The following is a 72,089-nucleotide window of genomic DNA, read 5'->3' as shown; positions in this document are numbered from 1 at the left end:
TCTCATCATAATTCCAATGAAGCTTGCATGACTTGTTCTAGTGTTTTACATTCTACTTCCAACTGTCCCCATGGACATATGCAAAGTGAGAACCATGAACAAGTGAATGCCGCATTTGTTAACCAAGGGAATAATCCCTATGGCACTCATTACAATCCCGGGTGGAGGAACCATCCAAACTTCTCTTGGAAAAGCCAAGGGGAAGGGTCAAACACTCCCCAAAGTGGTTTTCAAGGTAAGTATGTTCCACCCCCAATGCAAAGCCAAGGTTCCCAAGGTTATAGATCATCATATCAATCATCACATGGAAACCAATTTTCAAATACCCACTTTCCAAATCAATCTTCATATTCTCAAGGGAATTCTAGAAGTCTTGCATTTGAGGAGAAAGTCTTGACCGCTTTGGGTACTTTAGAGGCAAATACCCAATTATTTCATTCTCATTCCCAATCCATTGCGAAGCTAGAAACCCAAGTCGGGCAAATAGCTAGTACATTGAATGTTAGGAAAAAAGGGAAGATGCCTTTGAATCCACCACCTAAGCAATAATTTCTTGTGGAAACTAATCCCTCGTCGGAAGGTCACACAATTGAACATGTCAATGCGGTGACAACCTTGAGAAGTGGAAGATTTGTGGATAATCAAGTTCATATTCAAAATAAAGAGAGTGAACCGGTACAACCAAAAGTTGACAACCGTCCCATCTTACATCCTATTCCTCATTCATTGCATGTGCATGATCATTTTGTTGAGAAAGATTTGAAAAATGATTTGAAAAATTCTTGTGTTGAAAATGCTTCCAAAAAGGATTTTGACAAAGTTTTTGAGCCAAAGGCTCCATTTCCGGATGTCTTTAAAGGATCAAATTCTCTTGAAAAGTAACAAGACAAAGTCAATGAAATAATTGAAGTGTTTAGGCAAGTGAAGATCAATCTTCCTCTCTTAGATGCAATTAGACAAATTTTGACGTATGCCAAATTCTTGAAAGATCTTTGTACCCTAAAGAGGAAGAACAAGAGCCAAGTACCAAAAAGAGTTGTTTTGACCAAGCAAGTAAGCTCCATTTTGTAACATAACACACTTCCAAAATTCAATGACCCCGGTTCACCTACTACTTCTTGCATTATTGGTGACCATGTCATTAGCTGGGCTCTTCTTGATTCAGGAGCATGTGTGAACCTTCTTCCATATTTGGTGTATGTTCAATTGGGTTTAGGGGACATAAAACTGACGTTGGTAGTTTTGCAACTGGCCGACTGATCCATCAAAAAGTCCAGGGGTATTATTGAGGATGTGTTGATCAAAATTGATAAATTCTTCTTCTCGGTCAATTTCGTAGCCATAGGTACGAAATGGTCGCAAATCCCAAGAGCCGTCCCTTCTTGGCAACCTCTAATGCCAGCATAAATTGTAGGATGGGGATAATGAAAATTTCATTTGGGCATATGAAAGTGAAGTTGAACATATTCAATCCAACCTCAAATTCTTTGGACAAGCATGAAAAGGTTTGTGTTGTTGAAAAATGTCTTGAAAGTGAATTTGAAAAAACTGAGTCTTTGTGTGATGTTGAAACTTCGAATGGTTTGCTTTCCAAAAAGACTTCAAGGAAAAATGTTTTCAAATTAAGTGTTGCAAGAGCATGGGAGCCCTAGAATTGCTTTGACCAAGGACCATTAATTCCTTTTGAATCAAATCCAATAAGTTCCCTAGGGAATAGTTTGTTAGGTAGGGTTCAAAGTTTTTTCCGCCCCAATAAGGAGGGGATGCATAACAAGATTTTTAATCCGAGCTAAAAGAGCCCAATTTCTTGCTAGAGATGTTAAACACTAATGATTTGTGGGTTTTCAACCCTATTCTTCCCTTATTTCTATTTTACTTTCATTTCTTGCGTCGTCTAGATATATTCTGGAATCATACACATTGTTAGAGACTTTGATAGGGAATGCATGTGCTTTCATCTTTGAATTTGGCTTTAGTGCCTGTTCGATCGATCACAAAAGAAGTTTAATCGATTGAACACCATCTCTGTATACTCTCATCTCTCAGTCCCATCGCGCAAAAATTCTCTGTATAAATCATCTCTCTGTGTATCGTTTGAACTTTCTTTCAAATTGATCCAAGAATTCCTCGATCGATCCAGTTTTCCCTTAGATCGATCTCATGTAACGACCCGGGTTTTTATTTAACCCGGTGCTTCAGTTATGACCCAAAAGTTGACCCGTTAACAGATTCAGATGTGGAAGCAAGAAACAAGACAATGGTCTCCCAAGGCACAATACACCTCTAAGACACTTTGATGACCTTCCATGAGGTCATGGAACCCAAGAAAGTAAATACAGGTGCAAAAGATAAACCAAAGTCTTAAGAGATATAGATCATCTCTTAGACGCAAATGTGACCTTCCATGAAGCCACGGAACCCAAGGAAATAACCGAAAGTGGAAACTAGGATAAAAAGGTTAAATGGGACCCTATGGCACCAATGACAACCGAAGGAATGAGATCTAGTCCAAACTAGACCACGTACGTCAATAAATGGCTTGAACAAGATCAACAAGGTTAAGTGGGAATGAATGAAACAAGGTTAACCTGTCTAGGCAATAAACCAAACAAAACCCACAAGGCAGCTCCATTTTGGTCGACCAAAATGGAGCTTCGGTTTGCCGAAATAAGCCAAGAAAAGGAGAAGAATTAAGCGTTCATTTCGGTCAATCGAAATAACAAACCAGTCGACCGGTTTGTGGCTTGAGATGAAAAAAAACTACTAGAATTGGACTTTTCACTGTGCAACTAAAACCACAAGAGCATCGGTCGACCGAAACAAGCCATCAGTAGATCGAACTGGGCCAAAACATCAAAAAAGGCTGCTGGAATGTGTGATTTTACTGTTCAAATGAAACCAAAGGGGAATCGGTCGACCGAACTGGCATTTCAGTCGACTGAAATGGCTTGATAAAGTGCATATGAACCTGTTATGCACCAAAAATGAAGAAAAGTCCCTAAGTCTTAATAGAATCCTCCATGGCATGATCAAATTTAATAATATGCTATTGTTTGATGATGTGAACATACACACAAGTGTAATATGACATTTTAAACATGTTACAATGGCTTACTGCGTCATTCCATTTCATTTACAAGATATGACATGCCAAACCTCTAAAGTTGATAAAAATACATTACAAATGCAAAACTTGAAATTTAAATACATACACTTGAACTTTAAATTTTGTAGCCCTTGGCCTCATGTCATACACATCAAATATGTCACAAATAATGTATCTAAGTACACTTTACATGTTATAAGGCAGAAATGGTATATTGAACCTAACTAAGTATTACAACTTTAAGGGTAAAACGCAAACATGCTAACACTTGCATGTGAACAAGAATACTTTAAAGGAAACTTCAAATCTCCAAACCATCCAAGGCAAGAGTAAATCTCCAAGTCTTGAATCTTGTACCTGAACAAATCCCTAAGTAACTTCGGGGTGAGTAAACAAGTTTACTCGTAGAGAATGAGCATGCATCAACTCGATTTCTTTCAGATTTTTAGATTAACATGAAACAGTTCAAAAGGGATCATGCCACCTAGCGTCTATGTCAATGTTAGACTTAGGGATCATCTTAAGCTACTTTAGAGTGTAATCAACAAGAATCATGTATATATACATATATGAAACGAATCAAGATTGGGATAATCCAAGGAACACATTAAGAGGGATACTTAAATATAAATCAACAAGAATTGCATTTTCAATACAATTAAGCAAAATTTAGAATAATCCATACAACACGACAAGGAGATACTAGAATACAAAGATCACATTATCAATGCAATTAACATGATTGGAGCATTCCAATTAACACGATAGGAGTAATACACGAAATCAAGGGCAATGCATAATATCTATGCAATAAACAAGATTGGTGCATTTCACATAACACGACAAGTTTTGAATCTTCAAGGAATAGCAACTTGAACTTTAAAGAGTGAAATCAACCAATGTGGAAACTCATATATCGCCCAGATTAAAATCGTACTCTGGGGTCACTTTAGGCTACTAACCCATGGGTACCTTCTCCTAGTGCGCACTGTAGTGTAGAGGGACATTCCCCCGTACTAGAACCAAGTCTTAGCCATGTCAATTCTTGATTGATATCCTAAGGCCCAAAATCAACAAGTTGTGCAAATCAAGATAGTATCAAAATACAAGAAATGCATTAACCAAGTTTCATGCACAACCAAAATCTTGGAACACATAAGTCATGCCCTAAGTTCTCAACTATGATGGCATGTGAAATGTCAAGGAATCATAGAGTGCATCAATATAGATTAAAACCAAGATATAAAGCACATGGAATCTATTGAAGTAAATATACCACAAGTATGAGATACATGATGAAAAGCTAAAAGCCACATAAAATACAAATCTAAGTCATGAATTTAACAAGAATTCAATATCAAGGCATAGTTAACTCAATAGAAGCATAGATGGAAATTTAATCTACGTGAGGGATTAAATTATCAACATTACAAGGTAAGTCCAAATGTTCTACGAACAAGGCATGTCAAGGATCATGTCAAGGACAAGTCCTATATAAAGTTATAAGTTTATTCCATACAAGATACAACCATGTGAATTAAGTTCCATTCAAAGAAAATAATTAAATATAAGTTTCAAAACTTATCCGATTATTCTCAAGTTGATACACATGAAGGAACTTGTCAAGGAAATGATGAACACAAAATTAGAAACTTAATCAAGTGCATAGAACCATTGAATGGATTTTAATTAATTCTTTTAATTAAAATCTCTAGATTTTGAAATTCATTTAAATGACCTCAATTTAATATATGTTATACAACATGTCAAGACTTATTTTAAAAATATGATACAAGTGAATTCTATGCAAGATACGGCCATGAGTATTAATTCTTAATACAAGAAAAATAATAAATGAAAAATTTCAAAACCTAATCAAATATTCTAATTTTAATATATGTGAAAGTACGTGGCATGGACATCAATAAAATCAAGTCAGAATTCTAATGGAGTGAATAGTGCACATGGAATAATTTAATTAATCAAATTAATTAAATATGTTTAGATTTCAAAATAGCTCCGATTACTCTCAAATTCACCTATGTTGAAGAGCACACTAGGGCCCAATATAATATGACAACACATGTTAATTACAAGCTAGTTAAGGCCACATGAATTAATCTTTCATTCAAAAAAAATATTAAATAAAAACTTTAATATTTGTCCAAAAACTCTCAATTTAATATATGTCAATGAACATGTCATGGAGTAATTTAATATCATGCCACAAGTTTAAAACATGCTATGACCTATCGGAAAAATCAAATCTCATACTAGAAAATAAATAATTAAAAATTCTAGATTTGATGTCCAAGCATGTAAATGAGTTGTATATGCATCAATAACATGCAACAAAACAAGAATATAAATTATAACACCCCCTACCTTAATTTCAGATGAAAATCTCAAAAGCCCACCGAAAGAAAAGTGCTCCGAATCTGACGATACCGAAAGGTTTTGTCGGGGACAACACGGTAAACAAGAATCCCAAGGAAGCCCCATGAAAATCACAACTTGACATCAAACCCAACTCACAAAATGGTTAGAAATGGGTTCCAATAAGAGGGAAAGGTAGAGCATGACAAGGCGAATAATAAACGTTAGGGCCGAAGACTTTTCACTAAGGAAATCAAGTGGAGGAGAAGAAAGAATGAAGGCAGCCCCTTGGGTTCCCATGGCTGCTGGCCAAGCGGGGAAAGAAGATGAAGAAATCTGACTTTTTGATTTAAGACTCCCCTATTTATAGAAAATCTCAAAAAGTGCCCCGAAAGGGCCCCGCCGGGTCCGGAAAAGTGGATTTTTGAGCAGATGTGCTCAAACGGCAAAACTCTGTGAACAAAAGAGATTTAAAATGAGAAAATATGAATAACGGTAGAAACGGCATCAAAAACTGAGTTCCGAGCAGAGAAATATGCCCCAAACAAGTTCGACGGAAACCGGGTTCAGAAACCCTAAAATTGGAGACAAATGAACAGAAGGAAATTCTAAGAGTACACAACTCGACGAAATGTAAAAATGAATCCCGTATGAGGACCCAGGCTCAAAACGAGGTATTTTTGCTATAACTTTCGTTAATCGCACAATGGCGCCTCCAAAAAGTGAAAACTGCACAACTGCCCCAGAATGAAAATATCTTCCAAAAATATTTTCTTAAAAACCCCTGAAATAAAATATCTTCAAAAGATATTTACAAACAACACCCCAAGAAAAGAAAAAGATTCAAAAGAACTGTGCATCCATGCCCCTATGGACACCGGGAGTAACCAGAGTACTTTTTTGCAAAAGTAGAGATACGTATTTCGTGGAAACCACTTAGAACGAAAATACGTGAAGTCAAAAACTAACTTCGAGCAGGAAAAGTGAGGTTATGCCAACAAAGTGACAAACGGGGAAAAGACAGAATAGGGAAAAGGGCGAAATAGGGAAAAGGATGAAAAATGAATAGTGTCCGAAAAGTGAAAATGTGGAAATGACTTAGTCCTTAAAGGAAGTTGTCAATCTAAATGAAAAAGTCTCAGAAACCATTTCCAAGCACTCGAGATGACACTATGAGATGAGAAACTGAACTTAGAAAAGAAAATTAAATGGAAAAATTTTATTCGAAAAATTTCAGAAAAAGGAAAGGGAGGAAAATGATCGGGTCATTACATCTCAGTTCTATACTTATAAAAATTTTTGAGACTTTGAAAAATCACCTCTCTGTGTATCGTTCAAAGATTTCTGCAGGTTTTCACCGGTTGGATCGATTGATCAATCTTCGATCGATCTGTGTGCTTCCATTTGACTTTAACTTTTTAAATTTTAATTTTTTTTTTTTTTTTTTTTTTTTTTTTCCAAAAATCCAAAAATATTTTAAATTTCCAAAAATTCAAAAATTTTAAAAATATTTTGTCGCCTTGTGGGTTCAATCGATCTGAGCACCTTCATGATCGATTTATGTTCGATCGATCTATTGACCTATGAGATCGACCGAACAGGTCGGGAATAGTTTCTTAAAAAATGACCCAAGGGTCATTTGGATCGATTTCCACATCGATCCAATGCCCTTCCTCTCTTCTGGCATCTTCCTTCGTCTTCCTCACCTTCGGCGAAACTCCGGCAAGGTCCAAGCTTCACTTTCCATCTCAGATCGATCTCCTCTTCTCTCATCTCTCTCGATCCACTTCTCTCCTCTATTTTTGGTAAGTTTTGTATGTTCCTTTTTCATTTTTGTTTCATTTTATGCTAAACATGTTGCCATGCTTAGATTAGAGCCTTCCATGTTGATTTATTGCCATTTTTTAAGCTTCCAAGCATGTGTATATATGTATGTATATATCTTTTGTTTTCGAATGTGATTTCGGGGGTCACGTGCCGATTTAAGTGACCATTCATGCTTTGTTGAGGTGTATAGGGGGTCACGAGCCTTGAAGTGACCATTTGGATGCCCTCGTGTTATCCACGTCACAAATCTGTGACTGTCCATATTTTTCCACAAGTTCGATCGATCATGTCATAGCTCTGATCGATCGGAGCTAGATCGATCTAACACATCTTATGATCGATGCAACTTGGATCGATCGCATTATTATTTGATCAATCGAGCTTCATTATTTTTGCATATTGATACCCCTGCACCCTCATTTGTGTCAATGCTATTATATTTATGCCCAATGCCTGTATTTTCCACATTGGATGCATTCCATACTTGTCATGTCTAGCATGTTTCACATATTTGACCATTAATTGTCTATACTTGGTTTCATTACCACTTGCATAGATAGGTCCACGTGCTTACACTCTGAGTTGTCTATCTTTATTTGACAAACATGTTTCTATCTGTTGTGCTTTCAATTCTATATTTCATATACTTTTTCCTGTTATTGACTTCAATTGCAAGTGTATCTTTCTTTTTATAGACCATGACTCGGTTCAAGACCACGGCTCACCGGACATATGACCGCAGGGTCTGGCAGCGAGTAGAGGAGTCTGTGGAGCCAGCTCCCGCTCAGTTTGAGCACTCATTCTCTTCTTCATTTGCTTCTTCATCTTCATCATCTCAGGAGGCCAAGCTCACGTCGCCTCCTTCACCCATTCTAGCACCACCACCGGCACAGCCCGGCATTGTCCGTGACTGGGTTGAGGATAGATATTTTTGCCTTTCAGTGGCACACGAGTCAATTTTCAATAAGACTTTCTTTGCCCGGTCGGCCACGACCAAGTGGGCATATGACGAGGTTTACCGGCGCAACATCTCTCCTATCTTGGACCCAGTGGCCAATCCAGTTTATCCGAGGCTCGTCCGGTTATTCTACCAGAACCCACACCCGAATGCCCGAGGATATCAAAAACAAATCGATAATAATCAAACACATAATACAAATATGATAACTAGGAATAGATAAATTGCTGAAAGAAATTAAAATGATAATCCATTAATAAAATCCTCAGAATAAATTGTCATAAATAATAAAATATTCTGATACATCCAATCCTCCAATAATAATACAACTCGGGAATCCATACTATGTGGACCCCTAGAAAATCCCAACTGAACAAGTGACAGCAATAACTGTCTACATCAGAACACTGAAATATAAAGGAATCTCCTCTGTAGATAATCCAGTAGAATGGAGTAGACTGATCCTTGCTTAGCATGAACAACCTCTACTCCTGACGAACACCTGAAAAATAATGGTGGGTCAAGCCCACAAACAAGTTCTACTCTACTATAATCCAAGCAGAGATTCGATACACGTATACATCCTAGTCAATCCAACAATAATTAGTAGTCAGAATACATATATAGATACACACTATAGGACGCTTATTGGACTATAAGTTTGTCTCAACCTGAATAGAAGGCAACATGCAAATCGCACACAAAGTGGGCATGACGACCTAGACCTACCAGGGCACCCAGATGTTTACTATATCCAGTTATCCATCCTAGGCAATATACGCGCCTTAACCATTGATCCTAAGACTCAAGCTCATATCATGGCACGTAATTATATTTATATAAAATCCATCCTATCCATCAATAAGTAATCCAGATAGGTTATTCAACTTGTTCAGTTGACCTGACACGAATATAAGTTGGACTTAACATTTTAGTTAATCCATTCCCTTATACAAAAATAGGTAGGACTTAATCCGTCCCTAGAATACCACTTTCCCATACCGGTGCATTAAACCACACAATCCAATACATGATGCAATAGATAAAGCAGTGCATCAAATAATCCAAAATAACATGATAAAAATCACATATATCATCCTTGCATATACTTAAGCAAAAAATAATAATAATTCTAAGTAGCATGCATTTAATTTTTACAATATAATAAATTAACATGCATATCAAATAGATTGTTTTAAACTCCAGAACATAATTAAACTATTTAAATATAATTAATTAATTAAATTAGTTTAATGCCAATATTCATCCATTTAAATTGTTAAATTAATATTAACCAACTAAATCCTTAGTTAACAATATGCAAATTTATTTAAAACTTCATATTGTTCAAGTCCATAGCATATAGTCATAGATTATGCTTTTCAGTTACTAGTCCAATTTATTTAACTCATATAAATCACCCAAACTGAATTAAACCTCATTGGAACCACCCTAACAGTCAAACAAAACCTTTAAAAACCAAAATCTACAGGTTCCCAGTGATGGAGCATGCTCCGTCCTTAATGGAGCATGCTTTACTCTAAATAGAGCATGCTCTCGGCCAATAATACGCAATTTAATCCTTCGTTACCAATATAAAGATTTATCTAAAATATTATATTGTTCATAACCATGAAAAATTAACACAAATTATAATTTCAAGAAAATAATTTTGCCAATTTAAATCATTCCAACCATCCATTATAGCCTAGGTATGTTTTAAAACCTTCTATAATCCAAAAAAAAAAAAAAAAACAAGCCTGAACACGCCCTAACCAACAATCCAGCAAAAGAGCCGCCTCCCTTATGCATAGAGCCTGCTCCTTCCTAAAGGAGACACCTCCATTTACTACAGAGCCGGCTCCCTCCTCAGGGAGCCACCTTTTTCAAGAGGGAGCCGGCTCTCTCCCTGTTCTACGCTGTCTTCTCCATATTCGGTGACTATTGAACATTTCGTTCTCCTCTATGATGGTTTCTAAAGTCTTAAACTAAGTCCTAAACAGTCCCAAATAATTGTCTGAAGGTAATATGCATCACTAACATGAATCAAAACAGGTTGATAAGCAAGAAAAAAATTCAAGACTCAATCAAGAACAGCATCAATAAAACTCAGTTTTAATTCAATTCCAGCATGCATACAATGTCAATTCTATATCTAATTTAATCCTGGAATTAACCTAGGCATGTATAGAACACAAAATCAAAGGGAAAGAGTTAGAAGAAGAACTTGCCTCAAGTTTTGGATTGAAACCTTCTCTTCTTCTTCCTTGGTTTTCCGGCGACCTTAGTTGCCGTCGATCTCTGTTGCTCCTAGTTTTACCCACGAACAAACCCTCTTCCTTCCTCCTTGGTTCGCCTTTCAATCCTTGGCCAAAACCCTAGCTTCCTCTCTCAATTTTCTCTCAAACTCTCTGTCTCTAAAAAATGGCATGAATAGGGTTTTTAAACCCTTTGGCAGACTATCACTATGTATATATATACTTATACAATATAACCAAATCCCACCTAATATCTAAGTCTGCTATAAAAAAAAAAGCAAATAATAATAATAATAATAATAATAATAATAACAATTAAATAGGCAACTAACTTTATATACGTATATATATATATATAACTATAATACAATATATAATTATATAAAATATTAACCATCCTAATATTATTATTATTACTATTAATAATAAATAATTAATAATAATAATATTACTCTATCCTTATATACATATATACTCAAATATATATATGTATATACCACCATCCATATATGGGTAGATATCCGTACCCAGAACAACTCACATCCAAGTTGTCCATGCGACCCAATTGGTTGGTCCATTACTACTATCCAAATTCAACTTTTTTTTAAATTAAAATAAAACAATTAATCATTTAAAACACACAATTAAATCACATATTTTCCACATGTTTCAATGAAACAATTAATCAAATAAACTTAAATAAACTCATAGCCACATAATCAATTAAAAATGCACATGAAATAAATAATTAAATTTCAATTATATCCTTTTAAAATTAAGGGTATTACAGAACCTCCGGCCGGCTCCGAGTAACCTGGCTGAGTTACGGACTTCTATAGATGGGCATGTCATCCCGCATCAGCGTTGCGACTTTGGCAACAGCTTCACAGTGCCCTCATGTCTGCCCTCCAAGGGTAGACTATCCAATTTTATAGAGGCCCTCCGATGCAGACATGGCCACAGCTCTTACTTGCCCTGCTAGTTTTGGTGACACTTTTGCCATCAGGACCTACTTACCCGACTGCCTATGGTTCTTTGATTCAGTTTTATACCGAAATATTTTTATGGTAGGGCATAAGATTCAGAGGCGGGCAAACTTTTTGGAAGCCCTATATGCTTTATATACTGACCATTGGTTTTAAGTTCCAGCACTCTATTGGAGTGTAATGATGAAGCTTTACATAGACTATATTAGCAAAAGCCAGCCCAAGCAGACCAAGTTCCTCCCATTCGTGCACTTGATTACTCAGATTCTCAGGGACCAGCATTATCCTTTTTATCCATAGGAACAGCCTGAGACGGGGTCTTGCCACTATGGCAAGAAGGATTGGAATAAGAGCTACAAGGCTCTTATTAATAGTCTATAGGAGGAGGCAGTCTTGGCAACTGAGGAGGTCGAGGAGGAGGAGGCAGCGACAGCAGTAGCAGCAGCCGAGGATCCAGCAGATGCACCGGCGGCTGAGGGCACATTCACGGATATTGACCTGGAGCAGGAACCTCCAGAGGAGTCACCATATCACTCTCCAGTGGGGTCACCACTTCATTCTCAGGAGCAGAGTCAGGGTGAGCATTAGTTTCCTGATCCCGCCATTCCTGACGCTCTAGCTCAGACACCCAGCTTGGGAGAGTGTATCCAGATACTTGAGGATGCTGTCGTCTCCCTCCAAGCAGATGTGGCCTCTCCTAGCACCAATGTAACTACTCTCCGTACGGACGTGCTAACTGCGTTGTAGAGTATTTCCAGAGATATTCGGGGTTCTCTCCCCGCTAGACCGACTTCTTCTGCCTGATCTGTTTATCTCTCTCATTATTATATATATGTGTTCTTTGACTGATACTTTGATACTGTCATCATATTTTTGCGGCCAGTCTGTTGGCCCGGTTACTATAATGTACATTATACTATTTTTATCTTATTTTTATACATGCTATTTTGGATGTCCGATTATTGCATTGATATATCTATTGTTAATTGAGTCCATTATCAGGTGCATCCTAGTGACTTCGGTGAGAGAATGTTACCCAAATTTTTCAGCACCACCTTTATTCCTCTATCTCTTTATTTCATTTATTATCCTACTTGCACTTGCATGACCACTGTGCACCGTTATTATCCCCTTTATTATCTGATGAGGTTTTATCCTGGTGACATCTTTTCAGGGCCACATTTAATCCCAAGTTTAGGGAGGTTATACCACCCACTTCGGATACTTGTGCTCCGGCCATTCTTTGCTATAGCTGCGCTGGTATACCCTATCCTCTCTGCTATTCTCTTTGCACATTGAGGACACTGTGCCATTTAAGTTTGGGGGTAATGTGTGTTATTTGCATTTAATTCAAGATTTTGAGCATCACTTGTGTATTTAAGGGATTTTTCTATGATTGGTCCATGACTAGCTATAATTTTGATCTTTTGAGGACTATATTGCTTAAAATTTAAAATTTGCTTGACTTGAGAGTCCAATACTCCTTGTATGCCTTGTGGATGTCATTTAGGAGTTAATTTTTCAAAAGATTGATATCTTACTCGCTTTTGTGGTCTACATCATCTTGATTTTGTGATTGTTTTGAGATTCACTCTAGGATTCTGCACTAGCATTTATTTGTGGGGTACTTGCTTTGTTGATTATTGATTTGGTTATATCCTAATTGAGCTAGTAGTGCATTGAAAGCTTTCATTCTTGATAAAGGTGGATAACAACCCCTTTTCACTGAGTAATCGGGATTCTAGCTTCATCAAACACTGAATTTCTCGCGCCGAAAGGTGGAGGGCCCAAACTTTAGGTTAAAAACTTGATAATAATACAAAAAAAAAAAAAAAAAAAAAAAAAAAAAAAAAAAAAGAAGAAGAAGTTGCAAAAGCAAATTAAAAAAAAAAAAAAGTGAGGACTTCTCCAAAAAGGTGAGAAGTGGGATATGATTAGATGGAGGTTGTTTAGATTTGTAACCTAGTTGATTTGAGCTTGTAAGTCCTTAGGGGTGTTTAAACACTTAATGCCCTAAAGCCATCCGGTTCGGTAGTCATTGACCTAACGCTAAACCTCATGGATCACTAGAAAGCTTAATAGATTAAGACATTGCACTATGCTTCCATCTTTGATCCTTAGGGATAGAAAAAAAAAAAAAAAAAAAAAAATCTGAGTGAAAAGAATAAGCACACCTAGATCAATGAAGTTTTAATAAAAGGTCCACTGTTTGTCTTGATGATCAGTACTAGATTTGTGTGCTAGTTTGAGGGTAAGGATGTAATCATTTCTTTAGTTGGCTTAGATAACAACATATTTGATGCTGGTTCATTTAAATAGGATTATAGAGTTGTTTTGATTTACATGATCATTATCTTGATGTTAAGATTTTGGGATATTACTTAGAAATGATTGAAAAATTGCATACTTGAGGTAGTTTTCTCCCAATGCTTGTTTGGAATATTGGTGTCTCTTTTGTGAGAATGAGTTTAATGTTTGTGGGTATCATTTCTAGAAACCCTCATGAGACTTCACTCGTCCACTAGGGGTAACCTAGGGGTTTAAAAGGCTTGTTGCATGTGCTAAATGCAATCGTGTTCCTACAAAAGTGGCGTTATCCATTTATTACTTCATAGTTCATAGTTGTATAGTTATTTATTTCTTTATTTCCTTTGTAGTTCATTACTAGGGACTAGCAATATTTAAGTTTGGGGGTGTGATAAGCGCTGAAAAGTGCGCATTTAAAAGCTTGAACGTTCTAGGACCTTATTCTATCTTTTTTTTTTTTTTTTTTCCCGTTTTAGTCTAATTTCAAACTATTTCTCTTTTTAAGCACTTATCCCCAAAATAAGTTAATTCAGCTGAATTAAAGCATAAAAGATACAATCTCAAGCTTAGTGGAAGAAAGGAGCAAGATGGAAGCAAAGTGGTGAAAAATAGCATTCTTCGATCGATCGAACCAAGCTCCGATCGATCACATAATGATCATTCCAACCATGCCATAATGGATCGAGCCTATTGTCCTTATCCTTAAGAAATTTCCATCTTCGATCGATCCAACATTCCTTTGATCGATCGAATATTTTTGATCTTATCCTCACCTACCACTTTTGTCCTTCTCCCAAAAATATCTCAGCTTTGTCATTATTCCAAAAAGGCGCCGCCATAGTTCGATCGTCCGAACCACCCTTGTGATCAATTGAACCTCCTTAAGTGTGAGAAAAACAAAGTTCCAGCGAATTAAAAGGTGTGGTCATGGTGCAATCATTTGGAGGTCCCAGTGCACGAGGTGTGACCATAGGGTGTGACATTTGAGCTACCTATATCAGGATTTTGGCCATTTTTACAGTCATATACTTTAGAAGGGAACCATATACAATAAAGAAGTTGGAAGGAGTTTAGATATCAAGAGGGAGAGATACACACCATTTGGGAGAGTTCTTTTACTCATCTAGGGTTTCTATCAAGAGGAAGGAGACCATTTCTACCATGGAGATAGCCCTTGAGGGTTGGATGACTACATCAATGAGTGGCTAAACCATTCTCTTGGGACTAGAGATAGCCCTAAGCATGCCTCCTAGACTTTGATGATTTGTAATTAAAAGGGACTTGTATTATAATTATTGCCTTGACATCTTTTATATATGAATCTTTGTTTTACAATGATTTATGTGGTTTAATACTTCCAATTGATCATTTAATTCTATCCATATGTTTATGTATGCCAGGATGAATGTTCATGTGTTTACTTCTAGATTTTGTGACATTGATGCATGTCTATGTGTGTTGATATTATGAATCTAGTGATGGTCAAGACATAGTGCTTAAATAGATTACTCTTGTGATTTATTTTATGGTTCATACTTATTTCTTGATGGATTGTGCCACACCCTTAGTTTAGCTACTTTAATTTCATGTCACTAGTTTAGTTGTAGTGTAGTTGCCTTATTTTCTTAGATAGGTGGACAATCCATGCTTGTTTTTTGATGTTCCATACTTATGAATGCAAGTAGTATATATCTATAATGTGATGATGTGCATTAATTATGGACTTAAGGGAAGGAATAATGGCTTGATTTGATATGTTGTGCTATTCACTAGTTTGGTTAGACAATGTATGCTTAATTGGCCATCCATGCTTATTGATTCAATTAATGACATACACTCTTATTGCAACATATAATCCCCCTAATCCATCAGACATTGAATGTCTACGAAGGTAATGCTTAGTGGTGAACTCTAAATCCCAAAACCCCTCTCTTATATTATCTACATTTCATTTTACCTCAATTGCTTTACTTTACATCTATTTAGTTTACATTATAGTTTAATTAACCAATCAAAACATCTTTGATCACTCAACCTACTAATCCGACATTAATTTCCAAGCTAAATATACTCCATTTCCTTTGAGATGATCCCTACTCACCCTAGCTATATTTATAGTTAGAAGTGGTAGTGGCAATCTCTAAATTTAAACTTGGCCACACTACACACTTTTGCATGCTTCGGTATTGACCACACCAAGTTTTGGCACCATTGCCGGGGATTTGGCACCGTCGTATTTTGGAAATCAATTAAGCATTAATACTCTTTTGATCTTGTTTTTATTTTTATTTTATTTTGGTTACTTGTTGTGTTTGTTCTTGATTGGCTAGGTGAATTAAGCCAAGGAAGTGAAGCAAAAGGGGAATTCAAAAGCAAAGAAGCAAGCCAAGCAAAGCTAAGTAAAAGCATAACAAGCTAAAAATAAAAAAAATTGCAGAGCAAAGTAAGGCAAAGAAAAAATTGAAGTTGCTTAAGGACCCTTTGTAAGCTTTTCTAACTCTTTCTCTAGTTAAATCGTGAGCCAGCGTAAAGGCAAGTCTTTAATTTCTTAGATAAATCGTGAGCCCATATAGAGGCAATTTACTTTTCTTGCATATTGTTTAAAGCATAGGAGTATGGGATCATTGTATGTGGAGGATTGTTGATTGATTTGTTGAGGAGGAGAAGTGCTTGCTATATACTTGTTATGATTTGTTGTTTGTTTTGATAGTGCATGCATGCTCGTAAATCATTGAATCCTATTCTTGCCCCACTTAATTTGAATCTTGAATCCGTTGTTCGTAATCCTAGGGGAAGGGGTAGCTTTCATCACTCCATTTCATCAATGCAGAACATTAATGAGGACAGTAATGTGGACCATGCGGAGTACCTTAGTCACATCGACCAACAAGGTATCCTCTGATGTGTCTTATTTTACCATTCGCAATAGTACGATTCCGTGTAGGATAGTGCTATAAAGAGAGGTATCGAACAAACAAATTGCACATGGTTTTTACTGTTCATATATAACCAAACAAATCGCACCTATGTTCCCTTGAAACGTCAGTAGATTAAGTACCCCCAAGCCCAGTTTATATATATATATATATATAGATACAACATATACATGCACATAATAGACGTATGGAATTGCATATTTTTTTTCCTTTCTTTTCTTCCTGGAAATCACAAATGAATTAGTTGCCCAGATGGCAATGAAAAGTGGAACCCAATTAGAGAGGGAAAAAACCCATTTCTCAACAACCCAAAAAACTAATATGAAGGGAATTACAAAAGAAAGACGAGGTTTTTCCTCCATTGAATGGTTCAGAAAATCTATAACATCATTCACATTAAAATTTGTTTTCTTTCTTCCGCCCATTTGAATAAAAATTCAATTGAAACACTCACGGACTTCACATTCCAAGCACCAACTTAAATTCCCCAATCATGGCTTCAAAAGGTCTTCAGAAGAAAAATAACAAGCAATCCTCAGTCTAGAAATCATAAATAAAGAATACCCAGAACTCAAGCACACTGGACGATTAGGGTTTTCTAGGGTTTCTTAGGTTTAGCCTGGGGAAGAAGGTTGTATGATGGAGGAGGGGCAACCCTCCTCACTGGCGGGTATTATTCCACCTGCAGTAACTTCTATTAATCGTACACCTCTCACGTATTATAGTGAGAGCCGAGGTAAAGATATTATTATTGAAGATGAAGATATTACAGAAGAACTGAAATATTAGAAAAACTCTGTTGTATGTTATGTGCTTGGGAGCAAACCGTACTATCCTTATTTCAAATCATATGTGCAAAAATGATGGCATAAGGATGTGGTGGTAATGTCTATGAATGATGGTTTCTTTGAGGTTCGTTTTCCCTCTGAGGAGGATTTACTTCAAGTGTTATCTCGGTTTCATACCTTCCAAGGACGTGCGATTATTGTGAAGAAATGGCATAAGAGCATCCAACTAGAAAGGGATATATTGGCTATGGTACCAATATGGATGAAGGTTTGTGACCTGCCCGTCCATACACGTAGTGGGACATCTATATCAAAGATTGTATCTAATATAGCTAAACCATTGTATATGGATGATGTGATTGAAAGTCGTGATAAAGGTTTGTACGTTCATGTTTTGGCTGAGATGGAGGTGGATGGTGTTTTTCTAGAAATCATACAAACCAGATTACATGGGCTGCAGTGTAAAGTAAAGGTTGAATATGAATGGAAGCCTCAAGTATGTACGTTTTGTAAGAAAATGGATCACCTCGACGCTATGTGTCCTATGAATAAATCTAAACCTCTCAAACCAAAGGAGAAGTGGGTGGTAAAGCCAAAGATCAAAGACCAGGAAATAGGGGATTTGGTTAGTATTCAAGATGAAGTTGTGCCAAAGGATGGGAATGAAGACTTGGAGGGTTTTACAGTTCAGAAAAAATTTAAAGGAAAGTTGAAGGTCGGGCAACCAGTATCCTAGACCATGATAATATCTCCTAATGCTTTTCAGGTGCTTGATGAAATTCCTATTAGAGAGGAGGTTGTAAAGACTGGGGTTATAGTTATTGATGAAAAGAAGAATGATGAAGAGGACTCTAATTCTTCTCCTATTCAATTGGAGTTATTGGAAAATGTAGTTTATTCTCAGGAAATTGTCAAGGAGACCCAAGAGGAAACAAGTCAGGAAGTTTGTAAAGAAGTGGATTCACTTTCTCCTGGAGGGGAACTTCTTCTAAGAAACAGAAAAAGAAGAATAAAAAGAAAGAGGTTGAGGTTGATCATAGTGTGAGAATCAGTAGAGGAATGTTAGCAGGTGGGGCTATTCCACCAAGTTTGGTTTCTCAATGATAGGGGACTCAATAGGCAAATAATGCATAAAAAAGTTATGGCTTGGTTGAGTGGCTCCTCAATTTTTTTTTGTGGTTTGGTAGAAACTAGAGTAAACTTCTCAAAGTTTCAAAATATTAAGAATCGGATCAGGTATAACTGGGAGTGGGTTAATAACTATAATGCTATTATAGGTGGCCGTATATGGTGTGGTTGGGATTCTTTGAAGATTGGGGTGGATGTTATTGTATCTAAGGATCAACTGATTAATCTGAAAGTGAATGTTAGAGGTACTGCTATCACTTTTTTTGTCACTATTGTTTATGCTAAAAACACTGCTATGGAAAGAGGTCAGTTATGGAGGGATTTAGAAGATGTTAATCAAGTGATTGATGGTCCATGGTTGTTATTGGGTGATTGGAATATTGTTAGGTTTAATAGTGAGAAAAAGGGTGGAAGAATTCACTCTCCAAGGGTTTTTGCAGATTTTAATAATACAATTGATAAGTTGTGTTTATCTGATATGCATGTGGCCAATGGTGTTTACACTTGGTGTAATAAAAGGTTTTGTAGTAGGAGAATAAATGCTAATTTAGATAGAGGTTTGATGAATGAGGAGTGGGCTTTGGTTTATCCAGATTCCTTTGTGTTTCTGACTCCTCCATTAACTTCAGATCATTGGGGTTTATTTTTCAATTTGCCTGTTGAGATTGCTTCTAGTCCTAGACCTTTTAGATTCTTATTGGTATGGGACAAACAACCTGTGGTTAAAGATATTGTTGCTGATTCCTAGGGTGCTCAGTTCAAGGGGGATTCAATTTCAAAATTGTTATACAAATTGAAACTTTGTAAGAAGGATGTGAGACAGTGGAATATTGACAAATTTGGTTCAATCTATGAAGAAGTTATTTCCTGTAGAAACAAATTAGAAAAGTTACAAGTTTTATTGGCTGCTGATCTTACAAATGATGAGCTGATCAGGAAGGAGGATGAGTGTAGGTCTAATCTGGAGGCTGCAGTTTCAAATGAATCTATTCTTTTAGCTCAAAAATCAAGGGTTACTTGGGTGAAAGAACAAGATAGATGTTCTAAGTTTTTCTACCAAAAGATTAAATATAATAGAGCAAAAAGTAAATTGACAGTTATACATCAGGATGGGGTTTTGATTACTGATCCAGATATGATTAGTAACTTGTTTGTGGCTCATTTTCAAAAGGCTTATTCAAGGGGCTGTGATAGCTTAATTGAACCTGATCAAAAGTATATTAAAAAATCTTTATAGGAGGAAGAGGTGTTTATGTTAGAGGCTGAAGTTATAAAGGAGGAGGTGAAAGATACAATCTTTGCGATGGGATTTGATATAGCTCCTGGTCCAGATGGATTTTCAGCTAGATTCTTTCAACAATATTGGTCAATTGTTGGGGAGGATTTTACTGCAGCAATATTCAGTTTTTTAAAAATCCTGTCCTTGGTAAAGGCTCAAACATCTCTTTTATTACTCTGATCCAAAAGAAGAAAGATGCTAATCAGGTGACTGACTACAGACTTATTTCTTTGATACTGTGTTTTATAAAGTGGTGGCTAAAATTTTAGCTAATCGTCTAGCTATGGTTTTAGGGAGATTAGTAGGTAATGAACAATCAACCTTCATACATGACAGAAGAATTCAAGATAACATCATCATTGCTAATGAGCTCATGAAGGGGTTTGGGGCTAAGAGGACTAGTCTAACACTGGCTTGGAAAATTGATCTGAGAAAGGCTTATGATTCAATGCAGTGGACCTTTTTGCTGAAATTATTAAAGTTAGTTGGATTTGGGGATCAGTGGATAAAGTGGATTACAGAGTGTATTTCTTCAGTGTGGTTCTCAATTCTCATCAATGGTACTCCACAAGGTTTCTTTCAACCAGAGAGGGGTCTTAGGCATGGGTGTCCTCTGTCTTCCCTTCTATTCACATTGGTTACTGATTATTTTTTTGGTATGATGGACTTGGAGGTTCAGAAAGGTAAGGTGGTGCCTTTTCGAGCTGCGTTACAGGCTAGTTTACCTATTACTCATCAATTTTTTGCAAACGACCTGTTACTTGTGATCAGAGCAAATATGGGAAGTGTCTTAACTGTGAAAAATTTATTGACTTAATTCCAAAATACTACTGGTCTAGCTGTAAACAAAGATAAATATGAAGTTTATCTTACTAGATCAGTTAGAATAATGAAGTCCATTATTAGGTCCTTGGGTTGTAAGTTAGGAAACTTACCTTTCACTTATTTAGGCTTACCTATTTATGATAAAATGCTGAGGAGAGCTGATTGTTTAAGTCTGGTAGATAAAATTATTTCCATTACTTCAAGATGGAATGGTCTTCATTTATCTTTAGCAGGTAGGGTGGAACTTAATAGAGCTGTTATTATCCCAATGGTTCAGTACTGGACATCAGTTTATGCTCTTCCTATTGCTGTTTCTAGTTGCATTGAAAGGAGAATGAGGAACTTTGTGTGGGGTCATGTTGAAAATACTAAAAAGATGCATGGCATAAAATGGAAGAAGATTACTGCTCCCAATGAGGAAGGGGGTTTAGGATTGAGAAGAATTGCAGATATTGATACTGCTGAGAAGATCAGTCTTTTTTAGGACTTTTTATTGTTTAAGGACAGGCTATGGGTGGCATGGTTTTCAAATTGCTATTTGAAAAAGGCTTCTTACTGGAATGTGATTCCTAAAGTTGCTTCTTCAGCTGTCTGGAGGAGTATTATTGTTGTTAGAGAGATTCTGAAGGTCAATTGCAGATACATTATTGGAACTGGGCAGAATATTAAAGTTTTTATGGATCCTTGGTGTGAAGGCAGGTTCTTGAGAGAACTCTTTAACCATAGGAATCTTGGGTACCTGAGTCGTGATAAGAAGATTAGTATGTGTGATTTCATTACAAATGGTCACTGGGATGATGATAAACTAAGTAACTCAACACAAGAGATGTTGTTGCTGTTTAAAAATTAGATAATTACAGGTGGGGTGGATCAGATTAAATGGATTCAACCTTTTTGTTTCAAGGTCGCATGGGAAGCTGCTAGAGTGAAAATGGATGTTGTCGCTTGGGCTGGTTTATGTTGGAGTGGAGGGAGGCCAAGGTGGTCACTTCATTCTGTTTTGGTTATGCATAAAACAATTAAAACTCAGACCTTTTTGCAGAAAAGAGGTTTTATTCTAGCATCACGATGATATCTTTGCTATAGAGATGTTGAAACTGTAGACCATTTGTTTTATAACTGTGATTATACTTAGAAAGTATGGCATTTCTTGGCTGAATTATATGTCTGGAATTTGCAGAGGGGTTTCGATTTAGCAACTCAGTTTATCCAATTTCAGCAATGAAAGGATGTTAAAAAGATGGCTAGAGTTATGTTTACTACAATATTGTATTTCATTTGGTGGGAAAGGAATAATCGTTTACATGATAAGCAAGAAAGAAAGGCTAAGGAGCTAGCTAATAGTATACTAGAGGAGGTTCTTGATGTTTTGAGAGTTAATTTGCAGGACATTTTGTAATTTTCAGTTGCTTTTAGCTTAGGTTGTTTTTGTCATTTTTTTAGGACTTGGTTTGTTTCCCTTATGAGGGTTTGTCCTCATATGCTACTATGTACTATTTTGTTTTATATATATACTCCTTTCATTTAGGAAAAAAAATAAAAAATTTCCCTGAAAACGAGGAAATAAATTTCTAGGCTAAGCAATTTTCCCCTTTTTTGCTTTACTTGTAAACAAACGGAGAATGATATTTTATTTTCCTATAAGAAGAGCTTCAGCAGATATTTTTCTTAAAATTCGAGAGTACCGTCCGTCTTTTATCGCTTCTGAAAAACAGAATTTCAATAATTTTTGTTTGACGAACTTTTTAACATTGAAAAATTATCAAATTTTCCAGATTTATATCTCCATTAAATCTCACAATACAAGAGGTAGTACTAGAGAAAGAAATAAAGATTTTTAGAGTGAGACATCAGTGATGGAGATGATGCAGGGACTAATGGTAAGGTTGGGTTATAATTGCTATGTAGTGTTTTATTTGGGGTGGTTCTCATATCTGTCACCATATCTCTATACGTTTGGGCTTCAAAGCAAAACAACCAAAATGATCGAGCCAAACACCGTCTTACTGCTTCGCATGGTCATCCAGCCGCCCTTTTAGTCTCAACCAAAAACGACTAGCTAACTCGATCACCAAACCTCAAGTTCAATGCTTTAGTTTGGTTTGCTCCACAAATCTAAAAGACCGTGCTTTATTTATTTATTTATTTTTTTTCTTCCTAACAAACAATTTTGTGAAAATTATGCCTCTTTTGTTGAATAAGATGACATGGTTTAACTATGAATCTCCTTTGATGGATTGCTATCTTATTATATTTATTTTTTGCTCTACATTTTTTGGGTTGTTTTCAAGGGGGATCTATTTGGATTGCGAATTAATGATCAGAAATAAGGGAATGAAAATTGTTTTACTTTGTACTAAAAAACCAAAGTTTGAAATGTTCTCAGCTACCTATATTTTTCAATGAACAAACTTTGCCAAAAGCTCTATTTTCAGTTCTTTCTTTGACTACTGTTTTTCCTTTAAGAAACTGATTTCATTGGCTAAGATCAAACTTCTCGGAGTGGTTCACTGATTGAAATCATTTTTGTTTGCTCTATTTTGATTTAAAATGAATTTTCTACGAATTTTAAGTAATTGTTGCGCAGATTTTGTTTTGAGATTGTTTGTGATGTGTTTAAGTTGGCAATTTCATATAAGTAGACATAATTTTATTTTGGGTAATACATAGCCCTTTGTTCAAATGGCTGACATTATCTACTAATTTTTCATAAGAATAATTATTGTATTCCTTAGGCATAATGGTATCATGATATGAGCTTTTTTTGCTAAGATATTGAGCTTGAACTTGAATATCACTTGCATAACTGAAAAAGCATATATAAGTTATTGGTTACTACTATAAATATTTACAATAGTAAATTTTTTTTGAGAAATTGCATTTTCTAAGACACTTTGTTATCTTCTTATAGGTGGTGGTTTTAAATGGATAGTCCATTAGGTGAACTAGGCCATAAACCCAAATTTCGATTGATGTTCAAGTCCGTTGAAAATGCATAAGACTTTTACAATGCATGCGGACGTGAAGTTGGATTTAGTGTGAGAAAGGATTATTCCAATAAAAACTATAAAACTTGAGAAATTATTTCTGCCCAATCTGTATGTTCCAAGGAGGCTTATAGAGGAAATGGCAAAAGGGACCATCTTACAAAAGAAGCCAGGGCAGAAACAAGGGTCAGATGTGGTGTATTCAAGCATATAAAATTTGAAAGGGAGGAATGAATATATTTTCGTAGATAGATTAGAAGAGAAGCACAACCATAAAATTATTAGAAAAGATTGCACTCATTTGATGCCTTCACAACGAAACATCTCTGTACCTCAAGCAATTGATATCAAGTTGGCAGATGATTCTGGACTACCAGTTAGTTTTTCATATTAACTAATGGGACGACAATCCGGGGCAAAAGAAGTGCTTGGGTTTATAAAAGTAGACCAAAAAAATTATTTGAGAACCAATAAACAAAAGAAATTACAATTTGGAGAGGCTGGATCCATATTTAAGTTTTTTCAATCCCAGATATTAGAAAATCCCTCATTTTTTCATACGATTTAGTTGGACAAAGATGACTTGATAACTAATATATTTTGGGTTGATGCAAGGATGATTATTGACTATTGTCATTTTGGAGATATTGTGCCGTTCGACACAACATACAAGGTGAATAATGTGAATCGACTATTTGCCGCTTTTGTTGGTCTGAATCATCACAAAGAAATAGTTATATTTGGAGGTGCTTTGACGACACAACATACAAGGTGAATAATGTGAATCGACCATTTGCCGCTTTTTTTGGTCTAAATCATCACAGAGAAATAGTTATATTTGAAGGTGCTTTGATGTATGAAGAGACAACGGATTCATTTGTGTGGTTGTTTGAGACATTTTTGAAGGCAATGTCTCACAAATTTTCGAAGACAATTATAAATGACCAATATGCAATTATTACAAAAGTATTAGTACTGGTGATGCTCGAGACACATCACCATCTTTGTATATGGTATATTATGCAAAATGGTACGAAGCATTTAGGCAATGTTATCAAAGGTCCGGAGGTGATAAGCCCCGAATATTGCATATTCAAGCGCCCTTAGTTACTTTAGTTAAGTCCATTATTTGATTATTTTATGTGGATTATCTTCATTTGCATGTTTTTATATATTTTCAAGTTTGTTTCCCAAAAAGGAATAAAAATGATATTTTGATGACTTCTTGAATATCAAAGTGTGCAATGCTGAAGTTTACAGCCTGGTAGCAGTGGAGTACGGCTTTGTTCGTCAGTTTTGACCTAATAAACTTGGGAATTGGACTTCTATTAAAACATGGAATACTTAGAGCTTTGAATTAGCTTTCCAAATCATTAAACAGTTCTTCATTTGGAGTTTGAAGCAGAGAGTTATGGCCTTTTAACCAAAGGTGCGCAGAACAGCCTGGCAGCAGTGAAGTTTGACTTTGCTCTTCATTTTAGACCCACCAAACTTGAGAACAGGACTTCCATCAAAACATGACGTACTTATAGATTTGAGTTAGCTTTCCAAATCATTAAACGGTTTGTCATTTAGAATTCGGAATAGGGAGTTATGGTTTTTTTACCAAAGTAGCTTAGAGCAGAACAAGTAGAAGAATGCAATATGTTGCATCTTCGAGCGCTCGAAGAAGGACCTTCGAGCACTCGAAATTCGGGCAGAATCACTTCGAGCATCTTCGAGCGCTTGAAGGAACATTGCAGCCCACTTGTTCTTTGATTCCCTCAATTTTTGGTTCCCCTCTTTTATAGAGTGGTTGGAAATATTCTTTTGGGGGGAGATGAAGCTCGGTTTTTGAGGGGTTTGGTGAGAGGATGTCTATAAAAAGAGAGGAGAACCAAGAGATTAGATATCATAGATCATTTTGCAAGATTTTTGGAGAGAGAAAGGAGAAAAGGATAAAGTTCTTATGGCTACAAAGAGGGAGCTTGAAAATGGAGGTTGGAGGTAAGCTTCTTCCTTCCTCTCGGGCATCCATGGGTACTAATTCTTCCTCTAGGGAGGTGATGAAGCCCCTCCCCCTTGTAAGCATGTTCTAGTATAGTTCTATTTTGGGGATTACAATGTATTTTCTATGGTCTTTTCTTGACCAAGAGCACTTCAATGGTTGTAATGGATGTTGATATTTATATGAATGATTTTTCTAAGTTGATTATCTTGTTCTAGGTAATGTCTTACATTAATTATACTGCTTATGTTTTCATGGTGACAATGGAAATAAGGTTATGTAATGGTTTAATGGCATGTTGATAGGTGACTTTGATAGATCATTACTTAGGAAAATCCTTTGATGGTGTATGCTTAATCTCTACCTTCATGTGCTTCATCATTTTTGTCAAGAACTTGATAATCTTTCATCCAAGTAAGTGTGTTTAAGTTGCATCCTAGTTTAAGTAGTTTAAACACATTCACCTTTGGTGGATTATGCTTGTTTAAGGCTTAATGTACTTCTCGTTAATTATATGGCAACTATGTGTCGCTATATAATTCTTGACCATTATATATTGTTTATCCCCTAAATTAGTTCTATATCTAGCATGTGTAGAGGGATGGAGGCAGATTCACTTCCCTAGTTGTCTTTACTCGTATTTTATCTCGCTTTAATTCTCGCAAGCTTTATTTTATGAACCTCACATTTTAGTTTTAGTGACAATCCAACAAATCCTTTATAAACTCCCTTATCATTCTAAAAGATGATCCTAGATACCTAAGTTTCCATAAACTAGCAGTCCCAGTGGTTCGACTTACCCGACCAATAGCCTTATTTTACAGTGATTTGTGCTATTACAAAACGGGTTGATTTATAATTGGTAATCGATCCGTCGATCAATTTTTGGCGCTGTTGCGGAGGATTTCAAACGGTTTTGTGACCGAGGTTTTAAAAATTATCTTTAGTTTGATTGTGAATATTTTGTTTTGTGTATAGTTTTTGTTCTTGTGTTTTTGTGTTTTGTGTGTTTCTGTGTGATCCTAGGAACTCAAAACTCGCTAAGGAGAAACTGAAAATCTGAAATCTTAAGGACTCCCGGTAAGTTTTTCAAAGTTCTAGTCTCAAGATTGTGAATATTTTGCATGTGTTTAAATTAGTGATTTTTTATTGTGTAGCCCTTGTCGAGGCTATTCTTTGTTTTACTATTTTACAAAGCATCGGTCCTTGTCATGGCCATTTATTTTCTATCTTGTTGATAGTTGAGGAGAAAGGGATCATTGCATGTGGATGTTTTGGTGAAGGGTTATTATGTATCTTGTTTGTGTTGTATATATGTTTTATGAATTTTTTTTTTTATGTATCTCAACAAGAGGTTGAATTAGTCCTAAATGGAGAGTAATTTTCCTTCAACTCAATTTTACACACCACATGAGTTTTGTGCAGTTTGCTCTAGTCATACCTATCATACAAGAGATTGTCCTCCACCAGGACAATTTTCAGATTTTTATCTAGAGCAACCAAATGTAAATTTCTTTGAACCGGATAATGATCCATATTTCAATGGTTATGACTCAGGTTGGGGAGATCATCAAAATTTCTTGTGGCATGACATGGGAAATTCAGCCCCACAATCTCATGGGCAACATTTTCACGCCAATTTTTAACCTAATGATCATTATTTCCAGCCCTCTTCTCTTTTTCCACCATCTCAATTGGATGAGTTCATTGCTGCCAACAAATAAATGATAGAGTCTATCAACAAGTAAATGATGGATTCTAACAAGCAAATGTTGGATGACACTGTTAGCATGCAATCCACCACCTATTCTCATTCCCAATTTAGAGTTGAGTTAGATGACCAAATTGCTTAAATTCAACAAATGGTTAATGCTCTAAATCATGAAAAGGAAGAAGAATTTCCCATTGAACTTGTGGCCAATCCAAGAGCAAATTCTATGAATGATGAGATTACTCCTAGTAACTTTCATCATGAGAATGATCAAATGGTTACCACATGTGAAAATGAAGAAATTATGGTTGAAGATCAAATTGTTGCCACACAAAAAATTGAAGAATTTTTGGTTCAAAATGAGGAAAATAATGATGAAGAGATTGTCTCCTTTAAAAATCCAAAACAGCCCCTAAAGAATCCTTCATGTGATACACCTCCATCAATGGAAGATCCTCTAAAAACTTACTTGGCTCATTTCAATTATGAGGATTTTGATGTTGACAATTCTATTTGGGAGGTAAATTCTTTGCTTGATATTCCTTCCCCCATTCACTCTCTTTCTTGGGCAACATCAAATTTATCTCTTTCTTGGGAGCTTACATCTCCTCCCATTCCCTCTCTTGAGTTATCACAAATTGTTGAGCCCGAACCACCGGATAAGTGTAAGGAGGATGTTGAAAGTGTGGAGGATATTTTTCCGGAAATTCCCACGCTAATTATGACTCTTCACAAGTCTTTACTTAATGTGCCCTCACTTGATCCACCTTCCTATCATCCAAAGCAGCCCCATAGTCCAAAGTTCTTCATTGAGGATGAAGAATGGGTTGAGGTCTTTCCGTTACCACTTTTCAAATCTTATCTTCAAGCTCTTTTTCCTCCACTTTTAAAAGAACTTTCTTATTTGGGGAAGCATAACTCTCTAGAGAGACTTGGTGTAGGGTAAAACCTACTTTGAGATTCGTAGTTAGATTTTATTTTATTTTATTTTAGATTTTATCTTATTTTATTTTAATTTTTAGATGTTTTGATTTTACTAGACAATTTTTGATTTGATTTCATGAACTTGTGGATATGCATAGTTTAGTTTCCTTTGCCCATTTTTAGCTTGTTTTTGTGTGCTTATGCTTTTATACTTATGTACTTTAGTGTTGTTTTGATAGGTACTTATGTCCAAGTTTGGGGGAAGATCATCCTGGCATCTCTTCACGGGATTGCATGCGGCCACAATGCCGGAGTTGCCTCAATCACTTAGTATTATTGTTCCTTTTATCCCCTATGCTCTTTATTTATACATCTTTGTCTCACACATTGAGGACAATGTGCCATTCAAGTTTGGGGGTATAGTGTATGGTGTTGTGTATTGTAGAGTGTTTGCATTTGCTATTTTGTTCAAATAGATTTGTATAAAACTGAAAATTTAAAAAAAAAAATGGAAGCAATGATTTTGGAATTTGTTGGAGATTGAAGCATGTGTTGAATACTTTGTGTATAGATGTAAATGATAGTTCTGAATTGAGAAAAATCTATTAAACATATGGATTGAAAAGGTTTGTATAAATGCTTCAATTAGATTATCTTCAAGTATCATACTCTTCTATGCTTCACACTGCACAGATGCACACCGAAAACTCAATTGTGAGGCATGCAACCTGATTGACCTTGACCCTGACTCAGTTGATTTGAATTGATGACCCTAATGAATGGATATCTTTGGCATGAACTTAAAAAAAAAAAAAAAAAAAAAAAAAAAAAAAAAAAAAAAAAAAAATTGAAATAAATAATGATAATGACCACTTTAAGTTCGTAATCTTGCTGACTCGAGTTATTAAGCCCTTGAAGTGTCTTTACACTTAGCACCCTAAAGCCATCTGGTTTGGGAGTTGCTGGCCTAACACTTGCTACATGGGTTAGTTAGAAAGCTTAAGGGACTTAGGCATTGCACGGTCATTCACGAAATAAAAAAATAAATAAATATGGTTCGTTGGAGTTCGTAGCCTTGCCAACTCGAGTTATTAAGCCCATGGAGTGTCCTTCACTTAACACCCTAAAGCTATCTGGTTTGGGAGTTTTTGGCCTAACACTTGCTACATGGGTCGGTTAGAAAGCTTAAAGGATTTCGGCATTGCACGACCATAAAAATAAAAAAAAATAAAAAAAAATAAAAAAATGTGTATTTTGAATAAATTATGCCTTAGAGACCTCATTTAAAAGGGAAAGTCAATGATTTGGAGACTTATGTTTTGAAATTGAAAAAATAAGGTAAAAGCCACATATTGGGAATCCGGTTCACTTTCAATGAAGCTTGAGATGATTTCTATTATGATATGACAATTGAAGTATTTATATAGACTATGATGTTGATACTTGAGAATTGAAAGATGATTAGCCATTTTGTTCTATCAATGCTTCATATACACAAGGTAGTCTTCATAATGATTCTATCTCCAATGTTCTCTATGTTCCAAGTTTGAAAATGAGCTTTGTGCATCTTCATGCACCATGTTTGATGTTTATGGGTAACATTCCTGTTAAACCCTCACGAGACAATCGTCCTCTAGGGACGCCTAGGGGTTTAAAAGGCTTGTTGCATATGCTAAATGCAACCGTCGCTCTCATGAAAGAGGAGATTTGTTGTCATTTCATTAAGAGTTTTCATTCTAGTTTTGCTAAGGGACTAACAAAATGTAAGTTTGGGGGTGTGATAAGCGCCGAATATTGCATATTCAAGCGCCCTTAATTGCATTAGTTAGGTCCATTATTTGATTATTTTATATGGAATATCTTCATTTGCATGTTTTTATATATTTTGAAGTTTATTTCCCAAAAAGGAATAAAAATGATGTTTTGATGACTTCTTGAATATCAAAGTCTGCAATGCTAAAGTTTACAGCCTGGCAGCAGTGGAGTATGGCTTTACTCGTCCGTTTTGACCTAATAAACTTGAGAATTGGACTTCTATTAAATATGGAATACTTAGAGCTGAATTAGCTTTCTAAATCATCAAACGGTTCTTCATTTGGAGTTTGGAGCAGAGAGTTATGGCCTTTTAACCAAAGGTGCGCAGAACAGCCTGGCAGCAGTGAAGTTTGACTTTGCTCTTCATTTTAGACCCACCAAACTTGAGAACAGGACTTCCATCAAAACATGACATACTTAGAGCTTTGAGTTAGCTTTCTAAATCATTAAACGGTTTGTCATTTGGAGTTCGGAGTAGGGAGTTATGGCTTTTTTACCAAAGTAGCTTAGAGCAGAACAAGTAGAAGAATGCAATCTGTTGCATCTACGAGCGCTCGAAGAAGGACCTTCGAGCGCTTGAAATTCGGGCAGAATCACTTTGAGCATCTTCGAGCGCTCGAAGCCACTTCTTCGAGTGCTCGAAGGAACATTGCAGCCCACTTGTTCCTTGATTCCCTTAATTTTCGGTTCCCCTCTTTTATGGAGTGGTTGGAAATGTTCTTTTGGGGGGAGATGAAGCTCGGTTTTTGAGGGGTTTGGTGAGAGGATGTCTACAAAAAGAGAGGGGAACCAAGAGATTAGATATCATATGTAATGACCCGGCCATTTTCCTTCCTTTCCTTTTCTCAGATTTTCACGGATATTTTTTTTTCCGTTGATCTTTTCCTTTCTGAGTTCAGTTTCTCGTCACTTAGTGTCATCTTGAGTGCTCGGGGATGGTTTTTGAGACTCTTTTCCTTCGATTGACGACTTCCTTTGAGGACCGAGTCATTTTCACATTTTCACTTTTGTGACATTATTCGCTTTCGTCTTTTTCTCGGTTGTCACTTTGTTGGCATAACCTCACTTTTCGTGTTTGGATTTGATTCTGATTTTGCATGCATCCACGATATTTAAATTCCATACTATGTGTATTTTCACTTTAGTAGAAAAGCATGCTAAGTGCTTACTTTTCTTGTAAAGGGTATAGATGCATGACTTTTTGTAATTTTTTAAAATTTAGGGGTTTTTGTGTAATTACTGTAAAGTAATTATTTTTCGTCTTAGGGACCATTTTGCAATTTAATTTGGAAGATATTTTCAAAAACGATTTTTTTGCAATTTCCAGAAAGTGTGACAAGTGTCACACTCTCATTGGTCCACTTGTTGTGATGTGTGTGGAAACACTTTGAGGCCTTGGATGAGGACATGTGGAGGGTGGAGATTTAACCACTTGTTGGCCTAGGATTGGTGCACTTGTTGGCTTGGATGGTTGACAAGTGTAGGCTTGAGATTTAGCCTAGGATGGAGCCTTGGATTTGTGACAAGTGTAGGCTCATAATTTGATCTTGCATTAGTGTGTGTGTGAGAGGTAGTGTAAGAGCACATAGTGAGTGGAGGATCTCTATCCCCTCCACTCACATTTCATCTTCATCATTTTTCATTTCCTCCCTCTTTTGTAAAGAAAACCCTAGCCTCCATGGATGGAGCCTAAAGCCTTAAGCTTTGACCTTGATTTTTGAGAGCCTTCCATTGATTTCCAAGCTTGAACTTGGGAATACATTTTGTTCCCCTCATCTTCCTCTTCATAACCCTAGAAGGGTTTGCCATTTTTGTGTTGATTTTGCCTTGGATTCTAGAGAGACACTTCTCTAGTGAGGTAGGGAATGTTATAGGGTTATATGTCTGTTGTCTTGCATGTTTTTGATACTTATACAACTTGTATGCATGTAGTGTATTAATTTGAGAAATTATGATTAATGGTAGTTTGCTTATAACTCATTTTAGACTTGGTAAATGGCATGGCCATGAGTTGATCTTTGATATATATGAATTTGGGTTGATTTAGATGAGTTTTCAAATCTAGAGATTAAATGGATTTAATTTGGTTTAAATTCTAGTAAATTGTGTTTTGCTTGTAATCCATCTTAGACTAGATATATGGTATGGCCATGACTTAGTGCTTGATATAAATTAATTTGAGATCATTTGGACAACTTTTGAAATCTAGAGATTTAATTGATTTAAATTAATTAAATTCTATTTGATGATATCTTGCCTATCTTGCACTTTTAATTTGATATATGTAAAGACCGTGATATATTGCTTAACATATATTAATTTGAGGCTATTTGAAATCTAGAGAATTTAATCACCTTGTTTAATTAAATTCTATCTAATGGCTCCATGGATCTATTGGTATTTTAGAAGTTGTTTCTATATTCAAATCATGGACTTGAACTTGTTATGTATTCACTTGATTGTGTTTTGAGCACTGGACAACTTTGTTATTATATTTATATTCATGAGAACATGTTTTCTTTATAGAATATATTGATGCCATGTATAGTGAATTGCACACTTTGTAATTGACATTATGTATGTCATTTTAGAATTGAAACTCTAAGGCATGGATTGTGTGGTTTCAACCTACTTGTGCATGGAATGTGTTTTCATGCATTATATAAGTTATTTATAATTTGTGAACTTATTTGATTATTTTAGATTATCTTGGGACATGGTTACTAGCAACATGGCTAGAGTTTGGCTCTAGTGCGGGAGGTATGAGTTCTCCCCAATTGAGATAGTGCGCACTTAGGGTGGTCTTCCCTGCGGGTTAGTGCCCGGAATAACCATGGAGGTCTCAGCAGAATTCCGAGCGTAGATATCCAAGTCTTCCATTTTTTGTTTTCGCATTCAATTCCAAGTTAACAATCATGTTTATATTGTAACTTGTGGTTTTAGTTATTGGTGATTTTGATGTTGTTAAGTACATCCATACTAAATTGATATATTTAGTTGATTTTACACTTTTAGATTTCTAGTTGATAACTTAGAGAACCTATGTCTTGATGTGTGGTATTCGATATTCTAATTATGCTAAATTGTTGTATTTAGTTGATGTTGCATTTTAGACTTCAAGTTGATTACCTTGAGAATCTATATGTTGTTGATTTGGGTAAGCATGCTCCTATGTTGTTGCTTTGTGTAAGCATGACCCTATGTTGCTAAAATTGCAAGAATGTGGTGATTGATGTTAGAAATGATCCTAGGTAGCTAGGATGCTCCTTGAGTCTCACCTTTGACATAGACGTTAGGTGGAATGAACCACAATAATTAAATCATGCAAACTTGTAAAACGTAGGTCGATGCATGCTCATTTCCTATGAGTATCTTTATGTTACTCACCCCCACGATACTGAGGCATATTTCAGGTGCAAGAATCAAGGTTGCGATTCTCGTAATGCTTGGATGATTGGTGGACTTGAAGATTTTCATTTCTTGTAAAGGTTGGCTTGAAAAGCCATTTGTAGCCTTATATGTCAAAAAATGTATATTTGAATTTAAACATGTAATGTGTACATGAGTGCACTCCTTACCATATATTTGACATGTATAAGATGAGGCCGGAGGCCAATGACATGTATTTGTATTATATATAGTTTTGACTTCATGAAATATCATGAGAATATTGAAAAAAATGTTAAGTTTTGTCTCACTATGTTTGCATCGGGTGTGGGAGTTCCATTTTGATTCTTCCGTAGGATCTCATTAATCATGCATGAAGTGTGGCCAAGGGCCAAATGGTAATTTCTAATCATTTGCTAATTTTGGTTTTCAAAATATCCATTTCAAATTCATTTTTGCCTTTTTGGCCGTCAGGGGGTCGGATTTTGCATCGGTCGTTTTCGAGAGCCGCGGACCATTTCTGCGTGCTCAAAATCACTTATTACATTTGTGTGCATATTCGTTTCAGCCTAGAAGTGCATTTGGGGTCAAAAATATGTTTGGTGCAAACTTACATTTTTTGCCGTTTTGAGCCTAAACTGAGCATAAGGGCATTTTGGGGTTTTCACATGAAAAATAAAGTTTTCTTTTGGCATTGTTGGCTAGAAAACATGATTTTGAGGGTAGTTTCTTCTTTGTGTTTTTCTCAAAAAGGCCCAGAAAGTCCTCAAAATTGCATTTCAAGTCAGCATTTTAGGAGCAGCCTACAGGAGTTCGAGCGCTCTAAATGGGGAGTTCGAGCGCTCGAACTTTGAGCAGATCTCTTAGCGCAATTTTCGAGCACTTTAAGTCCTTGTTCGAGTGCTCAAAGTACTGTTCACGGGTGTGTGTGTCTTGGTTCAGCACTGCACCTCCGACTTCAAATCATCATAACTTCTTTGTTTTAACTCCGAATTGGTCCGTTCTTGAGTCTAAATTGATCGCGTCGAAATAAGATTTCCAATGGTACTAATTAGAGCTTCAGATTCTTCTTATGGCTCAATTTATTCAAGTTTTAGTAAGGTAGTGTCTGCTTTTGGTTCGAACCGGAATAACGTTTCCCTTCCTTCGACTTCAGAACTTCATATCTTTGTTGTCCGGACTCCGAATCAAGTGATTCTTGATTCTATCTTTATTAATTTTTCATTTTCTTTCCAATGGTGTGCACGGTCATGCCCATTTAAGTGTGAAATGACCATTTTGCCCCTAGGTTCATTCTTTTCCGTTTTTGAAACGTTGCTTCCGCATTTTCTTCCTTTGGGTTTTGTGACCTCGTCGAGGGTCACATTGGTGTCTTAGAGGAGTGTTGTATCTATAAAGACCATTGTTTTATCTTTTGCTTCCGCATTTTGGATCCGTTTTGGGTTATCACATGACACATTGGGTTGAAAAATCCAGGGTCGTCGCAGGTGGTATCAGAGCTCCTAGGTTTGAATACCTTGGACAACAGGTTTTGGGTGCATATCATGCTTATGTTGCCATGCTCTATATGTTTATATGCTTCATGATAACATGTTTTGGTTTGATAACATGTTTAAATGCTTATGTGCTTATGTGGTATATGTAGTATGCCGTTTGTTTAAGCATGATTTTATAATAATGTAAAGAGCATGACATATGATGTGTGCTAGATTAAAATTGTATATGCATCATTGTGTTGCATATTTAGCAGGACTTGGGATTAGTCATTGGATGTTTGAGTTGAGATTGAGTCATTTGGTGAGTTTTCACTTAGTACGATGGTTGGTGAAATTGGTTTCATTTTGGCATTCTTCCTTGAGGTTGTTGGTGATTGTCCACATGGTTTTTTGGTAGTATAGGTTGTTGTCGACCTAGCATTGGTTTGAGGTAGGTGGTGAGACGCCTTTTGTTTAAGCCCTCGTGAGGTGAGTCCTTTGGCGTTGCCATGGTGCTGGATTATTGTTTTTGGGCCATGATGAGGTCATGGACCTCTTAGGATCCTTAATTATTTTGGAAGGTTCCTCCGATATTGCAATTTCCGTGGGCGGGTACGTTGTGGGCGGGTGCATGGCACTGTCATGCTACCGTACTGGTTAGCTACAAGTGCAGTTCGGATGGAATCAATGTTGGTTTTGTTGTAATAGGCGTTGTCCTTTTGGTTGGTGATGATATGAGTTTTGTTTTGGGCGTCTGGTGTTGAGACGATGATTGATGGTCATTTTGAGGACAATTTTGGAGATTGAATTGGTTGTCTGATTATACGGCTAAAGTAGCCATTTTGTTTGACTTCTCTTTGTGTGATGATACTTTTGGGATTGAGTCGATTGATTGATGTTTTGGGTTGGTGAGAGCATTGCATTGTTAGTGTCATGTATAGCGTCGCCTCTAGATTTGGCATTGGATTGTTGGAGTCTTACCATTGTGGTAAAGGCTCACGTTTATTTTGAGACAGGTTGTTGTCGCATTGGTTTTTGGAGATAGTTATGACTAGGCTGGTCTTTCCTTTTTCCTAGACACTCTAGGACACGATGTCCATGGGGTTCATTGTTGCATCATTTTATTTTCTACCGTTTCATTTACTACCATGTTAGTAGTATGATTTATGTTATTGTGATGTATGAGTAGGTGGAAGTGTATCCATATTTGCCTTCTTGTTGTGTGGCATTAGCATGCCTTCTTTATATGCTTAGAGATGCCATGTTGTTATTGCGCTTTAGTGACATGCTTTTGTGCTTACGTGGAGACGTGTTGCATATACCTTTGATTTTTATCTATGTGAGTAGATTTATTTCTTGGTAGTTGCATTTCCTTGTCATATGCATAACTTCCAGGTTTGGTTTTCCCCATTTGTTTCCCTCGGTCTCACGTAGTGTGTATGCGGGTTTCCACAAGGGTTTTGTGTTAGTTCATGCTAGGGACTTCACAAGGAGTGAGTCTCTTCTCTTCGTTGCAGTGTGCACAACTTTGGGGTTGGTTGGTCCGTGAGGATCACTATCGTTGTCGTGAGTCCTTGGTGAGGATTTGATGAATTTGGTCGACTTACTTCCAAGTAGGAGGTGAAGTCTTTGTCCTTGCTGTCTTTCATTTCAGAGATGGAGTCGTGGTGTTGTCCTTCTTAGGACTGGTGGTTCCCTTTCTTTCATATCTTCCCTTGGGGAGTTTTTGCCATGGTTGTTGACGGGTTGTGGTACTCAGAGTGAGTGGATTGGTGTGAGATCATTTTAAGGGGACTTGTGTCCATTTGATTGGGGATATGGTTGACTTGTTGTGTAAGTTTGACGCTGTTTAGGGATGTCTTTTGGAGACTTGTTTCAGTTTTGGAGACCTTGATGTGGTTGACTCTTAGAAGAGTTTTGAAAGATCGTTGTTGGATATGGCTTGTCTGTAGAGTTTTCTCGTCCTAGTTACAGCTAGGCGTAGCTTTAAGGAATCGTAGTTCTGATGATTGGTTGTGGATCAAAAATTGAGGAATTTTGATTTAACTTGGTGTTTCCAAGTACGGTTTTGAAAGATTCATTTTGTGACCTTGGTTGTTGGCATTTTGATGTGTGTGCCACTTGGTGGATTTGTATTTTGAGGATTTAGTTATCTATGATAGGGATATGGATCTGATGTTTGATTACGGTGTAGTCTTGTAATTGATTTGTTTCAGGGAGATATGAAGGACTTTCGATGAAATGTCTTATCGTAAGGTACATTTTGATTTTTGTAGGTGTTGATTTGCTTGTCAGGTTTTGGATTCCTGATTGATGTTTATAGGGGTATTTTGAGACATTGGAGATGTTGGTTTTTGCTGTGTTGAGGATTTGGGGCCTTAAGCATAACAGTACCTATAGCATTGTTGTCAGAGTTTTGGGATTGGCCAGGATGGTCCGGCCGGACATCTTTGGACCATATCTTAACTCTCACAAAATGTTGGTCCCCGTAGTACTTTTGGAAATGATCATTTTTGACATTGACGTCATTTGTATCGAGAGGTTTCATGGGTAGACCTAGTGGGGGGCAGGTTATGAACTAGTGCTTTATACTGTCATGCTACCATACAAAGTTATGTGTCGTGGGTGAGTACTACTTGCCGTCGATGCTACCTTACTGACGAGTAAGTGTGGGCGGGCACTAGGTACTGTCATTGCTACCACACATTTGAGTGCGTCGTGGGCGGGTTTTGGTCACTATTCGTACTGCCACGTTGTGTTTGTTCTGTACCCTGATTTGATACGTAATTATTTTGGAGTCCTTTTTGGTGGATGTGTTTTGGATCCGTTTGATGGTTGTCAGGAGGGATGCTTTTGGTTGTTGTCTTCCGTTCCCTTGTCTGACCTTGGGTTTTGTGTGTGAGTTCTGACTTGTTGTATGGCTGCGTGGTCATTTTCCTTTTGAGAGGTTGTCTTGTCATGAGCACATGGGTGCAAATGACACTGGGTTGTGGGGTTCCTTTCAACTTTGAGGCCGCTGGTGTAGCGTGTTGTGTGGGATACTCGGAGATATACTCTGTGGTTTTCCTGGTTTCGCCTTTTGTTGGTTGGGGCTGGATTTCGGGGACGAAATCCTTTTAAGGTGGGAAGGCTGTAATGACTGGCCATTTTCCTTCCTTTCCTTTTCTCAGATTTTCACGGATATTTTTTTTTTCCGTTGATCTTATCCTTTTTGAGTTCAGTTTCTCATCACTTAGTGTCATCTTGAGTGCTCGGGGATGGTTTCCGAGACTCTTTTCCTTAGATTAATGACTTCCTTTGAGGACCGAGTCATTTTCACATTTTCACTTTTGTGACACTATTTGCTTTCGTCTTTTTCTCAGTTGTCACTTTGTTGGCATAACCTCACTTTTCGTGTTCGGATTTGATTCCGATTTTGCATGCATCCACGATATTTAAATTCCATACTATGTGTATTTTCACTTTTGTAGAAAAGCATGCTAAGTGCTTACTTTTCTTGTAAAGGGTATAGATGATTGGTGGACTTGAAGATTTTCATTTCTTGTAAAGGTTGGCTTGAAAAGCCATTTGTAGCCTTATATGTCAAAAAATGTATATTTGAATTTAAACATGTAATGTGTACATGAGTGCACTCCTTACCATATATTTGATATGTATGAGATGAGGCCGGAGGCCAATGATATGTATTTGTATTCTATGTAGTTTTGACTTTATGAAATATCATGAGAATATTGAAAAAAATGTTAAGTTTTGTCTCACTATGTTTGCATCGGGTGTGGGAGTTCCATTTTGATTCTTCCGTAGGATCTCATTAATCATGCATGAAGTGTGGCCAAGGGCCAAATGGTAATTTCCAATCATTTGCTAATTTTGGTTTTCAAAATATCCATTTCAAATTCATTTTTGCCTTTTTGGCCGTCAGGGGGTCGGATTTTGCATCGGCCATTTTCGAGAGCCGTGGACCATTTCTGCTCGCTCAAAATCACTTATTACGTTTGCGTGCATATTCATTTCAGCCTAGAAGTGCATTTGGGGTCAAAAATATGTTTGGTGCAAACTTACATTTTTTGCCGTTTTGAGCCTAAACTGAGCATAAGGGCATTTTGGGGTTTTTCCATAAAAAATAAAGTTTTCTTTTGGCATGGTTGGCTAGAAAACATGATTTTGAGGGTAGTTTCTTCTTTATGTTTTTCTCAAAAAGGCCCAGAAAGTCCTCAAAATTGCATTTCAAGTCAGCATTTCAGGAGCAGCCTATAGGAGTTCGAGCGTTCTAAATGGGGAGTTCGAGCACTCGAACTTTGGTCAGATCTCTTAGGGCAATTTTTGAGTGCTTGAAGTCCTTGTTTGAGTGCTCGTAGTACTGTTCACGGGTGTGTGTGTCTTGGTTCAGCACTGCACCTCCGACTTCAAATCATCATAACTTCTTTGTTTTAACTCCGAATTGGTCCGTTCTTGAGTCTAAATTGATCGTGTCGAAATAAGATTTCCAATGGTACTAATTAGAGCTTCAAATTATTCTTATTGCTCAAGTTATTCAAGTTTTAGTAAGGCAGTGTCTGCTTTTGGTTCGAACCGGAATAGGGTTTCCCTTCCTTCGACTTCAGAACTTCATATCTTTGTCGTCCGGACTCCGAATCAAGTGATTCTTGAGTCTATCTTTATTAATTTTTCATTGTCTTTCCAATGGTGTGCACGTTCATGCCCATTTTAGTGTGAAATGACCATTTTGCCCCTAGGTTCATTCTTTTCCGTTTTTGAAACGTTGCTTCTGCATTTTCTTCCTTTGGGTTTTGTGACCTCGTCGAGGGTCACATTGGTGTCTTAGAGGAGTGTTGTATCTTTAAAGACCATTGTTCTATCTTTTGCTTCCATATTTTGGATCTGTTTTGGGTTATACAGGATACACTGGGTTGAAAAATCCAGGGTCGTCACATCATAGATTATTTTGCAAGATTTTTGGAGAGAGAAAGGAGAAGAGGATAGAGTTCTTGTGGCTACAAGGAGGGAGCTCAAAAATGGAGGTTAGAGGCAAGCTTCTTCCTTCCTCTAGGGCATCCATGGGTAACTAATTCTTCCTCTAGGGAGGTGATGAAGCCCCTCCCCCTTGTAAGCATGTTCTAGTATAGTTCTATTTTGGGGATTACATTGTATTTTCTATGGTCTTTTCATGACCAAGAGCATTTCATTGGTTGTAATGGATGTTGATATTTATATGAATGATTTTTCTAAGTTGATATTCTTGTTCTAGGTAATGTCTTACATTAATTATATTGCTTATGTTTTCATGGTGACAATGGAAATAAGGTTATGAAATGGTTTAATGGCATGTTGATAGGTGACTTTGATAGATCATTGCTTAGGAAAATCCTTTAATGGTGTATGATTAATCTCTACCTTCATGTGCTTCATCATTTTTGTCAAGAAATTGATATTCTTTCATCCAAGTAAGTGTGTTTAAGTTGCATCCTAGTTTAAGTAGTTTAAACACATTCACCTTTGGTGGATTATGCTTGTTTAAGGCTTAATGTACTTCTCGTTAATTATATGGCAACTATGTGTCGCTATATAATTCTTGACCATTATATATTGTTTATCCCCTAAATTAATTCTATATCTAGCCTGTGTAGATGGATGGAGGCAGATTCACTTCCCTAGTTGTCTTTACTCGTATTTTATCTTGCTTTAATTCTCGCAAGCTTTATTTTATGAACCTCACATTTTCGTTTTAGTGACAATCCAACAAATCCTTTATAAACCCCTTTATCATTCTAAAAGATGATCTTAGATACCGAAGTTGCCATAAACTAGCAGTCCCAGTGGTTCGACTTACCCGACCAATAGCCTTATTTTACAATACGGGTTGATTTATAATTGGTAGTCGATTCGTCGATCAGGAGGGTATAACAGGCATTTTATCTAAGTTTATGAAAAAACATGAGGACAAAGATGATTTTGAAATATGTTGGGAGTCCATGGTAACCGAGTGTGGTGTTTGTGATAGCAAATGGTTGTCTGAAACGTATAATTTAAGGACCAAATAGGCAAAGGCATTTGTGAAAAATCACTGGTGTGTTGGCATATATAATACTCAACTCCGTGAAATTTTCAATTTCGAATTGAAAAAATTCGCTAAATCTGACCATAATATTCTCGATTTTTTTAAACACTTTGATAGAATGGTCATTGAGAAAGGGTATATTGAACTAAATGCGCAGTACGATTTGACTCACCAAGAGCCGAATGTTAAACTTCCATGCACGATGGTAGTCAAAGCTGGTGAGATTTGTACAAAAAATTTGTTTTAGTTATTTCAAAAAGGAAAAAATGGTTTCTTAACACGCACCGATTTAGAAGGCTTCACTGGAGAGTTTTCTAGGTGACAAAGATCTATCACAATAGGGCCAGACTGTTGTATTATTTGCTCCTCTTTCTCAATGTCTTTATCATTTTGAATATTAATTTTTAAATCACCTCTATCTTTCTGTTTGTTTTTCTCCATTTCTTTATCTTTATTATTGTTAATATTCACCAATATTTCCCTAAGAATATAAGACAAAAATTTATATTAGATAAATATTATATAAAGTTTGACTTTTTAAACATTTTGACATGTACACTTTACTTATTGGACGCCTCAGGGTTTGATGCATACTTCATTTGGACATGTACACTTTCTTCGTCTCTGTCTTTTTTAAGAGATCCATCAAATTGGGGTGAGGCAGTTATTTTGTTTGCTCTCCCAAATTTTGAGCGAATTTTTGATATGTTTGTCCTCATATGTCTTCGAATTTGATGGACTTAATGGAAGTCCCTATCCAAATTCTCTAATAAAACATGTGTAAAAATATTAATATAAAATTGTTTTTAGAAGGATTTAAATAATTGTAACAAGTGCTAACCAAATAGAAGGATTTGCTCAAATCAAATGAAATTTAACCGTCTTAACATAGTTAATTAGCATAATAAAAAATTTGTAGTGTCATAATATTCGATAAGTTTAACTTTGTGATAAGTAATATATATTTTCACAATTAATTACCTTAACATCAGCATCAAAATCACCATCATCCTCCTCCCCCTCGTCATCCTCCTTCTCTTGTGGTATAATCTATTGACAATATGAAATCATGCAATTAAACATACAATTTGGCATAATTTGAAACATTTGTGCATGAAATAGAAAGTTAAGGTTACCTTTCTGAGTCAAAATCACCCTAATTCAAACATTTCATATTTTAGGCGCTCCTTAATCAATGGTTGAAGCCAATCACTAGCAATATTAGGGTACTTGTTCGGTTTTGGACAATTGACATCAACAAAGACCAAATAAAACAACTGCATGTACATTGATAAGCCACTTAGAAATTAATGTAACTGATAGTTTAAATTAAATTTTATTACACTTGGGTCATGCATACTTTTAAAAAAAGTAGACTACCATTGCAACCTTTTTGTTTATATGCCTTCAATTTATTAACCCCCTTTATCAAATCATTAAGCACACACTTTTCCCAATTGTATTGGTTGATCTTCTTCACATCATCAACCATTCCAAAAAAGTCTTTCAATACCTCATGAGTAGTTTTTGGAAACAATATGCATCACAAGCATATAGTACAAAAAGTCGCTTAAAATCATCATTAGCGAGTTGATCACCCTAATTTCGAAGCATCTCACCAATTTTGGCAACCTTCAAACTCTTTTTTTTAATTTTTATTTTTATTTTTTATATGAAACCACCTTCTTCCACCAAACTCTAGTTGGTCATACCCCTGTCTCCTTTTGAGTTCACCATTACTAACTGCCCATTGGGTATCCCAAGAATATGCTCGACTTCTGTCGTTGTTATCAGAATGAATTTATTAGAAAGCTTTAAACTGCATCGGCGCTTGTCAAAATTTTCTATCAGGTACTAACAAAGATATTGATTCAAGTGAGTACACTTCAACTCAAGAAGATTTCCAAAACCTATATATCCCAAACAATAGAAATCTAGTCTTCTTTAAAACTAGATATAGTTTCAAAAAAAATCTTCACCGGCATTGTGCTCACTCTTTTGTTCTATAACAAATTACAAAATAATAAGTAAAAAAATTGTATCTTCATAAATGTGCTACCTAATAAATTTATAATATTAATGATCAGTGAGCTATTTTATCAATTTCCGACATCGAATTCTATTCTTTTGAATAGTCATTGTTTTGCCTCACCACATTTGTACAGTTTTTTAATTTTGTTTCCTAATAATATGACATAGAATCAAATATATTAAGAACAACAAAATATATGCGTAAAATATTTTAACTACGTAATATACTATAAAATTTGTACATGTATAATAAGTAGCAATTGGCTGGCTTATGTGGAGTATCTTCTACATCTGCAGGACTCGAGGAAGTAGCTTAATGTTTCTGTTTTACACTAGTTGAACGTCCCATCATGAAAATATAAATTTTGAAAAAAATATATATATAAATATATTATGAAGGAGAAGTGAACAAGGATGAATGAAGATTGGGTTAAGGAGAAATGAACAAGAATGAATATTCCCGAACACAATAATCATTCTTACGAAAAAATAGCAAATAATGTCAGCCATTAGAACAAGGGGTTATGTATTACCCAAAATAAAATTATGTTTACATGTATGAAATTGCCAACTTAAACAGGTCACAAACAACCTCAAAACAAAATCTGCGCAACAATTACTTAAAAATTCGTAGAAAATTCATTTTAAATCGAAATGGAGCAAACGAAAATGATTCAGAAACTAGACTCAGAGGGTAACATATATGAGCCACTCCCTAAGGTTTGATCCTAGTCAATGAAATCAATTTCTTAGAGGAAAAATAGTAGTCAAAGAATGAACTGAAAATAGAGCTTTTAGAAAACTTTGTTCATTTGAACAATGTAGGTAGCTGGAAAATTTTGTTTGTAGAACATATATTAATGGAGGTATAAATCTGGAAAATTTGATGATTTTTCAATGTCAAGAAATTGGTCAAACAAAAATTATTGAAATTCTGTTTTCCAGCAGCGATAAAAGACGGACAACAAGTGCTCTCGAATTTTTAGAAAAATATCTGCTGATCTAAAAATTACAAAAGTTTACGGAGAAATACTAGATGCACAAATGAAGCTGTGGTAAAATTTTTTTGCATATTTCTTTGTGACCATCTTCCTCTGATGCCATACAGTGATCACCCTAAGGTTTTGTGTTTGTCAATGGAAAATAGTTGGTCTTAGTCCCAATCAAGCTAGTGGATGTATGAAAATTTCTTCAGCTTAAAGTCAGAATCAAAAAATTAACTTACATAATGTAGTCCAAGCTGCTACATATTTCAGAAGTTCCTGAACTAATAATGTTCGTAACACTAGTAAAAGTTAGATCAGGTTAAGTGAACCCAATACACCCCCTGTATCACGTTGCTTGAACTGAGTTAATTTCTACAGGTAAACTTTCATCACTTTGGTTGACCCAATATAGTAGGCAACATATACTGTAAAACATAATGTGTAATTTCAAAATTTAAGCTTGAGATACAGGACCTTGGTTTGGATCCTGTGACCATTTAATTTTTTCTAATTGTCAACTTTTTTTTATACAAAGTAGACTGGAAATCTTACAAGTGTTCTGTTTGAAGTCTGTTGAATGGCATGGATGAAATTGAATTTGAGATTTTGGGCTGGATGTTTTTGAATTAAGTATCCAGAGTTAAATTGGTTGCAGGTTTCAGAAGTTGAAAATTCTGGCCGTGAATTTTTAAGTGTAATAATGTTCTGGCTGAAAGCGACTTAAACTGAAATTTCATAATAATATACTCTCTGTTGTTTACATGTATGTGAAAAAGGCAAAAGCAAAAAGTCTAATTCTATCATATTTGTAAATGATTCTCGTAAAAGTGATACTGGTTATTTAATCCCAACTAACAAAATGATTTGGTTGGAATTTTTTTCGTGAAATTTTATATTCTCAATTGATGGCGCAAATTATAAAGATTTTTGGTCTCTGTGGTGGCATGGTGAATTTTTATTTTAAGTGATTGATTTGATGAACTTCCTGACATTGAACAATTATAAAATTTTCTAGATATTTATCCCATCTTGTCTAGTTTCAAAAAACCAAAGTCTTGGAAATTTCTCAATTCTGTACCTTTTTCATCCTACCTACTCGTGCTCACTCTCAGAAAGCACTAAAAAAAGACCCGGGGAAAAAAGCATGGGATGTCTCATCAGATTAAGCAATAGAAAGAAACAGAGAACTAAAAGGGTAAGTAAATGTTAAAGGCCAAATTACAAGCTTGAAATAATAAATAAGCAGTGAGAAAATTTTAGGCCAGTCAAAACTCAGAAAGAAGGTACTCTCGAATTTGGTACAATTGCGACACTTTCATACTTTGAGTCAAGGATTGACACCAGACGTAACATAACGGGATACAACCTTTTCTTCTTCAATACTTTGTTGCTTTTGCCAAACAGGTGAAAACCCCATACACCCAAATTACAAACTTCTCAAAGGAAAAAGAATGAACACCTCAATAGATTCATGCCTAAAAGATCAAATCTGGAGTAGAATATAAGAATGCAACATGAGCTAACTATATCATATACATAACTGTAATGACCCGGTCATTTTCCTTCATTTCTTTTTTCAGTAATTTATTTTTTTTCATCTTTTCTCGTTTATCGTTTTTCCTTACTTAACCTCACTTTTTATGCTCGGATTTGATTCCGGCCTAGCATGCATCCATGATATTTAAATTCCATGATATATATATTTTTACTTTTGTAGAAAAGCATGCTAGATGTTTACCTTTCTTGTAAAGGGTATGGATGCATAGTTTCTTAAAAATATTCATGACTTTTGGGGTTTTAGTGTAATTAAATAAAGTAATTATTTTTCATCTTAGGGACCATTTTGTAATTTAATTTGGAAGATATTTTAAAAAATGACCTGTTTGTAATTTTTGAAAAGTGTGACAAGTGTCACACTCCCATGGAGCCACTTGTTGACATTGTGGTGGAACCACTTGGAGGCTTAGTATTATGACACATGGAGGGTGGAGATTCATCCACTTGTTGGCCTAAGATTGGAGCGCTTGTTGGCTTGGATGGTTGACAAGTGTAGGCTTAGGATTAAGCCTAAGAAGGAGCCATGGATTAGTGACAAGTGTAGGCTTCATATTTGGTCTTCCATTATGTGTGTGTGTGAGAGATAGTGTAAGAGCACGTAGTGAGTAGAGGAATGCTAAATCCTCCACTCACTTCACTTTATTGGATCTTCCTCACCACTTTACTCTTAAACCCTAACCTAGCCTCCATTGAAGGAACAGCTTGACTTAGAGCTTTAACTTCATTTTTAACCTCTTTCTACTCACCTTAGACCCTTAAGCTTGGAATATTTTAGCTTCCTCTCACTTTCCTCTACAAAACCTTAGTTTGGTTTTTTATTTTAAGCTTGGTTGCTTTGGATTATAGAGATTCAATTCTCTATTGAGGTAGGGGTGGTTGTATGTTTATCCTCTTTGGGTTTTATATATATTGGAGCTTGATATATACTGATTACATGCCTTTTGAATTCTTGTATTTGCATATAAATGGAGATTTGATATGCTTGATTTAGGATTTGTGAATTAAAGCATGTATATGACTATTAAATTGAATAGGTAGATTATTGTTTAATGAATTGCCTAATACTTGTGATTTCATTGAGGGATTATTATAAATATCTTGGGGTTCTACTTATGTTGCTAAGTAATTGAGGTTTCATTGGAAGTTTAGTATGAAAATCTTGTATATAGCACTTGAATTAACTTATACGTAAATTACTACAAGTTAACTTGCCACTTTAGACTTGTAACCTTAGAGCATGGTTTGTGTGGTTTCATCCTACTTATGCTTGGTAGGTAATTTGATGCATTAAGATTATATAAATGTTATGGACTTGTTGATTTTTGGAAGCTTGTAAGGATATGAAATGGTTGATGGCTAGGGTTTGGCTCTAGTTCGGAGGATAAGAATTCTCTTAAGTCATAGTGCACACTAGGTAGTACCTTGTGGGTCGTAATTACCCAAAATAAATTGTATGGTCTCGTGGCCACATATCCTAATCTTTCTATTAGTTGATTTCGCATTAAATTCCAAATTGTAAATCATGGATTTCTTAAGATTGTGGATTTGTGCTTAAGTTCTATATGATTAGAGTACTTGTGTATGCACACTTGGATGCCATGCGTTTAACATTTTAAATAATTGTATAACTTGAGATGATTCCTTAGAGTACCTTGAAAACATAGACGTTAGGTGGAATGCACCCTTGTGACGATCTATGTTTTGTTTGCATTATAATTGAAACTATAGGGTATGCGCATGCACCATATCCTATGAGTAACTTGATTACTCACCCAAGTTGTTTGGGTTATTTTGCAGGTAAGAAAAGTTTGTTTTGGGATGCATCACATCCCTAAGTTGCTTTGATGCCTTGAAGTATTTTGTTGTATTTTGGAAAATATGCAAGTCTTAGCATGTAGTATCATTCTGGTGCAAAAATGCTATTTTTTGCTTTGAAATATGTAATGTGTACCTAAGTACACTTTTGACGCTTATTTTGTATGTGTATAATGAGGCCAAGGGCCAAGCATGTTTAATTTAACACTTGTACTCATTTGGTACCAAAATTTGCTCTAGAAATGTATTTTATCTAACTTTGGAGGTTTGGCATATGAAATCCATATAATTGACATGTATGAGGCCGTGAGCCATTGTATTACATTTAAATATTCATATTAGGTTTGTTGACATGTTCATATGCTCATATCTCCTTGGAAATCAGCTTTTAACCTTTGTTTTTGAACCAATTCATGTTGGGATTTGAGGCTTGGGTTAAACCTCAATGTTTTCTTAGTGTATAGCAGGTCCTACAACACCTTCTTTAGTCATTTTGGCCGACCGAAACGTCATTTTGGTCGACCGACAGCTTTTGGGAAATCAATTGCACAGTAAAACACACATTACAGTAGCCAAAATCACTGTTTGGGTTCATTTCGGTCGACCGATGCCTTATTTCGGTCTACCGAAGTGACCTTCCCTCAAAAACCAGCTTTTAAGAAAATTTATGTTCATTTCGGTTGACCTAAATAGCTTGCATACACCAGCCTTCCAGGTTTTGTTTCAACATTGATGTTCTAACTTCAAATGGTCATAACTTCTTCATTTTTAACCCAAATGGGGTGATTCTTGTGCCTAAACTCAAGGATTTTGAGTCAGATTTCCAATGGTACCAATGTAATTCTCAGATTCAAATCACAATGAGAGTTATTCATGTTTTAGTAAGATGGTGTCAGTTTTCGCTTAAACTAGGAAATGGAGTTTTGTGGGATTCTTGTCCAAAGTTTTTAGAACCTCTTAGAATGTTGTGAAATGATTAGTTTAGATTGTATGGACCTTATTTGACTTGATTAAGGTCAAATTTCCCTTCTTAGTTGTAAATTGACCATTTTACCCTTAGTTCACGAATTTTGCTTGTTTTGACTCTCGTTTGCTCCTTCGTTTTCTTTAAGTTCCGTGACTTCATGGAAGGTCATATTGGTGTCCTAGGGATGATTTATATCTCTAGAGGCCTTGGTTTATCTTTTGCTTCCATGATTCGGATCTGTTACCGGGTCATCACTGACGCACTGAGTCGAGAAAATTTTGGGTCGTTACAAGTGGTATCAGAGCTCCTAGGTTTGAAAACCTTAGGACGACGGGTTTTGGGTGCATATCACGCTTTTGTTGAGTTGCTTTGATATGTTTACGTATTTCTTGATAACATGTTTTGATTTAATAACATGTATACAAGCTTATATGGTGGTATGTCTAGGAACCTACCTTAACTGTTTTAGTATGTTGTTGATGCTTATATGCCTTAGCATTTTATGTATGCTTGTTTGGTGTTAGCATGTTGTATATGCTTGAATATTTTAGCATGACTGTATGCTGCATACATTTCTTGCTTTTGTTATGTGATTCTTATTTTGTGCATTCATCGCATGGGTTACGACAGGTCTTAACGACTTGCGTTGTTATTGACCTTGTCATTGTTATGTGTAGTGCCATGGTTTTGACTCGCAAAGAGTCTTCTCGTCATGTCAGAGTGGATAAGCAGGTTGAGGAGCAGGTTACAGACACCGGGCTTGCACGGTGTCCAGAGAGGATCCTAATCCACTACGAGCACTGACTTATGAGGAGTAGATCGCGCTAGGAGTGGCTCTGGGGATGTCAGAGTCCATTCAATAGATGTTTTGTCAGCATATTGCAGGGTTGCAAATTTCAGTACCGGCACCAGCACCGGTACCAGTTGCTAATGAGGCATTAGACTACTTTATGAATCTGCTTGCTTCAGAGGCATGGTTTGATCTCATGGTACGCAAGCTCGATAGCATAGCAGTACCTACAGACTGATTGAGGATCTCCTTGACTGCCTCTATGTTCATAGGAGATGCCGATATCTAGTGAAGGTCCATGACCAATATCTACGTTGTGGATGTGATGACTTGGGAGGAGTTTAGGACATTGTTCTTCGACCGTTTCTTTCTGAGGGCTATGAGGTAGGACAGGAGAGTGTAGTTTACAAGTCTCTATCAAGGTATGATGAATGTTATTGAGTATGAGACACGCTTAACTTCCCTTTCCCGCTATGCACCGGAGATGGTAGCTACCGATGAGCTCAGGGCAAGGAAGTTTCAGGATGGGTTACATCATGATTTTAGGCCACAAATTTCAGTGTTGGATTTGAGGACCTACGAGGAGGTAGTACAGAAAGCTATGTTGGTTGAGGCAAAGGACCAAGATTAGCTCGGGATCAAGGGTTCATATAAGCAGTCTCGTGGAGAGGCTTCAGGAGTATCTGTTGGGGGTCTATAGAAGAAGCTAAGGCCAACGACAGTTCACGTACTCAAGGATAGTCACAACAGGCTCGGTCTGTACTTGTAATTCCAATATCTTCAGGGTCAGCCCTGGGATTAATTTGTCACCACTATTAGTAGCTAGGGAATATCAAGCCTCGCTGTCCATAGTTTCAGCCACAGGCCAGTCAGTCTCAGGCTAGCAAGCCTACAACTTCGACGAAGGGGGTTCATAGAGCTTATCATTATTACAAGCAACCAGGTCACTTCAGGAGAGAGTGTCCAAAATTACAAGGTAGGACACAGAGTGGCATAGGTTCACAGGCCACACTAGCACAGTCAGTAGTTGTGCGGTCAAGTTCCAGGGTGCCTCAAGTACCACAGTCAGCGGCGCCGCCAGTTGGTTCATATCCGGTCAGAGGCTCTACGCCTACTGCTTCCGGACATCAGTCGGGTCACTAAAGCAATTCTCAGCAGTCAGGGGCTCAGGGATGAGTCTACGCATTGCCATAGGCTAATACCTCCCCAGGGACTTCTACAGTTCGAGGTATCTTTCCAATTTTTAGTTCTTGGGCTAGAGTTCTTGTTGACACGGGTGCATTGCATTCATTTATATCTACATTATTTGCACATTCCTTGGGGCTGGAGGTCACACTAAGGGATAGTTTCCTTTGTGTTGACACACCAATAGGGGGTCAAGTGTCTTTGGACCGTTTTTGTCAGGGTTGTGCTATTAAGATAACTAGGCGGACCTTAGAGTTTGATTTTGTTATTTTCGACATGACGCGCTTTGACGTCATTCTCGAGATGGATTAGTTATCCTTCTTTCGTGCTACGATCGATTGCTTCCGTGGTAAAGTGACTGTTTGTACTCCTGAGGGAGACTGTTTCCACTTTGTGAGAGGTTAGAGTGATTCCCACTCGGTGATTGTGTTTAGTATTGGTGACTGGAATAACCACAGGTCCTACTTGGCTAACCTGTTAGCTGATGAGGATAGCAGTTCGGGCCGCGTTTATCTAGTAGTTGTTGTGAAGTTTCTGGATGTTTTTCTAGAGGAGTTGACGGAGCTTCCTCCTCTTCGGGAAGTTATCTTTGCCATCGATGTCATTCTTGGTACTACGCCAATCTCTATGGCACCGTACCGTATGGCACCGATAAAATTGGATGAGCTGAAAGCTCTTTGAGACTTTGCATCGATTATCGCAAGCTGAGCCATGTCATAATCAAGAATAGGTATCCTTTGCCTAGGATTGATGACTTGTTTGATTAGTTGAAAGGGGCCACTTGTTTTTTGAAGATTGATTTGAGATCGGGTTACTATCAGTTAAGGGTTAATGATGAGGATATATCCAAGACCGTTTTTCACACACGGTATGGCCATTATGAGTTTCTGGTTATGCCATTTGGTTTGACCAATGCTCCAGCAGTTTTCATGGATTTGATGAACCGTGTATTTTGCGACCATCTTGATCAGTTCATTGTGGTATTCGTCGATGACATTATCGTATACTCAGCTTCGGTAGAGGAACATGAGTATCATTTGAGGACGGTGTTTTAGATTCTTAGGGATAATCGGTTGTACGCTAAGTTCGAGAAATGCGAATTTTGGCTACCGGAAGTGAAGTTCCTTGGACATGTTATAACAGGGGGCGGTGTTGCAGTGGATCCGTCGAAGATTGAGTTTGTGATGGATTGGGAGCTTCCGAAGATGGTGTTTGAGATTCAGAGTTTCCTAGGCCTAGCCGTCTACTACTAGAGATTTGTTCAGGATTTCTCTCATCTAGGTGCACCTATGACTCGACTTACCCGTAAGGGGGTCAAGTTCGAATGGAACGAGGCATGTGAGTTTGCTTTTTAGGAGTTAAAGGTCAGGTTGACATCGGCTCCAGTTTTGATCATTCCTGAAGGTGGTTTGGGTTATGTGATCTTTTGTGATTCTTCGCGGGAAGGTTTGGGTTGCGTCTTGATGCAGACAGAGCGGGTGGTTGCTTATGGGTCTCGACAGTTGAAGATTCACAAGTTGAACTATCTGACACATGATTTGGAGTTGGCAGCAGTTATCTACACCCTGAAAGGTTGGATACACTATTTGTACGGGGAGAAGTTTGAGGTTTTCTCTGATTACAAGAGTCTCAAGTATCTCTTCTCTCATAAGGATTTGAACTTGAAACAGCGCAGATGTGTTGAGTTCATAGAGGATTATGACCTTGAGTTGCAGTATCATCCGGGAAAGGCTAGTGGCCGATGCATTAAGTAGGAAGTCACGGGGAACTCTCGCTAACATCTCCGTTCATAGATGGAAAATGCTAGAAGAACTTACAGATCTTGGGTTACAGTCTTATAAGGATGTTTCAGTGGCTATTTTGTTTAGCCTTGTGGCTCAACTGGCACTTATTAGCAGAGTTATTAAGGCACAATTTGAGGATGGGGAGATAAAGGCCATCCATGTTCGGATTTCAGGCGATGAGGATGTAGAGGGTTGGACCTTACATCCAGACGGTGGTCTTAAGTACAAGGGGATGATGTTTGTTCCTTTGTCATGTTGTAAAGACATTCTTTGGGATTTTCACCACTCTCGGCTCGCAGTTCATCTTGGTGGTACGAAGATGTATCACAATCTGCGGCGACAGTTTTGGTGGCAGGGCATGAAACGGGATGTCTCACAGTTTGTGGCTCGATGCCTTACTTGTTAGCAAGTGAAAACAGAGCATCAGTGACCACCAGGATTTTTGCAACCATTACCAATAGCTGAGTGGAAATGGGAGCATATCACTATGGACTTCATAGCGGGACTTCGGAGGTCTTAGGCAGGGAATGATGCCGCTTGGGTCATAGTTGACAGGTTGACTAAGACGTCTCATTTCTTGCCTATGGCAGTGATAGATAGTGTAGAGAGACTAAGTGGACTGTTTGTGAGGCAGATCGTTAGGTTTCACGAGGTTCCGGTATTCATTGTTTCGGATAAGGATCCACGGTTCACATCTCATTTTTGGCAGAGTTTTCAGGAGGCTCTTGATATGGGGCTTCATTTTAGCATTCCATTCTTAGACTAATGGTCAGTCAGAGCACACCATTCAAATATTGGAGGATATGTTACGGGCTTATATCTTGGATTTCGGGGGTAGTTGGGAGGACTACTTGCCTTTGGTTGAGTTTGCTTACAACAACAGTTACCAAACCAGTATTGGAATGGCACCTTTTGAGGCATTGTATGGCAGGCCTTACAGATCTCCTGTTTGTTGGACCGAGGTTGGTGATACCGTTGCCTTGAGTCTCGACATTGTCATTGAGACTACAGAGAAAATCGAGTTAATTCGGTAGCAGTTGGCTGCCGCACAGAGTAGACAGAAAAGTTATGCTGACAAGAGGAGACGATACATGTCTTTTGAGGTAGGGGACCATGTCTTTGTTAAGATTTCTCCGTGTAAGGGACTTCTGAGATTTTGACAAACTGGCAAGTTATCTCCTAGGTTTATTGGACCATTTGAGATTTTGGAGCGTGTCAGTGAGGTTGCTTATCGTTTGGCGTTACCGCTAGACCTGGATAGGATTCACGATGTCTTTTATGTTTCTATGCTGAGGAAGTACGAACCGAATCCATCACATGTTTTACAATGGATAGATGTCGTTGTTGATGAGGACGTGACCTACGAGGAAGGTCCGATCTAAATTCTTGATTCATGGGAACAGGTCTTGCGGACCAAGACCATTCCATTGGTTAAGGTCTTGTGGAGACACCATGACGTTGAGGAGGCTACCTGGGAGATTGAGCAGGAGGTTCGCTCTCGGTATCCCCATTTGTTCTTTCTTTCAGGTACGACTCGATTTAGTGAACGAAATCCTTTTAAGGAGGGTAGGTTGTAATGACCCGGTTTGTAATGACCCTGTCATTTCCTTCATTTCCTTTCTTTTTTTTTTTCAGATTTTCAAGGATTTTTTTTTCCGTTGTTCTTTTCTATGAGCGCCCTGGAATGATTTTAGAGACACTTGAGTGCTCTAGAATGATTTCTGAGACTCTTTTTTTTTGGATTGACAACTTCCTTTAAGAGCCGAGTCATTTTCACATCTTTCGTTTTTTGATACTATTCACTTTTCGTCCTTTTCCCTATTTCGTCCTTCTCCCTATTTTGTCTTTTCCCCGTTTGTCACTTTTTGGCACAACCTCACTTTTCGTGCTCGGAGTTAGTTTTTGACCTCACATATCTTCATTCTAAGTGGTTTACACGAAATACGTATCTTTACTTTTGTAACAAAGTACTCTAGTTGCCCTCGGTGTCCATAAGGGGCATGGATACACAGTTCTTCAGAATCTTTTTCATTTCTTGGGGTGTTTTTCATAAATATCTTTTCAAGATATTTTATTTCAGGGGTTTTTAAGAAAATGCTTTTGGAAGATAATTTCATTTTGGGCCATTAGCGCAGTTTTCACTTTTTGAAGGGGCCATTGTGCAATTAATGAAAGTTATTACAAAAATGCCTCGTTTTGAGCCTGGATCCTTGTACGGGATTCATTTTTACATTTCGTTGAGTTGTGTACTCTTAGAATTTTCTTCTAGTCATTTTTCTCCAGTTTCAGAGTTTCTGGCCCCATTTGCCGCCGAACTTGTTCGAGGCATATCTCTTTGCTCGGGACTCGATTTTTGACGCCGTTTCTTCCATTATCCATATTTTCTCATTTTAAATCTTTTTTGTTCACAGAGTTTCACCTTTTGAGTGCGTCTGCTCAAATTTTACTTTTTCGGACCCGAATGGGCCCTTTCAGGGCACTTTTTGAGATTTTCTATAAATAGGGAGACTTAAAGTCAAAAAGTCATCTTCTCCCCTCTCCATGCATGACCAGAACCATCTATGGTAGCCCAAGGGGGGCTGCCACCCTTCTCCTTTCATTTAAACCTCCTTCCCTTTGTTATAAAGTCATAGTGCCTTCGCGTTTTGTGTTTATCTTGACTACGCGCTTCTTTCCCCCTTATTAGAACCTGTTTTAGCCAATTTTTTAGTTCGGGTTTAAGGTCAAGTTAGGATTTTGGTAGGACTTCTTTGGAGTTTAATGTTCACGGCGTTGTCCCCGACAAAACCCCGAAGTATTGTCGGATTCGGAGCTGTTTCATTTTGGTGGCTTTTGAGATTTTCATCTCAAATTGAGGTAGGGGATGTTTTAGGATTATATATGTGTTGTATTGGGTGTTTCTCATGATTATACAACTTGTATGCATGTTTTTGTTCATAATCTAGAATTTAATTTAATTATTTTCTATGTTTAAGATTTAATTCTCAGGATGATATTCAACATAGAATTAAATTGTGGCATGCTAGTAAATTAGGCTTTGGTATGTTTGTTAACATATATTAAATTGGAAGTATTTGATAAAGAATTGCACTTTTTATTTAATAATTATCTTTTGTGAAAGTTTAATTATCGTGGACGTACCTTGCATGGAATTACTTGTGATAGGCTATTAAATTAAGTCTTGGAATGTTCTTTAACATACTTTAATTTGAGAGCATTTGGATGAGTATGAAAATCTAGAGATTTTACTTAAAATGATTAATTAAAATCTATTTTAAAGGTCCATTGGTTTAATTAAGTTTTTAACTTGATATTTGTGATAACTAGGGCTTGTATACTAGAATATGTTAATTTGGGACCATTTGATGTTGTTTTAGAATTTAGGGATTTGACTATCATGATTTAATTAAATTCCATCTTATTGTTTTAATGGCCTAATTAAGTTTTTGAATTGGTATATGCAATGACCATACTATATTGTTTAACATGTGTTAATTAGGGACCATTTGGTTGAGATTTGAAACTTAGAGAAATTAATTAATTTACTTGATTAATTTCTGTTTCTATTGCATTATTGATTTAATCATGAATTTGGCATTGGAAGTATATTTAAATAATGATTTTGGACTTGTATTAGATTCTTCAGTTTATGTTTTCAATATTGAATTATATTGTTATAGCGTGTAACGAATCGCATATTGAAGATTCGACATATGATGTTATTATAGCGCGTAACGAATCGCGCTCTGAAGATTCGACATTTGTCATCCTATAGTAGTTGTGGATTTAGAGTATGAGCTGTGTGGTTACAACCTACTTGTGCATGGAATTTAGTTTCGTGCTTTATATATATTTCGTATAGAAGTTGTGAACTCATTTATTTTGGAGTCACTTGGGACATTATTACTACGATATAGCTAGAGTTTGGCTCTAATGCGGGAGGTATAAGTCCTCCCCGTCAAGATAGTGCGCACTAGGGGTGGTATTACCAGCGGGTTAGTGCCCGTAATAGCCGTTGAGGTCTCGGCAGAATTCCAAGCTTAAATGTTCAAGTATTCCATCATTTGATTTTGCACTTTTAGATTTCTACTTGATAACCTAGAGAATCTATGTCTTGATGTGTGGTATTAGAAATTCTAATTATACTAAATTGCTATATTTAGTTGATTTCGCACTTTTAGATTTCTGGTTGATAACCTAGATAATCTATATCTTAATGTGTGTTGTTTGAAATTCTAATTATACTAAATTGCTATATTTAGTTGATTTCGCACTTTTAGATTTCAAGTTGATAATTTTGAAAATCTATATCTTGTTGCTTTGTATAGCATGCTTCTATGTTCGTTAAATTGCATTGATATTGTGGTTCGTGTTTTATTGTTCAAATGTGACTTAGGAATGATCCTATAGATTCTTTTAGAATGTAGACATTAGGCGGCATGACCCACCTTTGTCGTTTTTGTATATTAGTTTTCAAGTTGTTGACTTTGAGAATCTATATCATGTTTCTTTGTATAGCATGCTTCTACGTTTTTTAAATTTGCATGGATAATTTGATTTATGCTAGAAATGATCTAGGGTAGCATAGGATACTCCCTGAGTCTCATCTTGACATAGACGTTAGGTGGCATGAGCCCCTTTGACATATTTCACCTTAAAGTGATAATATTGTAACATGTTAGGTCAATACATGCTCATTTCCCACAAGTAGCTTTATGTTACTCACCCCAAAGTTACTGGGGCATATTTTAGGTACAAGAATCAAGGTCGAGATTCTCATTATGCTCGGATAATTTGTGGACTTGAAGGTTCCATTCTTGTAAATGTTGGCTTGAAATGCCATCTGTAGCCTTATTTGTCAAATGTGTATATTTGATTCTAAACTTGTAATGTGTGCCTAAGCACACTTTTTTATTCTTACTTAGAAAACGTGATTTTAGGAGGGGTTTGTTCTTCATGTTTTTCCATAAAATGTCGTCTTGGCACCGGAAATCCCTCGTGAAGTTTCAGTTTCCAATTGTCATTTTAGTACTTTTTTAGCTCTCTTGACCAGATTTCTTGGGGGGCATTTTGGCCATTTTGTAGCGAGTTTCTTTCATTTTCTCTCACAATTCTGGGTAGAAAATTTGATTTCGGGAGCGGTTTCTTTTTCGTATTTTTCCAGAAAAATTCATCTTCTAGCCCGTTTCTACTCTCAGATCCTGTAGCAGCTTTATGCCTCTGGTCCAGTTCTGATCTAGGGGCATTTTGGGGATTTCACAATGAATTTTTTTTGTTTTTGTTCACGATATCAGGTAAAAAACTCGATTTTAGGGGGGGTTTCTTCTTCGTGTTTTTCCAGAAAAACTCGTTTCAACCTCCGTTTCAAGCCTCAGTTCTGAACACTCAATTTTTTCTTCTTGCTGTCATCATGTGCATGCCATTGGGCGCCAGCATGGGCGCCGGTGGGCTCGCGCATGGGCTCCGGGTGCGCCATGGCCTTCGTCGGACCGCCGTGACATCTTAACTTCAAACCCTCGTTTCTCCCTCATCCGGACTCCAAATCGAGTGATCTTTTTTTTTTTGAACTTGACTAATTTTTCGCTGTCTTTCCAACGGTGCGCTCGGTTGTTCCCAGATCTTCCTGGATAATTACCAGTTTACCCTTTTTGCTTTAAGTGCTCATTTTTCTTCATCATGCCGTTTTGTCCTTCGTCCGGACTCCGAATCATGCGATTCTTGAGTCCATCTTGATTAGTTTTTCGTTGTCCTTCCAGTGGTGTGCTCGGTGCACCCGAGTCCATAGTTTTCAGAAAAGACTATTTTTCCCCTAGGGGCTTATTTGTCATATTTTCAATCTTTTGTTTCCGCATCAGTTCTCATTGAGTTCCATGACCTCATGGAAGGTCACTTTGACTTCTTAGAGCCTTGTTTTCTATTTTCGCTTCCGCATTCGGATCCGTTATCGGGTCAATCTTCGGTTCATCACAGGACGCACTGGCTTGAAAAACCAGGGCCGTCACAGGTGGTATCAGAGCTCCCAGGTTTGAATACCTTGGGATAACGAGTTTTGGGTGCATATCATATTTATGTTGCTATGTTATACGTGTGTATATACTATTTGTTAACATGTTTTGGTATTATAACATGTATATGTGTTTCTTGATAACACGTTTGGTATTATGACATGTCTTTATACTTATATGCTTATGTGTTTAAAAGCATCTTCTTTTTTTTTTTTGACATGTACGCTTATTTTCTTAAGTGCTTAATTGTTTAAACAACTTTCTTTGATTGTTTTAGCATGACCATATGTTGCATACCCTGTCTTGCTTTGTGTTTGGTACATTCACAGTGTGGGTTGCATTTGATCATAATAACTCGTGTTATTATTGATCTCATTTCCTTTCCACGCATACAGCGTCACAGTCTTGACTTAAGGAGAGTCTTCTCGTTAAGGCTTAGGTGAACGTAGGGTTGTAGTCTCTATCTGGTAAGATGAGGCGTAGGCCACGGAGGCACCGTTTCGTCTCATTTTCTTTTGTCCTTTCGTGATGTAGACATGGTAGGATTTATTGGTGATCTTGTTGTCAGGACGTCATTGAGGTCTTTATTTCTAGCGTCATGGGACGATGAGTTAGGACTGACTCGAATCTTTCCTTGGACAGTTGGAATTTTTCTTGTGAGCCTTAGGCTCGTGTTTTGCCTTCTTAGGTTTTGTCATTCTTAGCCATCTATTTTGATTCGACTTCTTGTTGTCTTAGGATTCTCTCGGTGATTGACATTGAGTTAATACGCCGACTCGTTTGGGGATTGTCACTTAGTTCTTGGGTTTGCGTTCTTTCGGAAGACCTTCAGGTTTTTGAGGTTGTCTTTTCGCACCTTATGGTTTATCCTTTGGTTTGATCTTGCTTGGATCTTGTTCGGTTCTCTTTTATCTGTTCTTGATTTCGGGGACGAAATCCCTTTAAGGAGGGTAGGTTGTAATGACCCTGTCATTTCCTTTATTTCCTTTTTCTCAGATTTTCACGGATATTTTTTTTCCATTGTTCTTTTCCTTTCTGAGTTCGTTTTCTTGTCACTTAGTGTCGTCTTAAGTGCTCTGCATTGATTCCGAGACTTTTTTCTTTCGATTGACAACTTCCTTTAAGGACCGAGTCATTTCCACATTTTTCGTTTTTCGACACTATTCACTTTTCGTCCTTTTTCCTATTTCGTCCTTCTCCCTATTTTGTCTTTTCCCCGTTTGTCACTTTTTGGCACAACCTCACTTTTCATGCTCGGAGTTAGTTTTTCACTTCACGTATCTTCATTCTAAGTGGTTTCCACGAAATACGTATCTTTACTTTTATAAGAAAGTACTCTGGTTGCTCTCGATGTCCATAGAGGCATGGATGCACAGTTCTTCAGAATCTTTTTCATTTCTTGGGGTGTTTTTCATAAATATCTTTTGAAGATATTTTAGTTCAGGGGTTTTTAAGAAAATATTTTTGGAAGATAATTTCATTCTGGGCCATTAGCGCAGTTTTCACTTTTTGGAGGGGCCATTGTGCAATTAATGAAAGGTATTGCAAAAATGCATCATTTTGAGCCTGGATCCTCGTACGGGATTCATTTTTACATTTCATCGAGTTATATACTCTTAGAATTTCCTTCTGGTCATTTTTCTCCAGTTTTAGAGTTTCTGGCCCTAGTTGCCGCCAAACTTGTTCGGGGCGTATCTCTCTACTCGGGACTCGCTTTTCAATGTCGTTTCTTCCGTTGTTCATATTTTCTCATTTTGAATCTTTTTTATTTACGGAGTTTCGCCGTTTGAGCGCGTCTGCTCAAATTTTACTTTTTTGGACCCGGCGAGGCTCTTTCGGGGCACTTTTTGAGATTTTCTATAAATAGGAGGACTTAAAGTCAAAAAGTCATCTTCTCCCCTCTCCATGCACGACCAGAACCTGCTATGGCAGCCCAAGGGGGGCTGCCACCCTTCTCCTCTCATTTAAACCTCCTTCCTTTTGTTATAAAGTCATAATGCCTTCGCGTTTTGTGTTTGTCTTGACTACGCGCTTCTTTCCCCCTTATTAGAACCCATTTTTGGCCAATTTTTTAGTTCAGGTTTGAGATCAAGTTAGGATTTTGGTAGATCCTCTTTGGAGTTTAATGTTTACGGCGTTGTCCCCGACAAAACCCTGAAGTATTGTCAGATTCGGAGCCGTTTCATTTTGGTGGCATTTGAGATTTTCATCTCAAATTGAGGTAGGGGATGTTTTAGGATTATATATGTGTTGTATTGATTGTTTCCTATGATTATACAACTTGTATGCATGCTTTTGTTCATAATCTAGAATTTAATTTAATTATTTTCTATATTTAAGATTTAATTCTCATGATGATATTCAACTTAGAATTAAATGGTGGCATACTAGTAAATTAGGCTTTGGTATATTTGTTAACATATATTAAATTGGTAGTATTTGATAAAGAATTGCACTTTCTATTTAATAATTATCTTTTGTGAAAGTTTAATTATCATGGACTTACCTTGCATGGAATTAACTTGTGATAGACTATTAAATTAAGTCTTGGCATGTTCTTTAACATACTTTAATTTGAGAGTATTTGGATGAGTATGAAAATCTAGAGATTTTACTTAAAACGATTAATTAAAATCTATTTTAAAGGTCCATTGGTTTAATTAAGTTTTTAACTTGATATTTGTGATGATTAGGGCTTGTATACTAGCATATGTTAATTTGGACCATTTGATGTTGTTTTAGAATTTAGGGATTTGACTATCATTGTTTAATTAAATTTCATCTTATTGTTTTAATGGCCTAATTAAGTTTTTGAATTAGTATATGCAATGACCATGCTATGTTGTTTAACATGTGTTAATTAGGGACCATTTGGTCGAAATTTGAAACTTAGAGAAATTAATTAATTTACTTGATTAATTTTCGTTTCTATTGCATTATTGATTTAATCATTTTATGTGGCATTGGAAGTATATTTAAATCATGATTTGGGACTTGTATTAGATTCTTCAGTTTATGTTTTCAATATTGAATTATATTGTTATAGTATGTAACGAATCGCGCGCTGAAGATTCAATATGTGATGTTATTATAGCGCGTAATGCATCGCGCTCTGAGGATTCTACATTTGTCATCCTATAGTAGTTGTGGATTTAGAGCATGAGCTGTGTGGTTACAACCTACTTGTGCATAGAATGTAGTTTCGTGCTTTATATTTATTTCGTATATAAGTTGTAAACTTATTTATTTTGGAGTCAGTTGGGACATTGTTACTATGATATGGATAGAGTTTGGCTTTAGTGCAGGAGGTAAGAGTTCTCCCAGTCAAGATAGTGCGCACTAGGGGTGGTATTACCAGCGGGTTAGTGCCCATAATAGCCGTTGAGGTCTCGGCAGAATTCCGATCTTAGATGTCTAAGTATTCCACTATTTGATTTCGCACTTTTAGATTTCTAGTTGATAACCTAGAGAATCTATGTCTTGATGTGTGGTATTAGAAATTCTAATTATACTAAATTGCTATATTTAGTTGATTTCGCACTTTTAGATTTCTAGTTGATAACCTAGAGAATCTATATCTTGATATGTGGTATTAGAAATTCTAATTATACTAAATTGCTATATTTAGTTGATTTCGCACTTTTAGATTTCAAGTTGATAACTTTGAGAATCTATATCTTGTTGCTTTGTATAGCATGTTTCTATGTTAGTTAAATTGCATAGATATTGTGATTCGTGTTTTATTGTTCAAATGTGACTTAGGAATGATCCTATAGATTCTTGAAAATATTCATGACTTTTGGGGTTTTAGTGTAATTAAATAAAGTAATTATTTTTCGTCTTAGGGGCCATTTTGTAATTTAATTTGGAAGATATTTTGGAAAAGGGCCTTTTTGCAATTTCTAAAAAGTGTGACAAGTGTCACACTCCCATGGAGCCACTTGTTGACATTGTGGTAGAACCACTTGAAGGCTTAGTATGATGACACATGGAGGGTGGAGATTCACCTACTTGTTGACCTAAGATTGGAGCACTTGTTGACTTAGATGGTTGACAAGTGTAGGATTAGGATTAAGCCTAGGAATGAGCCATGGATTAGTGACAAGTGTAGGCTTCATATTTGGTCTTGCATTATGTGTGTGTGAGAGAGGTGGTGAAAGAACACATAATCAGTCGAGGAATACTAAATCCTCCACTCACCTCACTTTATTGGATCTTCCTCACCACTTTACTCTCAAACCCTAACCTAGCCTCCATTGAATGAAAAGCTTGACTTAGAGCTTTAACTTCATTTTTTGCCTCTTCCCACTTACCTTAGACCCTTAAGCTTGGAATACTTTAGCTCCGTCTCACTATCCTCTACAAAACTATAGTTTGGTTTTTTATTTCAAGCTTGGTTGCTTTGGATTATAGAGATTCAATTCTCTATTGAGGTAGGGGTGGTTGTATGTTTATCCTCTTTGGGTTTTATATATATTGGAGCTTGATATATATTGATTACATGCCTTTTGAATTCTTGTATTTGCATATAAATGGAGATTTGATATGCTTGACTTAAGATTTGTGAATTAAAGCATGTATATGACTATTAAATTGAATAGGTAGATTATTGTTTAATGACTTGCCTAATACTTGTAATTTCATTGAGGGTTTATTATAAATATCTTAACGTTATACTTATACTGCTAAGTAATTAAGGTTTCATTGGAAATTTAGTATGAAAATCTTGTATATAGCACTTGAATTTACTTGTAGGTAAATTACTATATTGCATGATTAGTGATTGTGGCCTACATTGATAGTAAATTGCTTTAGCGTAATGTGTAGTATCATTAACTTGCCACTTTAAACACGTAACCTTAAAGCATGGTTTGTATGGTTTCACCCTATTTGTGCTTGGTAGGTAATTTCATGCATTGAGATTATATAAATGTTATGGACTTGTTGATTTTTGGAAGCTTGTAAGGATATGAAATGGTTGATGGCTAGGGTTTGGCTCTAGTACGGAGGATAAGAATTCTCCTAAGTCATAGTGCGCACTAGGTAGTACCTTGTGAGTCGTAATTACCCAAAATAACTTGTATGGTCTCGTGGCCACATATCTTAGTCTTTCTATTAGTTGATTTCACATTAAATTCCAAATTTTAAATCATGGATTTCTTGAGATTGTGGATTTATGCTTAAGTTCTATATGATTAGAGTACTTGTGTATGCACACTTGGATGCCATGTGTTTAACATTTCAAATAATTATATAACTTGAGATGACTCCTTAGAGTACCTTGAAAATATAGACGTTAGGTGGAATGCACCCTTGTGACGATCTATGTTTGGTTTGCATTATAATTGAAACTATAGGGTATGCGCATGCATCATATCATACGAGTAACTTGATTTTTCACCCTAGTTATTTAGGTTATTTTGCAGGTGAAAAAACTTTGTTTTGGGATGCATCACATCCCTAAGTTGCTCTGATACCTTGAAGTATTTTGTTGTATTTTGGAAAACATGCAAGTGTTAGCATGTAGTATCATTTTGGTGCAAAAATGCTATTTTTTGCCTTGAAATATGTAATGTGTACCTGAGTACACTTTTGACGCTTATTTTGTATGTGTGTAATGAGGCCAATGGCCAAGCATGTTTAATTTAGCACTTGTACTCATTTGGTACCATATTTTGCTTTAGAAATGTATTTTATCTAACTTTGGAGGTTTGGCATATGAAATCCATGTAAGTGACATGTATGAGGCCTTGAGCCATTGTATTACATTTAAATATTCATATTAGGTTTGTTGACATGTTCATATGCTCATATCTCTTTGAAAATTAGCTTTTAACCTTTGTTTTTAAACCAATTCATGTTGGGATTTGAGGTTTGGGTTAAACCTCAATGTTTTTTTGGTGTTTAGTAGGTCTTGTAACATTTTCTCGAGTCATTTCGGCCGACCAAAATGTCATATTGGTCAACCAATAGCTTTTGGGAAATCAATTGCACAGTAAAACACACATTCCAATAGCCAAAATCACTATTTGGGTTCATTTCGATCGACCGATGCCTTATTTCGGTCTATCGAAGTGACCTTTCCTCAAAAACCAGCTTTCAGGAAAATTTTTGTTCATTTCGGTTGACCAAAATGCCATTTCGGTCGACCTAAATGGCTTGTATACACTAGCCTTCCAGGTTTTGTTTCAACATTGATGTTCCGACTTCAAATGGTCATAATTTCTTCATTTCTAACCCAAATGGAGTGATTCTTGAGCCTAAACTCAAGGATTTTGAGTCAGATTTCTAATGGTACCAATGCCATTCTCAAATTCAAATCATAGTGAGAGTTATTCATGTTTTAGTGAGATAGTGTCAGTTTTCGTTTAAACCAGGAAAGGGCGTTTTGTGGGATTTCTTGTCCAAAGTTCTTAGAACCTCTTGGAATGTTATGAAATGATTTTTTTAGGTTGTGTGGACCTTATTTGACTTGATTAGGGTCAGATTTCCTTTCTTAGTTGTAAATTGACCATTTTACCCTTAGTTCACGAATTTTGCTCGTTTTGACTCTCGTTTGCTCCTTCGTTTTCTTTAAGTTTTGTGACTTCTTGGAAGTTCATGGCCTTGGTTTATCTTTTGCTTCCATGTTTTGAATCCGTTACCAGGCCATCACTAACGCACTGGGTCGAGAAAAATTTGGGTCGTTACAATAACACACATGCATGCACACACACACACACACACATATTAATATATACACATTGAATGTAAAGTGGGGGGCGCCTAGATGAATTGGTTATAGAAATATGGGTTGGGTTTTATTCGTAGATTCCAATTATCATTCTCAAATCTACTTGTTTACTCAAAATAATGAATTTCTTGCAAACCGGAGAAGCCTAGCTTATAACGATCAAGCAGTAAGAATACAGCAGATGTAGGCGAGATTTCCTTTGAGACATGACAGATTTTATTATGCGGGTCATGAATAATTAATTCCTTATCGTACCAGTCAGAAATTAAGGTTATCCTATAACAATGAAAAGAAAGGGAAAGAGAGAGAGAAATGGTGAGTACCTGAAAATACAGCCGTAAGACAACAACGAGGTGATGCCGAACAACCCAGTAGAAGTATAATAGTTTGAGGTAGACCATGATGAGGGAGGGAGATGGCGGACGTGATGATGATGAGGGAGGCGTTGAAGCAGAAGAGGATATTTTGTTTCCTTTTTTTTTTTTTTTTTTTGATAATTTTTTTACTGTAACATCGTTTCCTTTTTCCGTCTAACTCTAAAATTACCCATTTTAAAAATATTCTTTTTTACACTACAACATGGGTGTTAACATCAAATTTTCATATAATTTTTTACGCTCATATTCTGTCCCTATTCAACACTTGATATAGTACATTCTTTAAATAAATTTAGAATTTTTTAATTTGGATATAAAAACAATTGTATTCTTTTGAAAAAAAAAAAAAACTTTGGGGTTCGGTTTAGTAAGAAAATGGGTGTTTAACCAGTAAGAAAATGGGTAATTTAAAATTTTAAACATGTTTCTAAATTGCATTGGGCCGGGCCAGATCAGTTGAGAGGATGAACTTTATCCTTCAAGTGGAGGACCCAAGTATTGTCCATTTTATAATATCAATATGTATTTAATAGCCACTTAACGCTTGTTAATCTTCTCGCAAAATTTTCAAGGTTCAAGGAATAAATTTATGAGTAATTTCTAGGGACAATGTGCAAACAATTATAATTTTAAGAGAGATTTGTGCGCAATTAATCACAGTAAAAAAATTTCTAACGATTACAAATGAGAAATTGTCCCTTTGAACTTCAAAATCAAAATGTGAAAGAGAGGTGATAGAAAATACCATCAAGGTTCCGTTTGTTTCAGTGTAATAAATTTTTTGAAAATTACCTTTTTTTTATTGTTTGGTGTTTGAGAGACTCCAAAGTTAGGAAATTATTTACATGTAAATCATTTTGCCCGAAATGATTGAAAATAATTTATCAAAAAAAAATTCGTAAGTCATTTTCCACATACTACCTTAGGTCATCTAACCATCTGTATTCCTATTGATCCCCCATGTCTCTCTAATAACTAATCTTTTTCAGTCATTCTAATGTAAAAATCTAATCTCCAATCTTCTCTCTCTATATGTATACATAGGGTGAGATGATAGAGAAAGAGAGGAGAGAGAAAGTGGGACACATATTTGGGTTGGTCTAATCTTCAGTTTCTCTCTCTATATGTATACATCAAGTGAGACATGAGAGAGAGATGAGAAAGCATGAGGGGCACAAATTTGAGTTGGTGGAAGAACAAATTTAGGTCGAGAGCATATTCTAGTATAGAGAGTGGACAGAGAACGTAACAAGAATGAGATGGAGGAATGATTTAGCGTAAAGGAGAGTAACAATGAGAGAGGGGGATGGTTGAGGGGGATACTATTCTATGTTGATGAGGAACACTAAAGAAAAATAGAAAGTTAATTGTGGGTATTATTCCCTATTAGTGAAAAAAAAAAAAAAAAAAAAAAAAAAAAAAAACTGAAGGTTATTTGTGCATAAAAATTGATTTAAAAAATATTTTATGGACCTTTGCTAAACACAAGAATATATATATATATATACATATATTTTTTTTTTTTACATAAAAATGTTTTATTTAAAAAGAAAATGTTTTACGTGTAACCAAATGTAGCTTAAATGTATATCATTTTTGTTATAAAAGATGGTTTAAACTCAGAAGTCATTTCAATTGATGGAGCTGATCATCATTAATCACAAGAAGGCGATGCTATTATTCCAAAACATTACGAGTTATGTTTTGTTCATGTTTATGTTTTCATGACATCATTTTTTTTTTTTTTTTTTTTTTTTTGTGTGTGTTCTTAGAATACAAACAGAAAAAATGTTTGATTGATGGTTTGTGAAAATTATTTTGCAAAATTAGAGTTAAAAAAAGATATTTTAATTTTATAGAATTGTGTTTTTTTATTTTTTGGGGGTTTCCTAATTTTCTTTGTTGTAATGATCAAACATGCCCGGTTGTGTTTCTCAAATTTTTTGAATTGTTTTGATTTTGCCTATTGTTCTTCTTTCCGAATCCAAATTTTAGTAGTTTTTTCATTGTCTATATTGCTGCTACGTCAAGTGAAAATTTGAGCAATTTAAGCCAGATAACTAAATTTCATATTAAGATGAATATATAAGAAATCAAGTTTATTTATTTATTTTTTAGCACCATAAGAAATTTCATATTCATTATTCACCTACACGTCACGCAAAACCATAATAAAAGGTAGATTTCGCTTTATCTTTCGAAAAAAAATAATAATAATAAAAGTAGATGAATTTCCTTATCAATCTACCAGACGCGTGCTTTCACATGGAGAATAAATACGGGAATATATATATATATATATATATGTATATATTGAAATATATATATAAATAATATATTTTCTTTTACCATTTTATCCATGTAAACATAAATAAAATCACTAACTAAAAAGTATAGAACTAGATGTTTGTTATTTTTTAATCTTTAAAATTTTATATTGTTTTTCTAATTAACTTATAATACATTTAAAAATTGCATTGAATCTCAATCTTTTAAAAAATAATTACAAAATTACACTGGCCGTAAACGTATTCTTGCTATGTTCCAGCTATGTTTAACTAAAATATTCATTGGTGAAAAAAAAAAAATTTTAATTTTCAAGATACTTGTATCTGTCATGGCCGTAGCCGCGTATTTAAAACGTATCCAAATTCTAATACTGATGTGACACTCTAATAGAAGTATTCGTGCATCCTAACTTTAGAGTGTAAATCACACACAAACACAAATGCAACTTCAATATATATATATATATATATATATATATGTTTATTTTATTTTATTTTATTTTATTTATTTATGAGTAATTTAAAGATGTTCTTTTAACATTTTGAATATAAAACAAAAAGATGTTTAAAATGAAAAACAAAGTCAAATACAAGCCAAAAAACAACCTACACAGAGAGATATTTGAGATAACACCATGTGAGTTTTACACACATAGAGATATTGAGATAACACCATGTGAGTTTTACACAAATGTATTAATTGCTCAATTTTTATTTTGTGTTGAGCTAGCTTGGTGTTGGGTTGATTGTCTGTGGGTTATGTTTTGTTTGGCTATGTTGCTTATCCCTTTATGGGATGGTTGTGGTTCGCTGTCGATTGTTTAGCAGGTTAATTTGTTTTTTATTTATTTATTTATTTTTTATTTTGTGTTGTCCAGTCAAATTAATCTTTTGATTTTAGTAGGGCATTACTATAATAAGTTGACAAATCAACCCACTTGGTACATAAGTTGGCAAAGGTGATGATGGCAATCGTAATGGTATGAAAGCTTTGATAAGGCCAAGGAAAATGGCTAACTTGGAAGGACCTACACAGAGATTAATCACGTTTAGGAACTCCTATTCTAAAGCACGTGTATCTTAAAAGCAAGGAACCATATATACATATCTGACAGGTCATAGCGCAATGATAAGGCTATTTTATTATAATTCGATGATTTAGGATTTAAAATAGGGAGGCAATTAGGATTTAATTTTAAGAAGGGCACAAAATAATACTTTACAAATTATATACCTATATGTATAAAAAAAAATCAACTCCAAGGGTGTTTTAGAAAGAAAAAATATATATATTAAGAGAGTGCAAAATAATATTTTATAAATTATATACCTCTTTGCGTTTAAAGTTTAGTGGGCCAGCCCTGGCCCGGGGGGACTCATGCACCCCGCCCCTAAGCTGGCTCCATCCCTGATTTGAAATAGAAATAATCTCTTCAATAATGTTCGATAAAAATTGAAATTTAAGTGGTGAAATTTGCAAGAGTTGAATTTTAAGTGCTGAAATTTTTTAAATGATAATTAAAAAATAAATAATTTTTTAAAAATTTTTTAGCATTCAGTGATAAGTGATATTTCTGTCACTTAAAATTTTACCCCATCTTAAATGGCATTTACCGTTTTCAGCGATATTCAAAGTGCGTTATCAATCACACTTGATTAAATAAACGTTAAATACATTCAGAATTAAACGTTAAATTGAGTAATCAAACCGTACCTCTCTAAACTTGCAGTGTCAAGAGTTTCGTGCAATAGACTATCCCTTATGGAGCACAAGAAGCAATGGTAGCTGCTGAGCCCATTTACTTTTACTAGTTCATAAAACACATATTCCATATCTCATCACTTTGAGAGAGGAGATAAGGATTTTGAGAGCCCCCTATGTTAATCAATCAACTCAAATATATTCTTATTCTATCTCCTCAACATGTAAAGACAAGTTCACACAGACAAACAATTTGAAAGGAGAAAGTGACTCTCTGAAAAGCCCGTCCTGGCCCAAAGGAATCACTTGCAAAGATGAGCCTAATAAGAGTCCTCCCACCTCCTCTACTTTTTCTCTTTTGAATCTAAATGTAATCCTAAATTTTCTTTTAAGTTGTCCATCTTTAGCTTAAATTCTGTCTTGGATGGAAAAAAGCACCAATAAGATGCAAAAAGGAGTGTGAATGGGGAGGATAAAGTTTGCATCCTAGAAAAAAGTTATTCTTTAGAAGGGAAGTGAAGAAAAGTGAAAAACACAAGTTGGTCATTGCACTTTATGGGATGTGGAGTGTGGGGTGCTTAATTTAGAGTAAATGATGAGATTAAAATCTCATCATTTCCATAATCTTATCTTAAGCTAATGATACTCGAACAATGTTCCTAGACCTAGGTGGGTGAGAGAAAAAGAGTGTGTTTTGGACTTTAGGTACCCTTCCTTAACTTTTACTCAAACAATGAAGACTAAAGAGGTTGTGGTATCAAACAATGATTAAATATATGACAAGTGGCCGTTATTATTATTTTTTCCCTCAGTTATGTTTATATTGTCTTACTCCCTCAGTTATGTTAAGATTCTTTTTTCTTTTATTTTTTTACTGTCGATGCAACACAATGATACAATGAGAAAAAGTTCAGATTTATTTTTAATACATATTTTAAATTTAAATTACACACATGTTATTTTATCACTGTATCACAAGAAAAGAATCCTAGTCATTAGTGAGTAAATAAATATTATTTATTCTCTAGTATGCCGAATAGAGATGAAAATTGTGGACACTATCGTCTTTCATACATGCACAATGAAAACCTATATCGGATAAAATTATGATTTATACATTTCTATGCAATAGAAACAAATCAATAACAGTAATATTTGAATGATCTCCCATGTTTTAAAAAAATAGAGAGAAAATACTACTATATTATGTTAACATATCATCTAAAGAATGTGTTTTGATAATAAAAATGAGACATTTATTAGTAGGCCAGTGACCGAAGTTCTTACTTTCCAAAAAGAGGTTAGGGGTTCGAATCTCAGTGGAGATATGTGTGTGTAAGTATCAATTAAAAAAAAATAAAAATGAGACATAAAGATATATTTTTATTTGTTAAAAATAACATTTCATACTAGATTCAACAAAATTAAAGAGTTCAGATTAAACAATACAGATTAGTCCGAACTCACGTTGCGTCAATAGCATGAATCAACCTAATGGCATGATTGCAGATAAACCTTGTTGATATGTCAGATTATATATTGATATTTAGCAACATAACGGACCATTAAAGAGTCTATCACCAGCTTTCCAACTAAACGCAACCAATCAAGTATTTATGATTTGATTTGATAATTTGACGAATTATTTGTTGATATTCAAATCCAATAACTAGAATAGTTAGGAGGTGTAATTTTTGTTAAATTTCAAAATAAATTAAAAAATAAAAAAAGTGAGAAAGTGATGGACAAAAAGGGAAATAATTAAATGTTGTGATCAAGTTTTGCTGCCACTTATACGTCAAACATTGATTACAACGCATTAAAAGTTGAGAAAAATAATCCTACTTAGACTCTATCCATCGGAGCGGCTACAAAAAACAGACCCAGGATTATGACAATTCTCGATTAAAAAATAAAATGATAAAAGAGAAGAAAATTAGATATTTGATTCTTAGCTAAAGGAAAAACAATAAAGAGTGATTCATTTTTTTTATTTGAAAAAAGCATGAGCATGAAAAGGTTTATAAAACTCTTAGGCGTTGAGGCTGGTTTAATGAGAGGATATAAACACTGAAGTTACACTTTCACCATTTCACATGGTCACATTCTCTCCTAGTTTTGACAAGTTGGTTGTAATTGTTTTTTACTCGAACCCTTAACCTCTCTTTGGTAAGTAGAGACATGATACCGCTAGATCATGGTCTGTTAGTATTGATTATAATTGTTGCTACTATGCATTTAATTAAGTTACTTATCTTGTCCCATGGTCATTGGATCATCCATTAGGCACATCCAATGATTGGAAAACCTGATGGTAAAGTACCCCCTAAGTATTATAGGATTTCCCTTCTTGTTGTTAACTTAGGCTGCGTTCTGTAACGAGAAACAAATATGTATTATTAAACACTGTTATTGTTTTATGCTATCAAATTTGTGGCAATAATAAATGTTAATAAACATCATTTCTGCTTTCTATTTTCACTCAAGAAAGTAAAATCATGTTTATACTTTTTTAAGACTGCAAAAATAAAAAACAAAAACGTTACTAAACATACTTTTTACTGTTTTGTTATCCTTTATTTTTGGGTGAAAGTGATTTTTACTTTATTGGGCTGGGCCAACTCTACGGCCTTAAATGATTAACAAATACCTTATTCGGATCTCGGATCGACCTGGATGTCTGTTTTCTAATGGGCCTATCATGAATTGTGTTTTGTTGGGTCCATAGTTGAGGATTTTGATTTCTTTGTC

At 35.9% G+C, this 72,089-nt stretch overlaps 1 protein-coding gene across 1 annotated transcript; it reads left to right on the top strand.

Moving 5' to 3' along the window:
• The first annotated feature begins 17,639 nt into the window (after positions 1–17,639).
• LOC132266226 (uncharacterized) lies at positions 17,640–49,502 on the top strand. The gene is made up of 10 exons (XM_059767080.1): positions 17,640–18,257; positions 18,309–18,477; positions 18,820–19,370; positions 19,419–19,682; positions 19,908–20,073; positions 20,201–20,632; positions 21,008–21,247; positions 21,362–21,473; positions 49,152–49,218; positions 49,350–49,502. The coding sequence occupies exons 1-10, from the start codon at positions 17,640–17,642 to the stop codon at positions 49,500–49,502; spliced, it is 2,772 nt and encodes a 923-aa protein (XP_059623063.1).
• The last annotated feature ends 22,587 nt before the right edge of the window (positions 49,503–72,089 follow it).

This window comes from Cornus florida, unplaced genomic scaffold, assembly GCF_030987335.1.
Source record: "Cornus florida cultivar Cherokee Brave unplaced genomic scaffold, ASM3098733v1 CherokeeBrave_3.0.0_Hap2_Chr07, whole genome shotgun sequence".
NCBI lineage: Eukaryota > Viridiplantae > Streptophyta > Magnoliopsida > Cornales > Cornaceae > Cornus > Cornus florida.
The sequence above is the reverse complement of the archived record's forward strand: the minus strand, read 5'-3'. Positions and strand labels throughout refer to the sequence as shown.

What these genes read in the sequence shown, in the direction of transcription:
- LOC132266226 (XM_059767080.1), top strand. Translation starts at nt 17,640, where the DNA reads ATGTCTATGAATGATGGTTTCTTTGAGGTTCGTTTTCCCTCTGAGGAG. An exon ending in TTTTAGCTCAAAAATCAAGG is followed by an intron (nt 19,683 to 19,907) that starts GTTACTTGGGTG and finishes AAATCTTTATAG; the next exon opens with GAGGAAGAGGTGTTTATGTT. An exon ending in ATAAGCAGGTTGAGGAGCAG is followed by an intron (nt 49,219 to 49,349) that starts GTTACAGACACC and finishes ATGTTTTGTCAG; the next exon opens with CATATTGCAGGGTTGCAAAT.